This window comes from Diadema antillarum, unplaced genomic scaffold (genome assembly GCF_040938485.1).
Source record: "Diadema antillarum isolate AM-2024a unplaced genomic scaffold, OU_Dant_1.0 scf00000020, whole genome shotgun sequence".
NCBI lineage: Eukaryota > Metazoa > Echinodermata > Echinoidea > Diadematoida > Diadematidae > Diadema > Diadema antillarum.
Window position 1 is genome coordinate 6,199,567 of NW_027270909.1, and position 72,089 is coordinate 6,271,655.

The following is a 72,089-nucleotide window of genomic DNA, read 5'->3' on the forward strand; positions in this document are numbered from 1 at the left end:
AGATGACTTTACTGAACAGTTAATAATGAACAGGCAGTGGGGAAAATGTCTTTGACCTTTGCCCTACATCCGCACCAATGTAAAATCTCTTTGGAATATGTACTACGGTAGTGTAGTAGGTCCCAACGTAATAAGATGGTGCATGTCGTGGAGATGTGTACACGCGTCATTAAATTTGCATTGCCTTGTGAAGCGCGTTACATTTCTTACTGTGACGTCATCACAAAATGCGCGCTCATGCGCCGCTCAAGCAGCAAGAGCAGCAGAGCAGCAGCAGCTGCGATGGTAATCTATTTATGACGTCATAAGAGCAAATGCGCTTTACCTAGTAACAGACCAAGAGCAATCGATCAAAACTACTAGGGAACATACCAAGAACTAGACCGAGATGGAAGCAGCGCTATATACGTTGAAAACATGCAGACAGTGAAACGTAACGGAAGGCAGGAACAAGTAATATGATGATCTTACGACGCCGTTTATTGCTCCCGGAACTATGTTCAGAGTTTTGCTAAATTCAGTCATCTGAACGCACCATGGATTCCACCTTGGCGTGTAACTCTAGATTACAGCGCCTGCTCTGGACTAATGATTATGTCGCACTCACAGAAGAAGTTGTGTTGCAGGAGAGCTCGTTCGTTCTCAACAAGCAAAACGGCACCCCCATCAGAATGGTCCACGTTGGTCTGACGTCAACGGCACTGCTTATAGCTGAGGACAAACTCTCCTCACTTTCGCCAGCAAATCGACTCCTGCATCGTCAGACCACCGACTGCAACTCGGATCTCGAGCTCTTCGAGCTCATCTACCTCTTTCCGCTCGTCAACATTCGGCTATCCGTTCGGACGCACTCGGAGGAGCTCGGTCTCCATGTGATCAGACTGCGGTTGTGCAACCGCCGAGTGTGGTATCTGGAGCTGTCAGACTCGGGCCATCGGGAGGACAAGTGGCACGAGTGGGTGTGGTGGATCAAGGAACTGGAGCAGAAACGGAGGAAGGAAAAGAAGATGCTGCGACGCCACCATCGGATGTTGGGTTCCAGGAATAGAACCTACGTGAGTAATCACACAATGAGCGTAGCTGGCAGTATGAATTCAGTGCTGAAACCATTCGATCATTCCCGTGTTGGGAAGAAGGATGACGCTCCTGCAGTGAGTCCTGACCGAGGGGCTACAGGTGAATGTCTGTCTATCGACGGAGAACGCCCACAAAGCGTCGTCCATGAAATAAAAGGAAAACGAGACGCACAGGTTAATCGCTGGGTTCACCATTTTGCTGAACACATTATTGACCATCACGATGAGACCCTGAACACTTGTGACAGTGATCACCATCTTCATGGAGTCGTGAAGGAGAAGAGAGGCTCGAAGAATAAAGTTCACCATTTAACCGACAGCAGAATCGTGAATCCTCTTCTTGAGTTTGAAATCAATTCAAATTCCAAGCTGTCCAATCGTTCTTCAAACATCTGGAGCGAGGCCCATCTCACTGGAAGTCACACCCACAATCGCTCGAGCCACACCCACAATTGCTCTAGCCACACCTTCAGAGGCGTTCCCGGCCGACTTCCCAGCAATAGTCGCGCGAGGTCGCTCTTGCGCCAGGAGGACGTCAACTCTCTCTCAAGCCTCGAAGACATCGAGAGCGTAGCGAGTTTCGTGTCCAGCAACGCGGAGAGCTGGACGAATAGACACGCCAGAGATACTAGAAAAGGGCTCCTGCTTTCCGTCGACGATCTCTTTGCAAAGACAAATTTCGAAGAACACGCCCACGGTCACGTGGGCCACCTTCGTCCAATGGCGTCCATGACCAGACTCGAAGCTCTAACAGATGTTGACACTGATATCATTACCCATAATTCCTCGGAGTCTTATTGGCTGAACGCTGCTGACCTCGAGGTCATTCACCATTGCTCTTCTCTGCCAGATTTTCTCGAAGGAGAGGCAAGTTTCTTGGAAGATCTTCCAAACGCTGACGACGTTGGTCACAGGATCTCTCTCGTCTACCTCGACCTTGAAAACGACGACGAGAGTCGCACTCCGCACGTCATCAACGGTCATGTGATACTGCTTACAAAAGAACAAACTGACCTTCACAAACGAATCATGGAAGTGCGCGAGACAGGAACGAATCCTACGGCTCGACGCAAACTTCGTAAAAACAAACGTAGTTTACACAACCGCCCTATCAAATTCACGGATGCTAACTTTCAAAATGCTGTACACCAGTCATCGATGTCGTCATCGTCGCATCCTACTGAGGACGGGAAGACGGAATTTTCAAATGAAAGTAAATCTAAAAACGGGAGCAAAGGAATGGGTATGTTCTTTAAAAGTCATCACAGCAAAAAGGACGATAAGAAATGTTCAGTTCGCGTGAATAGTGTGCGTGACATGCGCCCACATGAATTAGCTAGTGAGTTGACGTCAATGGATGTGGCGTTCTTTTTGCGCATTCACGAGGCGGAGCTTGTCGACTGCATGTGGCGAAAGGAAGATCGCCATTACCGGGCGAAGAATGTTCTCGCTGCCATTGAGTCTTTCAAGAGGGTCGCGGGCTTGGTTGCCGACGAGGTTTTACGTCCGGTGACCTGTCAAGGGCGAGTTGACGCCATCATTTACTTTCTCGAGGTCGGAGAAGAGCTGAAATCACGGCAGAATTTCCACTCTCTGCGAGCCGTCCTGGCCGGCCTGCAGGCGCCCGCCGTCTACCGACTGTATGATACCTGGACGCTTTTCGAGCGTCATCATGAACGACACTACAGGTAACTATAACCAAAGCTAAAGGAAAACAGTGGCATCAATGATGATAATAACAATAATGATAATGAAAATTGTAGTATAGGTTTTTCCGGCCAATTTCGCACTTTTGTCAGTCCATTTGATAATGCGTTCATTAAATTTAACAAAAACCCTCGTTATCGCACGGTTTGTCTTTCAAAATTGCAACTTGTGCGTTCAATTTAGCATTTTGATCAATGAAATTTGCACATGTGGCTTTCGATTTCGTAAAAAGGTATTCAAATTAGCAGTTACTCTACGTTCATTCAAATTCGCCATCACTGGCGGAAAAGGGTATTTGAGTCATTCAATTTTGCAAATGGGCAGTCAAATTCCGAACATATTCATTCAAATTCACATCACGTTATATCTGTTTTGAAAAAATGAGAACACCTAAAAGTGTGTATTATTCAATGTGACTTTCTGTTTCATCCACACACTGATAAGCAGTAAAAGTATCATATTTTTGACTCTATATAACTCGAGATTGTTGTTCTGTAACGCCCCTTTTCTTTCATACATGTCATTCTAGGCCTACATGTACCAGTACTACAGATTATCTTCATCTTCTTACAGTCATGACAACATAAATTAGTTAGATACAGACGTATATCTAAAGAAGAGAGAGAAAGAATTATAGAAACATTCGAGGATCATAACCTTGACTACCTAGTTGTGGCCGACACACTCGGAATAAAGCGCTCAACGGCCAGATAACTTGTGGCCACATGCATGACATGCACTGTCTTCGGACTGGGAGACTCAATAAGCACACTGAAAAAAAAAACTGTTGCCAAAATCTCTAAAATGAATACGAAAATATGAATAAATGTTATGATGCTTACAACACAATAACTATGATGAAAGAAAGTAAAGAAAGAACCAAAGCATAAACACAATCTTCTGCTAAATTGACTGCAAAACATGTTAAATTGGATGCCCAAAAATGAATTCGAATGAATGAGCGCAGCATATACGTGATCACGTGACTATTATCCTTCTAAATTGAATGAACGAATAGCAAAAACTGTGCTTGTATTTCGAATTTCAGTTGAAAAAGTGTTGATTAGAATGAGGTTAAAGGTAATTCGAATGCTCCAAAATGAATTTGAATGAAGAAATTAATTGAAATACCGAACATGTCATCTAGGCTAATTTTGCTTGATTGAATGCACAATAAGGAATTGTGTTGAAAGAAGCGCGATATTAGCTGGGAAAACCTTTGATACTAGTTTACTGCATTATTGTGGAGCTGTACACAGAATGCCAGCATAATGTCTATCATGCTTAAAGTAAACCTATTTAGATATTACACTAACATTAACCTCAATCAATCCTTTGCGATTGTATCATACTTTGGATTATTATCTGTTAAAATCACAAATGTCTATAAAAAAGCTATACTTTTAGGCACACACACATGCACAGACACACACAAATAGATATATGATATCAAAATTTGGATTTTTCCTTTCCTCTCTTTATTTTTTGAATATCTAATTTGATTCTTCATGCGTCGTCAAGTGAAGACAAGTTCTGTGTTCAGGAGTAATATTTGAAGGTTAAAAATGTGACAATACATAATTATGTCTTCATGGATTTGTCTCTCTCAAGCATACAATGTTGCACGGATGACAAAACTTTCTTGGCTTTTGAGTGGAACAGCATTGTGTTTATTAATCAACACCGTCCTTCGTATCGTTTGACATTGAATTTCCTGTCTTTATTTACAGCATAATGGAAAGGTTCCTTGACAACGTGAATGACGAAGGGCGTTCCATGCAGAATGATCCTGAACTTGACAGAGCGATGGGGGCGCCCCCTTGTCTACCATTTCTTGGCAGCATTTTGAACCGGATTATTGAGTTTTACTCTGATGTCGACATCAACGGGACGCGAGCTGCACATAAGATGTGCGACCGTCGCATCGAAAGCTCTTCGGAGAGTGTTGACTTTGAATCGGAAATAGATGTAACACAAGGTCATTCGCTGTCAAACCTGGACATCACTGACCACAACGCGTCTGAAAATTCCCCTAAGTCACCTGCTGAAAGTGGCAAAGGCACTCCCAAACTAGAAAACTTCATGACCAAACTTATGCACAAAGTGGTTGCTATGCGCTCACATCACACTTCAGGGAATACTTGTTCGGACGAAAAATCAACGCGCATGCCGGCCTCACGTAAGCAGCATATTCGAAAACTTATCATCGAATACGCGAAGCGCCTGGCGAGAGAAAATGGCATGGATTATTTTGGCAACAGCGAAGTACTCGATCACCCAGATACATCTCTGTGCATGAATCTTGTGGAAGAATTCATGCGCGGTGCGCGCAAATCCGAAATCAACACCAAGCACCGAATCTCGCACCACTTTTCCGACCTCCGACAGATGGCGCACGAGCATGACGACATGCCGTGGAAGCACGCTTGGACATCTGAATATCACGTGCACGAGACGCTGCTGGCGTTTCAGCTGGCGGCCGTACAGTATGATGTTGGAAACCGCAAACACTCGGTAATTGCCGGTCTACTACAGGACGCGCATCTTCAAACGGACGAAAAGCGATTCGCCTTGTCGCTAGAGAGAGAACCCCCATCCCAGCTGGATAAACCCATTGATGTGTCATCAGAGTTATTACCAAAAAATATGTGATGATAATTATTCAGGTCGAGCGAACTTATGTTTCAGTTGATTAACCAAAGGAACACGTTTGAAGTAGTTTTTGACTCGAAGTTTCCAGTGACAATAATGGAGTGATACAAACTGCCAACACTACTTATATGCAAAAATTATCTTATGACTGACTTCGGTCAGGGTCCTCCTCACAACAAAAGGGGAGATGAAGATAAATGACGGGGAAATTAAATAATGATAGATTGCAGCAGTATTCTTCACTAACCGACTAATGCGCGATTAGAAGAGAAATAAATCTTACGATGTTTGCAAAAATCTAATTTTGTTATGTCAGTTTTTTTTTATTGAAAAAGTTGGCGACTTCAAATTATAGCCCTACTTTTGCGGTAAGGTTTTACAAAGATGTCTCATAACCTATAAGTTCGCAAAGCAATTCGAAATTAGTCTTCATAATGAGAGTTTAATCAGTACACTATGGTGTGTGTTCCTTCTAGCCTTAATGACTGCGTCTAGTGGTGTGTGTATTCGATCATTCTGTTTGTGCTTTTGATTTTTTGATTTTTTTTTGTTGTTGTTGTTAAAGCTGCCGAACATCACTATGATTACATGCAGTTGAAATTGGTTGAGTTAGATTTGTAGAGTTTTATGGACACTTAATTAGTACGCACAATGTTGTCAACATCCTTGTCTGGGAGGAAGGATATACAGGGCCGGCGGAGCATTTTCAAAAGTGGGGGGGGGGGGGCACTTCCGGGTTTCATGAGGTAACAAGCAAAAAAAAAAAAAAAAAAAAAAAAAGGTCCTCAGCTCATCTCTCTCCTTTCCCTTCCGCGTTCCGGATTCCATGTTTCTTCAGCTGACAAGCAATAAAGAAAAAAAAAAAAAGGGGGAGGGGTCTTCAGCGGAAAAACATAACCTTAGCGCGTTCACACTTCAAGATCTCTATCTATTTCTTTTTAATGCCACTTACATAGTACTTCCGGGTTTAAAAAAAAAAAAATGGGGGAGGGGGCCAAAATGATGACACCTCATGTATTCCTTTGTGTGGTGCACAAAAAATGGGGGGGCGAGCCCTCCTGCCCCCCCCCCCCCCCCCAGGCTCCGCCGACCATGTATATTATGGAACAAAGAGAGAGAGAGAGAGAGAGAGGGAGAGAAAGAGAGAGGTAAGGAGGTTTCTGCACAGTTAGTACACGCCGTATTTATTCAATGGGAATATCTTTCATATCGGTCTGAAGAGGGCGACATTGCAGCATTACTCTAACGAACATGAAAGATAAAAAGTTAATGTTAACACTCTTTTTCTTGAGACGGTCTCGGGTGTACTCTCTTAAACTGCTACAAACTAGTGTACGATTCTGATAGATTATGATAACGTCGTTATAATCCAGAGGCCTTAAGCATTTTTCTTTGACATAGAACAATACAAGCATATTCTCTCCCATCAGTTGTTTTAAATTTTGTTTGTTTTTGTTCTGCAAATCCATTGATATACGGTGCGTAGAGCTTCACTGCGCACAAGATCACCGCAAACAAACATAAAAGGCATATTACTCTTTTTAGAATCCCCTTTGCCAGTTCCTTCTAACACACACACGAAAAAAACCCCAAACACACGCACAAGCACGCACGCACATCACACGCACAAACGCGCACATCTCAAAAAAATCAAACATTTCTTCACCAGAATCACTTTTCCGTCCGCCTACTTGCATCCAGCTCGTTTTAACAATAATGATGATGATAATGATGATAATAATAATAATAATAATAATCATCATCATCATAATCATAATAATAATGATACTACTAATGTTAATAATAACAATTTATTATGATTATTATAATCATTCTTCTTATTTTATTATTAACTATAATTGTTTTTTGATATTATAGTTATTATCATTATTATTTCAAACTCTAGTAGCTCTCTGCATTCAATTACAGTTTCACTAATTGCAGCATCCCTCCTTCCCCTCCTTCGCTCTCTCTCTCCTCCAGGACCTGTTCCATCATGATTGGTTATCATTAAGATTCTCATAGTTTAATATTTCATCAAGAACTTCCCTTTCTTTTCCAGGTCTCTTGCTATTGACCCACTCATAATCGATAATTTCATTTGTGTATCCATTCATCTATGTATCTATGGGTACAATTATCCAACCAACTCATCTGTCATTCCTAATTATCTAATTGTCTGAAATCAGTCACCACTGTAGGTCGTCTAGGAGTGTTGTTCTTTTATGCAAGACTACCACAGCATTGTAGTTCTTTGAATATCAGTTCATGGTCCATTCAAGGACACAGGAAGTTTACTCCATTTTGATGTTTTTAATAATGTGTAATAGTGGCGGATCCAAAGGGGGGGGGGGGGGCGTGGGGGGGGTGGGGGGGGGCAGGCACACCCGGGCACGCGCCCCTTGTTTATTTGTTAAAACGAAAGAAAATAAAAAGAAAAAAAATGAAATGAACCATGAAAGTGGCACCAGAATTTTTTCCTTGTGCCCCCCCCCCCCCCCACCCCCCACCTCTAAGGAGTTCCTGGATCCATCCCTGTATGATGCTCGTCATGAACTCTGATATAATCATTTCAAGGAGCACACAAAAGCAACAAAATAAACCTGTATAACGTGTCCAAGTATGATACATAATCTTCTGGCAGAACAATACAATGTAATTTAATGAATAAATACAAAGAGAAGTATCTCTTATTTTTTTAATTCACACAAACTTTTTATTCAACATTCACAAGGCAAAAATGCAGAATACGTGTTTGTAACATAACATACATGAAAACAGAAATCAAATGAATCAGAACAGTCCTAACTTTTTGAACACCATGCATTCATATTATTTATGTATTACTCGTTATGCCACTGGGGTTGTATATTATTCAATTGCTATCAGCGTGTAAAGGGGATGGGGAGCGAGAAGCTTGCAGCAAGTTAATAGAGACACACAAAAAAGGCAACCCAGTGCAACGGAAACTTGATCCATCCACTGTTATGTTACTGGTTGAAAGACACTTTGGAAAATACTGCAAAAAGATGAACTTTTACGCTGGCAAAACTACCATACAGGGAACGTTCCACTGACTGACTAAGGTTTGGTTACTTGTTGCAAAGCATATTATGATATTGTAAGTCTGTGATATCAATAATTATACTCTTGGGAGCATGAAAGGGAAGAGACCCAAATGATTGGTTCCCATAGTGATGCTTGCTTTGAAACAGAATCTTTATCGGGGTGGGCTATACTGGGGTGCACCTGTGTTACTACATGTATACATAACTGATGTTGTAGGTCTGGTATGCACAAGATGGTTACGACTATTATGAGTTTTTATCTAGATGGACCTATACGTTGGCCCTGATGAGCAGTATAATGAGGATTAAAGAAACATCTTCCTGACTGCAGCAAATTAGGGAAGAGAAAATGTTTCACCACATGTATGTAGAGATAGAAAGAGTAACACCAGTAACAAGCATTTTGAATACCCTATTATTATTATCATTTATTTCTTTTTTTACTAGAGCCTTTTTAGGAACTTTTACCCTCATCCCACATCCCCACTCCTAACCATAACCCTATCCATTTGTGTCTTTTGTTTTTGTTTTGTTTTTTATTAACCAGCAAGTTGCCTTTCTCATCCCCAGACTTTATACCGATTCTTACAGCAGTAGCCCCCGCTTCCATTACATAGCAGTGACTCCCAAGAAAGAGAAATGGCCCGATAAAAAAATCCACATTTCTATGATTCATATATAACTTAGAGGTGAAACATCAATGCCATATTTTGAGATAGAGTGTACCAATGGAACATTCAGTGGAAAATGCATCTTCAGATATGTAAATGCCGACCAACTGCACTTGTAGGTTTAAACAGTTGACCCTACTAACCCTATACTATGTGCTAATGCCAGGTGGTACGTAATATGGAATGGGTCTAGCAAGACAAAGAACAAGAATAAGCTCAGAAAATTATCAAATCCACATGTCAAAACAACTTTGTATTATACTAGTAGAGGAATGTAGAATATTCAATCACAAGCTGGTAAAACGTCATTAAAGAAGGGGTTATTTGTCACATACATACATTGTGCATTAGTCAATAACATCTACAATGTAGCTATCTACGGCTAAATGTCCCAGATCAGAAAACATGTGACATCAAATAATTGGCACTTTCATGGAAAATGAAAAGAAAGAAGAATCAAAGTTCTTGACATAACAAAAAAAAAGGTGACACAAGTTCTTCATTTGCAAACAAAAGTATGTATACAGCACCATGAATTATAGACAAAACACACACAATAGTCATTCTCTTTTTAGCACATCAATCAGTTAAATGCTTATGTACAAGATATAGAGATATCCAATTCCGCTCCCCTTTACAAAGCTGTTCCAGACACGTTATGCAGTCATGCCCACTTCTTTCGCTTCATGCTCGATCGCAAGCGTTCTATTTTCCAATACAGTTCTATCTCGTCACTACTCAAACATTGCATCCCATTCAAATAGACAGATCAAAGTTAATGTTCTATCTGGTCTGCCTGAACCATATCTAAGCATTACATATCAGTTTCAAAAGTCCTTTGTACCATGGTTATTGTGTGCTTGATGGGAGGTCGGGGTGTTTTGTTTTGTTTTCTGCTTTGTCTGGTGGCATGGAGAATAATGAGGTTCTATGGGTTACACTATATATGATTGCTCCAATGCGTCGTGTACTTGCCTTCACAATGCGTGTACCTGTACTTGCATGCTCTGTTTTATTTGGAGTTTTATACCATCAGGGAATGATTGTTTATAAGTGGCTAAACATACTGGTTCAAAGTCAATATATTTGCTGCTATGTATATAGTGTCTGTATATCCTTACTGTAGATCTGGTTTATAGTAATAGTGCAATGCCCACGTACTACAGGTGGTAGTTTACAGGTTGGGTCACAGTGTATCACCATCTGTGTATCAATACACCTTGTCCGGAGGACGCACTTCGCATGATATCTTATCAACACCACAAGAAACACAATCGATAATCTAATAATTCTTTGAACTCGCAGATCCTTGTCTGATCAAACGGCAACAATTTGCTGGTTTCCTGACAATAACATCCAATTTTCGTCTCATCTTTGTGTGTCTTGTTTGTTACTCTTTGTTTTCAAAACCACACATATGGAACTCTGACTGCCAAATTTCCTTCTTCATGTGATTTCTCACACTTTTCTTCGTCCTTAAGCTCTTGGCATCTCATAATATCCATAGCCAAGGCCATCCATCCCTAGCAGCATCATAACCCTCTACTGGCCTTTCGTGCTTGTGACGATGTATTCTGCTAACATCAAAATGCATCTTACTGTGCATGACTACTAACAGCAGAACAACTTAGGATGCATAGCGTGACATTTTGAGTACATCTGCAAAAAGTTAAAAAGTTAATAAAGCATACTGAATTTATAGAAGTTTCATGGATGGTTTTGTCTGACTGTAATACCTATTCATTTTAGTGGTGCCGGTGAGTTTGATACAGATACAGCGATTGACTTCATGTTGCCTTGCCTTGATGAGCACATATCTTGCCTTGCCTTGATGAGCACATATCTTGCAGTGTCAGCTGTTTTGTTTCGATAAAAGTTTTCTAATCTTCCTCGCAGAAAAGATCCCACTTTACAATCATGCTCAAAGTCACCACAAGGAAATATCAACTAGTGCACTAGTTTAGCTCTTTGTTTTAGAATAATCCATTTGTTTTTTGTATACATGAATTTTCATAAGAGTTTGGTCTTAGGCATGAAACATTGATAAGTTGGTACATACCATACTCACCCAACTGTATCATTATGCAATACGCTGGGAGGAGCGGTGGGACACAAAAATATTTACCATCGATCACAGTTCAGGATCGCTGACAAGCACACAGAAAACAAAAATGGCATAACATGAAACAAAGATGCAATCAATTGCATCGTTAAGATAAAGCACTCCTGGAATGTAAATATCACAAAACCGAATTTCTCTTTAAACACATAAGTACTGTGTGAAAAAAACAAACAAAAACAATCAATTTACAAATCCCCTTGTTAACAATGAAATCAGGTAAGTGCCACTACTTTGTAACAATGTGTATATATACAATAATTATCTTCAACAACTTTCAATGAGACAAAAAAAGGAGGGTGTCACTGCAGCAATCATCTCAGTGGAAAAAAAAAAAACAAACAAATAAACGATGCCAATAATGAATACAAAATTTGGAAGCCAAAATGAACATATGCATAATGAATCACAAAACTGAAATATTTCCCTTACCTAATCAAAGGCAGCCAGTGTTTTTTTGATCAAAAGATAACACCAAAGTGCATTTAAACCAACATCATTCCAGTCTACGTATTACCACACACGGTCCAAGATTTTGTTTTCTACAGTTTAAGCTGAATACATATGCAACTTTCTCCTTAAATCCACTACATCTGCCATAATCTCAATAGAAATCTGACACTACTCACTACAGGAATCAACAAACGCTCTACTCTACAACTTGGATGAAGGACTGTACGTGCCTAACAAATTTTCTTCACCTTTTTTTTGTTTAATTCTACCATACATGCAATAACTGTCAAGCTTACTCAATACCTATAACTCACTACAATATCACAAAAGAAACACACAGCATACTTTTTGTTTGTATTGAATACAAGTAATATAACTGCTTTCTTTTTCATCTCAATCTTCTCCACATGTGTTCATTATTCATTTTATGAATAACTCTGCAGTATTTTTTGATAAGTTTTCTGCAATTTCTCTCTCTTATTTGCTCACCATGCAATGATTTACAGGGTGGGGATTTTATAGCATTCTTATCTTCTCTGTTTTCTGACCGGAGCAAACAAATCTCTTTTCACACAAAATTTTTCTCGGTGTATTGAGCATGTGCCAACAGTGAGATGGGTGTTGCCGTTCTTAAAAGGCTGGTAGCGTAGACTAAACATTGCAAAGTGCCAATTTTCGGGCCACTCTACAGATTCCATACGGAAATGTAATGTTGCCATCTTGCAAAAATGGTGCAAAATGGTGCACTAGCTGACCCCACGATGACTCTAAGAATTTACGTTCGAAGCACCGCCGCAAGATATGACCGTGTACAACAACACGTGCTCGCCATGAAAACAAGGAAAAAGAAAAGTTCTGAGATCACAGAACACTTCATCATCACAGTACAAAGGATGAACACAGACAAGGCAAGAAAAATAATCAAATATCTGACAGAAAAATGTCTTTTCACATCACTTTATAATCAGCATATACAGCAGATACATCTGTTAATCTTAATTTTTCCTCAACTTTTTGTGTGATTTTTTTTTTTTTTTTTTTTACTCTTCTCATCAAGTATTTCTTTAGAATGATTCTTCTGGCCATGTTGATTTATGGTACTTTGTTGGATGGCAGAATGATCTCATTGTTTCTCCTCTGTCGGACTCTGGGCGTCGCCGTTATCCCCCATCACCTTTTTACGCTCCTGGACCTGTTTGATGTGATTATTCTGAAAGGGAGAGAGAGAGAAAGATAGATAGAGAGAGAAAGAAAGAGAGAGATAGAGTTAAATGCCTGAATTCAAACACACTAGAATGAAGAGCGAGTATTAAAGGGACTGTACAGTACTGGTTGAGGTGAAGATTTGTGCTTTGAACATTTCTAAGTGAGATAATGAGAAACCTCTTATGAAATATGAAAGAGCATGTACTTTTAAGAACGATTCAACGTTTATTGATGAAAATTGGTTTTCAAATGGCTGAGATATCCCCCAAAAATGATAATAGTAAAAAGCGACAGGCCACACCTTTTATTAGGATCTCTTTGTTTCGCCTTGTTTTTGGATATCTCAGCCATTTTAAAACCGATTTTCATCAAATGTAACCCGCTACAACAAAAAGGTCCTAAAGTCGCGCACGGTCGAAGCCGTGAAAATCGAGTTTGAAGTCAGAGCATTAAAATTGGTCAAAACTTACAATTTTCTGATTTTGATATATTATTGGAGTCTAACATGTCTTCTATCATCTGTCGAAATTTTGAAGCAAAATGATCAAAGGAAAGACCAAAAAATAGCGTTTTTCTGAGCCATGTTTTTTGGCGTTTCAACGAAGCAGAAACTGGTTCGAAAATTTGGATGAGCGCCACAGATAGGTTCCGCCCCTAACAACGACCAGAGTGATCTCATTGGTCAGTTTGCTGCTTGCTGCTAACCGAAGCGTGAAGCTCGCGCACTGCCCAGTCGACTGGTGCGTGTGGGTGGGGTGCGCTATGCTCAGCCGCTTCTCACATCCTGGTCACTGATTGGTTGGTGAGGAGACCGCCGACGCTGATGTGCTTGAATGAACTCTTCGGGGGTTACTAGGGCTTACCTTCTATTGTCCAGAGGTGAAAACTGACTTGCATGTCCGTTGATCGCGATTGCGTCGAAAGGAAGACTTTTAGGGCACTTTTTTCGAAACAGTGATTTTCCAGACGTCTCGACATGCTCTCTTTTAAACATCGATATCTCCGCAGCCGATTATTTTTATAAAATGTGTTATATATCAATCTAAAGCAGAAAGATTAGGGGATTATATCGTGCAATTTTCAAATAATCGACCTCGCCCGACTTTAGATCATTTTGTTGTAGCGGGTCACAAATAAACTTTTGATACCCCTTCGAATTGCATTCTCCTTGATATCTCATGGAGTGAATTCTGAATATCTTGCAAAATGTTAACAGCTAAATCATCACCTCAACCAAAACTATACACACCCTTTAAAAGAGAATGGAGTGCAGGTAGATATGAACTACACAGTTGTATAGTTGAGTCAAATATTGCAAGGACTACAAATTTGATTAATTGGCGTGGTTTTTTTTTTCTGGTTATTTACCAAAGGTATGTAATTCAGACAATCTACAGATTCATGTACATGTCGCTCAAGTTATGACAAAGTCGTTGGGACTGGCAGATTTCTTTCATTATATTGAAATGTATTATAGCTGAACGACAAAGTATATAAAAATACGAAGACATTAATTTGTGGACCTGAAGTTTTTACTGACTTGTAACGAGAGGTTTGTCACACCATGTTCGGTAAAATAGGACGGCACTGTATTTTATGAGTAGACCTCCCAACCTTTCTGACTGAAAAATAGGGATGATTTGGCTCAAAAGTAGGAAAGAAAGAGCAGTTCCCATAGGAGAGTGTAGCAAAATTATCAAGAAAAATAGGAAACTTCTATCGAAACAAGAGCTAGGAATGGTCAAATTTCAGATTCTTTCCTCCAAATTCAGAATGGTTGGGAGGTGTATGAGTATTGGTGAATTGAATGGGTTTGGAGGAAAGCAATTTTTTTGACCTGAAAATTCCCTAGCATCAGAGAGCATGTTTTTTTTTAAAGTATACCAAGACGTTTTGCCCAAAGAAAAGAGCTGCAGTATACATTGTTTATCACGCACGCTGTGTGTATGTGTCCGCATGCCCTTGTGAAGTTGTGTGCAAATTTCTTTGCAAGGGTGAGGGTCGGCTTACTCGATGACAACAACTGATTGATTCAAGTGAGGCAATGCTCGCTGGGTCACTTGTCCCCAAGAGTGACGGATAGCCTGAAAAGCCGACATGCAGAACTCAATTTCAGGATGGGAAAATGGAAGGGCTTGAACGAAGTGTAATTTATTCATGGCCAAATCGAGAATTGTTGCCGCAGGCTAAAAAGCACACAGTGTACGATTACGATTGAGATAGGCAGAAATGCCACGTAGAATCTCTATTGCGGACACAAGTCGGAAGTTGTTAAGCTGACACATTTTGGGTCAAGGCTTTAATACTATCTACGAGACATTGTGGAGGGATAGGGTTCCGTTTAATAGAGATTTACATGAGTATTCAATCACCATCCTGAAGAATCAGGACAGTGAGGGAAAATGTAAAAAGACCCCCCCGCCAAAAAAAAAAAGGGGGAGATTAGATCTACATCACTTCTGTTAAAATGCTAGGTGAAAATTTTGCGCAGAACGGCTTTGTCAATAATAGTTTGGTGATAATGATGTGTGGTACAATTGTATCTCATGGAAAATGCCATCTTGATATTGTGCATTATTCTTTGCTTTCACCAAATTTCCAAATTAACATTACAGTACACTTGCTCTATCAAAAGAGTAGAGCAGTGTCACATGTTTTGCTAGACAAATGTAATTTCACTTCGGCTTTACTATTTAAAGCAGTTCTAACTGATATGTATCAGCTGCAATTACTAAAAAGGGACAAGGGAAAAAAAAAGACAGAAATACCCCTACCCTACATTTCTGTACTGTGATACACTGCCAAGAATAATACAGAGTAACTAGTATGTTGTTGCCATGGCAACTTTCTTTTTGTCACTGCTGACAAATATGTCTTGCAAAACTTTACACAGAGTTGAACATGCTTGCAAAATTTCCTTTGAATTGCTGGAAAACTTTAGAAGTAGTTTGATCCGCAACAGACAGATTAGCCAACCATATGCTGACTTCTACCCATTTAAAACTTTTTTTTAGTGTGGGTATAAGAACACGAAAAAAAAAAGGAACCTCCTCTTTCTTCCTAAGGGGAACTCGTGTGGCAACACCTCCCTCCTTTAGACCCACCTTCTCTTGGAACTTGGACTTGAGGGCCTCCTTGTTGGCTTGCAGCTTTACCTCCACCTTACTCATCTTCTCCGTCAGCTGCTTCTCAGTCTCCGTCTTGAAGACGGTGTTCTTCTCAGCGACCTTGGCCTGGGCCTCGATGATGCGGGCATTCTCCTTGGCGAGCTGCTCCAGCATCTGAGTCTCGACGGACTGAAGAGAAGGAATGAAAGGAAGGAGAGGACATTTGTGACCCTGCACCTCAAAACAAACAAAAAGTTGCCAGACATGAATTCTTAGTTAAGACCATATTCTGAAAGAGCAGATTTTAAGCTTTGAAATGATGTATAACTCAAATCAAATGGACTCTCCTATAAAAGCTATCTAAATATTGGAAAGAAAGCACAAACTCAGGAAAAGTGTGAACTGAGAAAAGAGGCTCTGAAGTACAGTGTCTATTCAAGAGCTTTCTTTACCAAACCGTGCTGGCTGTGCGATGAATGGGACAAAAAAGCAGGAAGTAAACCACCAGAGTAACAACAATGAAGGGATTATCAAATTAAACTGAAATTAAACATGCCTCATTAACACATTTGGTCCATAATTAATGCCAACTTTTAAAGCAGTAGCACTATCCTTTCAAGAGATATTAGAGTTGAAAGTGAGGAGTGTGGACAAGGTTTTTCAGAAATGAAAAAGGGATTCTAAAGACTCACCTAATCACACTATTCTACCAAAAACGTTCAAGATAAACTGCTAAAAAAAACACACTTTCTTGCCCGTTTTATGATACCAAATTTTAGCATAATGTTAAAGAAGACCCGCTCTTTCAGAAAATATGAAAAAGTCAAGTTTGGCTAGGTTGACCCATTTCACTTATTTTCAGTCCTCACACAAACTCAGTGTAAGCGACTTTATGTTCGTTTTGAGGCGCACGGTCACATATGAGAACTGAAACACATTTGGGCATTTCCAAAGTAAAAGGTTACTTTTCAGGGATGTCTCTTTAATTTCTGTTTCCAATGTGCAGTAACCCCAAATACAATCTGATCTTGAAGAACACTTTAATGAGAGATACAATGCCCCAAAATTGCTTCAGACAAGCAATCAATTATTAAAATTTATGACAAAATATAAAATTTTGGGTGAGTGCGTGTAACACAGGACAGAAATCTATGTACTAACATATGAAGGTAAAACTATGAATGCTCATTGAAACTTTGTTGTTTATCAATTGAATGGTTAAATTTTGATGAGAGAAGATAATAACAGCTGTAAAATTCTATTGGATATTGTGTTTTATACCATTTCTAGACTTAGTGGTGAACGCGCGTAACATGGACAGACCAAAATGTGACAAGTTGTAAAGGCAGCACTGTGACAGCAGAGGTACATCTTCTTCATGTTTCAATTAATCATCAGTTTTGAGCTCTATTGAGGAGACTGGGCGTGGTGGGAAGGGTGTCAGGGGTAGGGAATTAAAACATTTTGAAATTCATTCACAGGTAGATGAAGCCAATAAAATGAAGTACTGCTTCAGTTTTGCATTCTCCGATATATCTGAGATATCCACTTCACCATCACAAAAGCTTGAAAATAACAAAACAGGATATCAAGATGTATTAAGCACTCGGTAAACAACTTTTATAGATACCTCAACAACAACAACAAAAGAAAGCTTCTAGCATGGAAATGGAAAAGGCCAAACAGGTTATTGTGAACTGGTTTGATGTCATAGGGGAAATAAAGGATTATCAAGCAAGAACTATTTTGGGCAGATCCTGGAAATGTTGTTGCGGTAAATGTCATGCATAAACAAAAATCACTGCAGGATCCACAAATACGATACAAACAAACTCTATTTGAGAATAAAAATCAAAGCTACAGTTGAATGCCTGGCACTGCCCCTACATGATAATACTAAAGATGTTGGAATTGTAGCATAGTGGCAAGCTTGCAATTCATCATACACCATTGTACAGCGACTCCATTGCACACAACACCATTCTACACAAATATGTATCACACAGACATTCAAGACACATCTATCCCTGTATATTACACAATGAAATCTGCATAGCAGACAGATTGTAATAGGTACAATACAGTACCCCCCCCCCCTTCCAATAGAGCAGACTTCATTAGCATTCGAATCCAAATGCTAGCAATCCCTAGGGGCCACCAGTCCCCTGCTGTCACGGCGCTGTGCAACGCTGATCACTACTGTCGTAAAAGCAGATGGAATATACGTGAATAGTCAACCAGGAAGGCCACTTAGGGGTATCTAAGGGGAGAGGGAGTGCGTGATATTACCTTGATTTCGCAAAAATCCTGGCTAATACCACGGCAACTGCATGCAGTCACTCGTAGTAAGTGATGGATCATGGGTGGTCTACAACCTGCATGCGTAAAGCATGGAGTTTACTGTTTAAAACAAGGAACATTCGCGACATGAAATTTGTCATGCGAATCTTGGCTCCTCACGAAATTCATGAAAATGTCATGCCCACAAAAATTTCTTGCTTTAGGTCTGTGTATACAGTTAGCATATCAAACAGGCATTTGCGTATTTTGATGCAAGACTATCTGGTACTACTTGAGAGCCTGATACAACCCTTCAACATATGCATTACAGTACTTGGGCATGAGAATCTAAATTTTGAATTCCCCGTTTCCTTGTATTGTAAATACTGTAGTGTCATGTTTTGACACGCCCTATTTGGTAATATGTGTGCATCATTCTCCCTTTCTCCTCTCCTAGTCATTTTTCATGGCAGCATGGCAGTTTATTCCTTAAAGGCATAATTTACCATTTGCAGACGAAACAAAAACCCAGCGTTAGTGCTGCAAAATAGTTTTAAAATGTGAGTTAGGGATAGAAACAACAAATATAAAGATTTTAATCATTAAAATCAATGTTAAGTACTGTTAAATATAGGAAAACCAGAACAATAGTTGAAATAAAATTGTTTCTAGACTCAAACTGTCCACAGTCATGGTTTAGTGAGAAAAATAGTGATATCTCCTTGAATTTTAGGCTTTCTAGCGAAATTTTTATATGGTAGGATGTTTTGTGATACAACTGACCTACAGAATATGCATCAAATGTGATAACTCAAACATTCTTTAAATCACTGCTCCCAATGGTAAACACTACATGTACCTTTAATGACCCTTCATAATATTATGTCTTCATAATAGGCCGAAGTAACCAAGGCTTTTTGCATTTTACATCTCTTGACTCTGGCTCAGTCCTATACTTCCTTTAAAGATCTATCCTAATAGTTTATTTGTTTGATTGCAGTGATTCTTTTAGCTATTATACAGTGGACTCCCGTTATAACGAAGTCCTCAGGACCGGCAATTTTCTTTCATTATATTGAAATTTCTTTATCAGAACAAATAAACAATAAAGAACCAGATAATTTTGCAGGCTGAATTTTTACTTTGTTGTTTACCAACCGACATTTCGTTATAACCGTGTTCGTTATAACGGGAGTGCACTGTATATATATATACCCATATTTTCCTCTCTCTCTCTCTTATCTTAAAATCTTATTTTATCCCTCTCTATGCTGACTGACTTTTTATACTTTAAATTTGCCAAGCTGCCTGCGCTGCATCATATCAGCTTCCCTTGAAAACCTGCCCTCTCATACCTAGGCTAGACACACCCATTCAAATGCAAGTGTCACAGCTGAGTGAAAAAAAAAATAATCACACACATATACTTTCTCCACACATCCATTCCTTAAGATGCTAAATTTGTCATGCTGCGAGATCTGTGAAAGGTATCCCACTTCAGCAGGGTGCTACATAAGCACTTGCCCAATTGCCAGGGGCAAGAGACAATCAAATTTGGGCAAGTGTTTTTGAACAAGGAGAACAAATGCTTGCATGAATTCGGCAAGCAAAAAAGTTTTGAATCCACCATTTTTTCACTTATTCCCCCTAACAAACTCACAAAGTCAACCATACAGAAGCCCAAAGATAATGACAGTTTAGTGATGCAGCATACTTTAAGTTAATATTTTATTTTAGCAATTTCCCGACACTTACATGAAGAACCCAAAAGCAATGCAACAGCAACACTTGGTCGGACCATGTTTGTTGAATACTCCATTGTACTTGTAAGTGTGCGAACCAATGTGTGAGCACTGTTCATTCAAATGATATTGTTTTATTAAGCCCTTGACTTAGACATGATTTTCTAATTATAACAGTAAGTATTTCTTAATATTTTTGGAATTCCTTTTTGGGCAAGTAAAATTAATATTCGGGGCAAGTGTTTCCCAGCAAATTTGAAAATCTGCTTGACCGACCAGGCAAGTGGTTTAAAAAAAAAAAGTTGTGTGACACCATGTTCAGCACGACTTTCCTCACCCTTCTCCTCCTTTCAGCCTCCTGGAGCTTAGCGTTGATCTCGTCTAACGACGTGGTGCTCTTGCTCTTGGGTGGAGACAGGGGGCACTTGTTTGGGTCGGGCTCCTTGTCATCCAGGTTCAGTTCAAAGGAGACACCACCGGAGGTCTTTAATTCTGCTTTGGAAAACAATTTCATAAATAGCAAGAATACAGATGACTGTTGTCTTTATTAAGACTGGAAAACAGGTCAGAAGACTATTATGAAATCTCTGTATAAATCATATTATGAAATAAAATGCATATACTCTACTATATGTACTACTGGTATAAATGCACTACAGTGCATCCACGCACATATTACAGTTCAGCATTAAAACATGACTTTAGTCTGGGCTTTGAAGAAAAATGCTGTATCTAACACTACACTCAGATTAATTGACGTCTCTGGATCATTTTAATCAGGCTGACACTTGTAATTGACATTCTATTATTAAAAATGAAGGTAACCGTTCAGTGAGCACCAGAAGGTAGAAATAGTCCACATAACGGATGGATACAGTTCATCTGATTTCAAGGTGAGATAAATCATGTCATTACATTAAAAGGATTTTTTTCTTTACGGGAAATGAACAAACCCACTGTAATGTATATCATTTGTATAGTTTCAGAATGGCAGCTCTAAATCAGACAGTTCAGCATCCAAACGGAATTTAAACAAATACAGTAATCTTTAGGTGCGCTAATGGATCAATATGAAATATCAATCATAAAAATCTTTGAGAGAATAAAAGAAATTTTAAGAAAAGAGGAAAAACAAAGGATGGATATGACATGATATCATATATGATATATGATTTTATATCATATTTCTGTGCCCCTAACTATCCAACAAACATCTGGAATGAAAGCACAAAGATAATACTGTTCATCAATTGCCTACAGTCCCTTCTAAAGGTGAAAACTGACAAATAGGAAATATATACATAAATTCAAGGCATTTGGCGTATGAAGGGATATCTAGAACAGTGACGCTATCTTCATAAGATATGAAGACAGCGGGACAAGGTCTACTCAAGTCAATCTTTTCTTTTCTTTGCCTTTTTTGCTTAAATCTAATACATGTACATGTATTCTTCCTACCAAGAAAGAGAGAGCTTATTATATTCCTTGAATTCTGTACCTCTTCAGTATCACCTTTCCACTGTAATAGTGCTAGTTTACATGTACTTGTAGGCCCTTTGATGAGGCATGGCATATAAATGGATACTTTCACACTTGTAGGTTGTTGGTTTTTTTTTTTTAATCCCTTCATCCTTTTCTAGTCAGATACTCGTACATGTGGTTTCTTTTTGATTAACACAAAAATATTGAAAAAGCATTGCTTGCTTCAACTTAGTGCCATGCAATAAAAACTCTACCCCCCCCCCAAAAAAAAAAGAAAAAAAAAGCAAAGACATCATGAAAATACTTCTTTCAGCAGTATGTATTAACACATGTCATACAGTATATAAAATGTAGTGTCTGATAGCCACTTTAGAGTGAGGTGCAGAAAGAATGTGTAAGTGTTAAAACACAATGACCAGGCAACAGTGACCTTTAGCCCGTACTTGTTGCCATGGTAACGGTACATGTCTGTAAAGTGTGAAAGGTAATGATTGATGAATTCCTTTCATGATTCACATGTGGCAACTTTCATGACTGCAAGAGTGGGATTCTGAACTATACATTTAATACAGTATGTATCCAAATACAAATAGATTTGTACGTGTACAGTATATATGTACCACTAACATTATAAAAGATCATAAAATTTTATACATTTATAATTAAACATGATATTTTACACTATTAAGAAGAAACGCTATGTTTGATAAGTATTAAACTATTCTAGTATAAACTTACGAATGCAAAATCAAAGAATTTCTATGAGGGTCAAATTCTTTTGAAGACGTTACTTCTTATGAAATGGACATTAGATTATTGATACCTACAATGTAGAAAAAAAATAAATAAAACTCTAGCTAGAAAAAAAAAATATCTAGCTACATATTGTATCAAGTGTTTTGTCTCCTTGACAAATATTCAATTAAGGAATTCATACACAAAGGACAAGACCCAAGAGATTTAATTAGAACATCTTTTCTACACAAAAAAAGAGCTTTCTCAGATATAAATGTCAGACACCAGCAAATTTGCAAGCAGTCTTTTATAATTTCAGTATCTTCAAAAATCAGCAAAGGCCATCAATTATGCTAATTCGATCTCTATCACATAAATCCTTCCAAAAGGCAGCCACAATCTATGAAAAGTGCCCAATGCTGGAAATAAAAAGGAGTGAGAAAGAGAGAGAGAGAGAGAGAGAGAGGTTATAAAGTCTCATATTTCTTGTGACACTATTGGGGAAGGTTGTCCTAAGCAGCGCCTGCAAATTGAGAATCCAACGGCACCGTGTGGGGAGATAAGCTTTTGGAAAATTGGACGAGACTCAATGAGAAACATGACGCAGCGCCGAAAAGCGAAGGGCCTCGAGAAATCTAGGGATCGTTAGGGGTGATTGTCGATCCGACACTGTGTCGACGGTACCCAGACACTCCCTAATGGCAAAGAGAGTGAGTGGCTAATATCTTGTCATCACAAATCGCTCGGAAGCAGACAGTAGAAGGTTGTGCGTGTAGTCTTCCTTCAGAGTCTCTGCTTTTTGTATTGGTTTTTCTTCCACTTTTTAGTTCTCCGTTATTAAAATACGATGTACATGTATGTCCACAAAATTCTACAGATCTATACATGTGATACACTACCAGTAGTGTCACATTTAATGCACTCTATAATTACCAGATCACTGTAACATGTGTGTGATGTACAGACTTTGCCAATGAGAGTGGAATATCAAAATTCTACATTCATGAGGGAAGTGTGCACACACACACACACACACACACAGAAAAAAAAAATACAAACACGCATAAACACATTGTCTGGCACATCAAGACTACACAATAAACAACAGCTGTGAGAAACACTGACTCAGTGATGAAACCTACAATGGTGAATTTGAACACATGACTGAGCTTGCAAATATCAGGGCCCCATTTCATAAAAGATGTTAGGATGACAACTCTTGCTGGAATGACAACTTTCCACAGCAAACTGCCAATCAGGAAGCTGGATTCTTTTCGTTACCATGACAATTGTCATTCCAGCAAAGAGTTGTCATCAAATCAATTCTTTATGAAATGGGGCCCTGGTCCCCATACAGTGTTGTATCTCCTAGACTGTACAACTTGTATCTTAAATACATTCAAGAGTGTTACAAAGTCGTACACATGTTTGGAATATTCAGAATGGGTGGCACTGGAACACCTTCAGCAATGTTCACTCGAACTTGCATCTAGTTTTGATTATTCATTGCATCCAGCATTAATACTGATTATGGCCTCACGCTCCTAATTCAACTCGCGCATTGCCTGCCGGGAAGGCAGTACAAAGATGAGGTAATGTTATTTTTTACCAAAGAAATCATTAAAAATCAGTCAAGTGGAAAATTGCCATCTTTGGTAGTGTTTGACATTGCTTGAGGACAGAAGCTTCTGCAGGCTATGAAGAAGTTGTGTGAATCAGGGTTTTTGTATTTTTAATGAATTTTTATTGATGTATGAGGTAATTTGCTATTTTTATCGTTTTTGAGAGTGACTGGATGACTAGTCTCGTATGGAGGCTCTTAACTTTTTTTAGAGCTGGAAAACATCCCAAAATATGTTGTTTGCTTGAAAGCAGAGAAAATTTCCATTCATATGCTTAAATCAAAAAAAAATCTATGATTCAATTATTTTTTTATGATTCATGGAATATGCTGCATTTAACACAGTTTTCTATGGGAGCCCATAAAAGGAGCGTGAGGCCTATAGGCCTCACGCTCCTAATTCAACTCGCGCATTGCCTGCCGGGAAGGCAGTACAAAGATGAGGTAATGTTATTTTTTACCAAAGAAATCATTAAAAATCAGTCAAGTGGAAAATTGCCATCTTTGGTAGTGTTTGACATTGCTTGAGGACAGAAGCTTCTGCAGGCGATGAAGAAGTTGTGTGAATCAGGGTTTTTGTATTTTTAATGAATTTTTATTGATGTATGAGGTAATTTGCTATTTTTATCGTTTTTGAGAGTGACTGGATGACTAGTCTCGTATGGAGGCTCTTAACTTTTTTTAGAGCTGGAAAACATCCCAAAATATGTTGTTTGCTTGAAAGCAGAGAAAATTTCCATTCATATGCTTAAATCAAAAAAAAATCTATGATTCAATTATTTTTTTATGATTCATGGAATATGCTGCATTTAACACAGTTTTCTATGGGAGCCCATAAAAGGAGCGTGAGGCCTATAGGCCTCACGCTCCTAATTCAACTCGCGCATTGCCTGCCGGGAAGGCAGTACAAAGATGAGGTAATGTTATTTTTTACCAAAGAAATCATTAAAAATCAGTCAAGTGGAAAATTGCCATCTTTGGTAGTGTTTGACATTGCTTGAGGACAGAAGCTTCTGCAGGCTATGAAGAAGTTGTGTGAATCAGGGTTTTTGTATTTTTAATGAATTTTTATTGATGTATGAGGTAATTTGCTATTTTTATCGTTTTTGAGAGTGACTGGATGACTAGTCTCGTATGGAGGCTCTTAACTTTTTTTAGAGCTGGAAAACATCCCAAAATATGTTGTTTGCTTGAAAGCAGAGAAAATTTCCATTCATATGCTTAAATCAAAAAAAAAATCTATGATTCAATTATTTTTTTATGATTCATGGAATATGCTGCATTTAACACAGTTTTCTATGGGAGCCCATAAAAGGAGCGTGAGGCCTATAGGCCTCACGCTCCTAATTCAACTCGCGCAGTGCCTGCCGGGAAGGCAGTACAAAGATGAGGTAATGTTATTTTTTACCAAAGAAATCATTAAAAATCAGTCAAGTGGAAAATTGCCATCTTTGGTAGTGTTTGACATTGCTTGAGGACAGAAGCTTCTGCAGGCTATGAAGAAGTTGTGTGAATCAGGGTTTTTGTATTTTTAATGAATTTTTATTGATGTATGAGGTAATTTGCTATTTTTATCGTTTTTGAGAGTGACTGGATGACTAGTCTCGTATGGAGGCTCTTAACTTTTTTTAGAGCTGGAAAACATCCCAAAATATGTTGTTTGCTTGAAAGCAGAGAAAATTTCCATTCATATGCTTAAATCAAAAAAAAAATCTATGATTCAATTATTTTTTTATGATTCATGGAATATGCTGCATTTAACACAGTTTTCTATGGGAGCCCATAAAAGGAGCGTGAGGCCTTATGTGCAGAGCACTAGCACCGGTGTGGTTTCCTGCTGACATGTCATAAAAAGAAACTCCGCGGGGGGTGGGGGCTAAAACAACTTGGAAAATGATAACGGAACTACAGATGCACAACCCCTCTGGTTGTATGTACATTGTACCATGGTAATACCACACATACGACAGACTTGTCAGCTCCGTACCATGAAAAATTTATGTGCATACCTAAGGTGCAGTCTGCGCTACTTCATTAAGAATTGAACACTTTGGCAGAGTGTATAAAGGTGTCAGAATATCTAGATTGTGTTTCTCGTCAGTACAAAATGGCCTTGTCATAGACCACGGGTCTATACTTAGTCAGCACTGGAGGGTTTATAATCTCATGGCTTTGTTGCAGCCAAAATTTTGATCCATTCCTAACTGTTCAATTAAAAACAACTTATCAGCAACAATACAGTGTACCACATATCATGCACCTTCTGTTTGTTTTTTGTTTGTTTTTTTGACCAAATTGAAAAGTCAGGTACACCCATACACATTCAAATCCATTAGAAGATGATACTCTGAAGACACTATTTAATAGTACACATGATGTATTGTATCTTTTATACGGTGTGTCCACACATACAGGTGAACTGAAGTACCAAGTGAGATTATAAATTTATGCTGCCTTCCAGCTTTAGAGTACCCAAAAAGCATAAACATAAAGATAGAAAAGCCATTTTGGTTTGCAACAGTAAGGAAAACCTACAATGTACAAATATTAACCTGTGTACATGTACCATGTTTAATACTATAATGTACAAACTAATATTGACTCACCATTTCATTATTCCAACAATTGCTTCCTTTTTTGTGTTATCTAAATCAGCCCATTACTGATGAAATAATTGAGGCTATCCATGGCACAGAAGACCTACATAGATAATTATTCTATGAACATTAGCATAATGATGATGTACATGTTGTATAATCTACTTTTTGTAGACCTGCGTACAATGTACAATGTAAGAAGGTAATGTGAATGACTTCTGCGAGAAACTTGGTTTTCACAATCAAGTGAGTCCTGACGCAAAATCTGAAATTGTTTCTGTTCAAGCAATATCGAGGGTCATAGCATCCAAATGAGTGCCAGCCTTTGCATATGGTAATTTCTCAGCATTCATAGCTTTCTCTCACATTTTGCACTCAATATGTGATGCGATGCTACCTTTTATTATTAAACTACATTGTACAAACACAGAATATAACTCTTTCAGAGACAAGAACAGGAGGGCATACTCGCACACACAACACCCTGCAAAACACGCAGTCAACATCAGCACAACCCCTGCACACCAGACTCCATGTACATTTTGTACACCTTTCATTGCACCCTCCCAATCAAAAGGATAGTAGAAATCAATGCAAGGGTTGTTCATTGATGAACTGCGTATGCAACAACCAATCAATGCAGAGAAAATTAGTGTCCACTGGCTCATTATACGTTATGCAATACTTGTCACAAGAAAAAGAAAAAGTGTACACTTTGCTAGATTAGGGCCCTTCCCTTCCACAATTAATTTGCATAATGGGCTTGGCAAGGCTCGGATTTACATTCAGCCTACACATACGTGTATCTCTGAGGTGTGGCAAGCAGACTCCGTTTGCCATAAAACGTTTGTCTCGATATTACACGTAGACGTTTCATGTGCGTGATCTAAAAGTGTACACAGATGCACAATAGCTTGAAGTCTACAGCTGACGGATGTCTCAAACAGTATGTGACACTGTGGCAAGATTTTGATATACAAATTTGTACAAATTTGCATGGAGTCACAGTACATTTGCAGACTATCAAGGGCTTTTTGACAGTCTGCTCGAGCTCCCTTTCATTTTTCAAATTTCTTTTATTTTAAGAAAGATTAAAGAGAGGTGCGCCCCTAGTGCAAACATACTGCACAATTGGATACTATGAAGAAAGCAAATTAATAAGCCAGTTCGGAGATAGCTCATGTGCACATGGGTACAAATGACCTTTCACTTTCCTCAGTTGGTCAGGCACTTCACTCAATTCAAAGCGACATAATGCCGCAGCTTGCCCAACATAGCAATTTATGGAATTTATATTCTAACAAAGAATGAACCTGTGTAGATGAAGTGACCAGAATGGTTGTCAATCAACACTTTGGGAAGCATCCATTTCATTGTGCTGTTTTGAATACATTAACAAACATTTTTCTGTTAACATTGCCAAATACCAGGCTTGCTGTCAGGTGGATGTACTGGCAGGCACCATTTATATGGATTACATGAATAATCATAACATTACAAATGCTCATCTCAGTGAAATTAAAAACCAACCTGTCTCTGGGTACAAATGACCTTTTTCTGCTCATGCTCACACTGGAACCCCAAACTGGCTTATTGTCTCAGCATGGGTATCATACATCGTACCAACTCTAAATACTTGCACTTTCCCAACCCCAAGTACTGTATGTCACTGCAATACAAGATCAGTGCAAAAGGGTGATATTGTTTTTACAGTCACTATCATCTGTGTGGATCCACTTGTTTGTGCACACACTTTGTACAACACTTTGTAAATTATGCATTTTATATTAAGTAATGTGTGTTTGAGTGACAAGTATACAAATTTGTACATTCAGTCATTTGTGTACTGTTATTACGATATAGTGTATGCTTAAGTCTAGGTTTGTGCTTGTGTGTGGGCAGATTTTGCAATTAAAAGTATTAAAAGACCACTTCCAGGACAAAAAACAAAACAAAACAAAACATGAGGATTGTTCGTGTCATTGTAACCTTCTAATTCCTTGGACCTCTCTCTGTAATGTATTTATTGCAATACAGCTTCTTCTTTTCTTTTTTTTTCATTAAATCAGTTTTGCTAAACTGCACTGTCATCGCTTCGATAACCAACAGTTTTAACACACATTCTCTACACATTGAGTCCTTTCTTGGAACTATCTTTACTTCTCTTTTTTTTTTTCGGAGGGGGCGCTGGATTGGAGCATAAACACAGTGCAATATGGGAAACCATTGCTTTGTAGTGCATAGCAATTGTAGTGTTAAGATACTATATGTGAGTAAAAAAACATATTGAATTAATAGAAGTACAAATTGTAGCCTACTGTAGGACTGTGTGATTTACAGCAATTTTATCCAAAATGTCACTGTGTTCGCTTAGTATGAAGACAAGATATTTTTCATCCCTTTCTTAGCCTTCAAAATTGTCATCAAACTACTACAGCAGCATAATTGCCAAAGTTCAAATTTCCATCCTAGCTAAACCTACCATCTAGACAGCTTGCCTAGAGACATTGAAATTATTGATATACTGCCCTTTCAAAATTTGGAGTAAAAACACAGAGACATGACCTTTAAGGGCAATGAAAAGAGGAAGGCATACCAAGCAAATATAATAACAAAACTGTGACTGAAACATAGACTACATTGTAGATTATTTCAGCACTGTGAAATCTTCAAATATAATACCAACATAGCAATATCAATCTTAAATGTAACTCAAGTAACCATGTATTTGGCATAGAGAGAAAGGAACTATTGAATACATTTTTTTATGTACTGCCATCTAGTGTTCAATGACTGCACAGTATCCAGGCAAAACAAGCACCCCCATGACAACGGGCGACATCCATCCATTATGACAAAGGGATCATGTCGCCTCCATTTTGGACTGCGCACTCTTACTGATCTACAAGCCTCTTTGGTCAAGACTATGGCACAATCAAGTCCCTCTAGTCTATTCAAAGCAATTGGTTAGAAATAAAAACACAGCAAAACACACCAGCACATGAAATCACAAACAAACAAAGTTCAAAACCTTGCCTCAATACTTTTCAGTGGTGCACCATCCCAAGCATTAATTTTGCATGGTTATTAATACTGTAGAAGAGTGTCAAGTCATTCCATGACCGCATACTGTAAAAGTGGATATTTTCGCGCGACTAATTTTTCGCGATTGGCCGGGTCAGAAGAGTTTCGCGTGTTTTTAATTCCGCGGAATCAAGACGGCACGCACAGGAACATATGGCAAGCAAAAATATTCGCGGGCTTTTATTTTCGCGCTAGTTTCTGGTTGCGCGAAATGCGCGAAAATTTCAACACCGCGAAAATTTCCACTTTTACAGTAATGTATGGGTTACAGTCCAGGCAGCAATGGAGTTCACCATAGAGCAAAAATTTACATGAGGAAAGAGGAGAGGTGACTTGGCTACGAAAGTACAGAGACCAGCTCACGGAAAGTTCATTCACAGGTCAGGGCAATGTGCTATTGACTTCGTTGATACATTGCATGCTTTAATCTTTATGATGTTGTCCTATGATTTTTACTAGTTAATTGATGAGCCACAAGATTGACTCTGGACTCCGTGCAAGGTTGTATCAATAGATATGAATCATTTTTAAGCAAAGTAATCACAGGTCTATTCAAAATATAAAGTTCACTGACATCACTAGTTTTTTAGATCTGGTTTTCAGTATGAAAGATTGTTTTTCATTTGCCAGAGCTTCTGTTTGCTCTTTGGCTACTACAGAAGGCAATACCAGGGCCCTGTTTTATAAAGAGTATAATTAATTATAGTTGAATCCTACATTAAGTCTACGGCAGCTTGTGTGGTAAGGGAATTTACAATCGATTATATCTTTTGATAAAACAGGGCCCAGATCTGAAAATCCAGCTGGAAGAGATTGGTTTGGAGATGAGGGCGTTACACGTACTGCAGATAAAAAGACTTCACTTCATTCAGAAATCCTTTGTGTACACTGTCCACTATCACTGTTAGTAATACAGAGACTCCAACCCTAAGCACCTTCTGATCTGGAGATTCTCCCGCCTGAAACCCCTAGCAAACGGGAGACTCCAACTTGATGTGCGCGAAGCGCATATCACGAGCGCAAAGTTCCTTGCGGCCGGGGTCCAGGGCCCGCTTGGGTCCTAGAAGCTCTAATAATTAGGGTTCTTGATGCTCTCTCGTGCTACCTAAAGGCTTATTTTTCAACATACGAAGACAAAAAGTAAGAAATCATTTCAAACGGGAGACACAGAGCCAGGGCGGGAGAAATTAAATCTCAAACGGGAGAACGGGAGATTTTGCAAAAGTGGGCTTTCGGCGGGAGATCTCCCGTCGAAAGCGGGAGAGTTGGAGTCTCTGGTAATACCACACAATAGCATAATGAATTTCCCTTGCAGCATTTATGAAAATGATAATAAAATGAAAACACACATATCATGCATACACCTGTACTCTTGAAAGCTCCCTGATCCATCAAAGTTCCCTCTCTCCTGACATTTAAATCAGCAATTTAAATAATGTGGCAAAAAAAAAAAATCAATCTACCATTATGACACACTTACAAAAGAAAATTACATTCCGGCAGAAATCCTGCTAAAATTACTTCTTTGACTAAAACCACTCAGCTTCCATGCCATGAATTAAAAATGTGAAAAAAAAGCTTCTAAAATCCTTTAATAGCAGCGTCAAAACCACTCTACATCTTTACTCGTAAACAACCACTTCCCAACCACCTCCCCCCCCCCCCAACACACACACAAATCCACTCTGAATAATGAACATTTTGAAGTCGCAGGTGTGGAATGCACGAGTAGAATGGGTTCATTGGGAGGTCATGGCAAAGGGAAGGGGGAGGGGTTCAAGAATCTAAAGAAGGGGTAGTGTAGGCACATCTAACATAGTGTGAATAAAATGCAATGAAGCTGATTTCCCAAGAGTAGAGAGGGACAGCATGCACTTAAAAAATACACGTACGTGCCCTTTAAACATTTAAACCCAGCACTTTGAATGTCAGAACACCACAAAAAAAAAATTCAATAGAGAATAGTTTTCCTTTTCAAACATTCTTTTTTTTTCCATATAAAATGAGCAAGTAGAAAAAAAAAAAAAGCATCAACATTTACCCTACTTGTATATGCACCTAAAACATGCAGGGCTTGGGAACCATAAAAACAAAATGGTTGTTTGAGCCCCGCCCACAGTTTGCTTGATATGCAAGGTGCTTGCTTTTATACATTGTAGTGTGTGAGCATACACAAAGTACATACTTGTCTGTGTGCATCATGTTGCATAAGTTAACCCTGGGTATGAAAAAAAAAACAATGTGTGTATGTACAAATACAATTAAAGGACAAGTCCACCTTTGTAAGGATTGAGAGAATGCAGCAATATTAGCAGAACACATCAGTGAAAGTTTGAGGGAAATTGGATAATCCGTTCAAAAGTTACGAATATTTTCAGTATCTGCGCAGTCACTGCTGGAAGAGAAGACTACTACAGTGTATGATGTCACATGCGTACAACTACATGTATATAAGGAAAATAATAGAATTTCACAAAACCTTACTTTTTGAATAAAGTGCTCATTTCTTCGACTTGCTACTGACGTATGTTAAGGGTAATATTATTCCCCCTGCCTTCTGAAAGAGAGAAGTCGAGTGTTCTTTTGTTATGCGAGAAAAATGGAAATATGTTGAATTTTCTTTATTCTTTCCTTATATCGTTGTACTCATGTGACATCACAAGCTACAGTTGTATTAGTCTTTTCATCCAGCCGTGACTGAGTAGAAACTTCAAAAATTCATAACTTTTTAACGGACTGTCCGATTTTGCTCAAACTCTCACTGATGTGTTCTACTAATATTACTGCATTCACACAACCCACATGTCTATGAAGGAGAACTTGTCCTTTAAGTATTGGGTTATAAAGGTGGGAAAGCATGTACACACTATTGTACTGAGAATGTGTGATTCTTTTGCCCATCGAGCTACATGGTAATATCTCTGTACACTGATTGCACTTTGTAAATAAATTAAGAACATCATGAAATTTAGTTTCTTTCAGTGAGAACAGGTTAGATAGCACTTTGCAAATAAATTTCCAAGAACAGTGTGAAATTTAATATAGTTTCTTTCAGAGTGAAGAGGTTGGCACTGACAGAAATGTCACATGGAAAGAGATTGTGAGTAATATGCAAAAGTTTAATATAATTTCTATTGAGGTTTGATAACCATGACAATTTCAAACAGTTTCTGATTTATTTCTGTTTCATCAATGAGGACAATGGAAATTGTAATATTTCAATATTCACTACTGCAAAGGTATACAAACACTTGCATTTATGACAGCATTTCAATATTTACTACTGCAAAGATATTACAAGCACTTGCATTTATGACATCTCAAAGTGTGACCACAAATGATAGAAAGGAAAAATTAGAGTTAATTTTTCCAATCATATCCTTTTTTCCCAGTGTTATGAGAATATTACATGCACAGATATTGAAATAATACTACACAGTAGTTTCATTTCAGTATCCATTGCATGTTCGGCAAGGTGTGCGTACAATTTGTACTTTGTAGTAGTATAAACTATTTGTGTCAATCTTGGAATAAAGTTGACGCTTTGAAGGCTAGTCCAGCACTCATTACAATTTCATAAAATGTTCCCAGCCTTTATCGCACGTACTATCAATGTCAGGAGATCACAGACCCCGCCATTGGCAGCATTCTGCGGCAACACCTTCAGATGTTCTCTGCTCCTCCCTTTTTTACAGTCAAAGGTCAGCTACTGGATCCGATTTAAATGGCATCATATCTCCCTCTCTCTCTCATTTCTCTCTCTCACTTCCATTCACGCATCAACTGAATGGCAAACTTGAAACACTGCGCAATGCACGAGGAACATCCAGCGCCCCCTCGTTTTGTCTCTGGCCCCCCACATCATTTCTTCCGCCAAGAAAGTCATTCTCGAGAGTCGGCTGTCTAGCAAAAATGCAAATGAATGAGCCAGCCGCTGACGTCTCCGGGTGTACCCGGTGCTCTCAAGAGCACTTGCAGAAAAGCTGCAGCGGAAAAACTGCAGCTAGTCACTGCGTATCATGATTTGTAGCCATTTATGCTTGATTTTGTTTTAGATGATATTTTTCCATACATTTTCATGTTGCTGCATAATTTATTATCAAAGCTTTCATTCACATAATTCTATTCTTCTGGCAGAATCTTACAGTTCAAATTTAATTTTGATTTCTATCTAAAGTAATGGTAGTTTTTCTGAACCATTGCATGCCAACTGTTTAGTCTCTATACAGTGTATATTGCTTCTGCCCACAGCTACTATGGGACCCTGCTCATTATGAAAGAACAACATTGCTTGATTAATTAAAGATTAGTACAGAAAGGTCAGGACTTGCACCAGTCAACACCTACATTGTACATTTGTACTACAAAAGCTTTGGACATTCTGAAAAACAAAATCTCATACCACACCAATGGAAATTTTTGCTTAGGACCAAACACTACACTATCAAATTAAAAAAAGAAAAGTCGTTTGTTGTAATTCCAATGATGTATACAATGTATGTAACTGCTACACCCTGCAGAAAATGAAATGGAAAAGAAAAAAATGTCCCCCCCCCCCCACACACACACACCAAACCTGTCTAGAGCTGAATGTCAAACAAAGGTTAGCCATGTAGTACAAAACTGTATGTTTACTATATGTTTTGGTGGGTGTATAGTGATGTTTTCTTTTATTTTGTTTAATTAGATTATGATTGCGAATGTTTGCAAACAATGTCCTCATTTTACTTTGCCACTGAATAGTTTAATCTGGATGTACATGTATCTCTTCAAACAGAAATACTTAAAAATCCATACAAGACAATACCTCAACCAGAAAATGTCAAATGAAATTGTACACTGACTTCTCTTCTTTATCAGTATGCCATATGTCCCTGCTCTTCCACTTTTTTTCCCTATGCGAATGCCTGAGGTGTTGTTTTCATTGACTGATTTCGAGTGACCTTCTACATTAGAATTTAACTATAGAGTAGTGGCAAGAAGTCCTTGTGGTTGATCTATAATGTGCTGCTGTGAACCTTGATGTAATTCCTGCCAAATCGCTCAAATTACTTTTCGATTTAGTCATCGGTGAATAATGCGGCGGGCATAAACAGAACTACAAGAAGACAACAAATGTTGGTATGACACCACCAGTGACTCATGTGTCACACTCAGGCACTGCAAGAAAAAGCGATTTAGAGGGGAAATAAATTTTGTCACTACATTAGTCAGCAGATACTTTAGTAGTCTGAATTCTGTTGGGTCAGAAATACTCATTCCATTACTTTGGAGTCCATTCCTTCACAAGAAAAATGTACATTGTATGGTAAAAGGAATAAGAATTTTAAGTACTTATCATTTTGTGGGTATGCAGCAATACAAATACAGTGTACAAGGTGGTAGCTCTTCACTAAAGGGGTGGAGGTCAGCTGAGGAATAAAAGCTTAATTTGTTGTTGCTATTATCATTATTGTTGTTGTTGTTGTTGTGCTGTATCAAATGTCATAGATACGGATTAGGCTAGATGGACATAAGGGGAGCCCTGCAACATGTGCCTTTAACCCATTGAAGACGAGTCCCGAGTATACTCGGGCAAGTGTCTACGGGAAATGTGTGTCGTAGCAAAATCAGCCCGTCCTCAATGGGTTAAGAACTTTTGTCCACATGCTTCCATCTTGGTACTCTGCATGAGCAGCTCTGAAATAGTAATATTACAAGAGGCCTCATCTTCCATGAATCGTGTGGAGCCCACGCAGTGTAACCTGTTCTCTGCAGGATTCTCAAATCTCAGAGGACTTCGTCCTACACAGACCACTTCCCCGTGGGTATCAAGTTACAATGTAAATGGCATTCAAGTTGATATCAGTTCATATCAGTGATACATTCTACCACTTTGAGACACCTCACGTCAAATTGCACCAATCACTGTCATGATGTACAATGCATGCATACAGTGTACACATCGAGATACACTGTATGCGTACTGAACACACACATACTTTACACACATGTACAACCACACACAGACACACATGCAAAATGTACATTGTACATACCCAGAGGCTACGGATAAAAGAAGAATGAAAAGAATAGAAAATCAGATGAAAATGAAATGCAAGTGAATTCTCAGAATACTGATCTTGTGGGGGGCCCGGGTGTCACTTCTGAGTTCATATCTTCCAAAGATAGCGGGGTGGGAAACCGCAAGCCGCGTATTTCATTTACGCTTCACTGGCTGACTCATTTCCTTTCCCCAGCTCAACACAACAACTACCTTCAGCAATCACATTTTTTTTTTTACACCCCTAATGAAAGTCTCACATCAAAAGTGGCTTGCAGTGCCCAGGAGAATATGATGCCTGGTAGATTAAATATCTCTAGATCTCTTTCTCCATTTATCTCTCCTTTCTATAACTCTTTTATTGCTTTAACCCCCCCCCCCCCATCTCCATTATTACTTATCTCTGTATTGATCTCTTCATATCTATTACTCAGAATAATTGAGTATCTGAATATCATATAAGAACGACCCAAGTCCATGGAAGGCCATTTCGAGTAAACTTAAAAAAACTTCATATCTTTTTTATTTGTCCAATAATATTCTATTTAACTGTGATGGGACGGCAACATACAAATTAGAACATATACTATTATGACAATGAAGATTTACATTAATTGTGGAGAGGCCATTTTGTATGATGGACTTGGGTCGTTCTTTGAATCATATGGACTCGGGTCGTTCTTTGAATCATATACAGGATAGGCTGCTATATGAGATGAGAGAAGCGATCCGAGAGAGGGCGCCATAATATGAATGTAAAAATGACCCAAGTCCTGGACTTGGGTCATTCTTACATTCATATAAGATTTCACTCATTCATTTCAGGCACTTTTGGGGGTAATTAGGATTTATCATTTATACACAAGATGAGTCCATGCATAAGCTACAAATTCCCATGTCAAGCAGAATTTGGCCAAAAATTGGACTTGGGTCATTCTTATATTCAGGTCTTCAGTTATCTGGCACTTCCTTTTTAATATCTTTATAATTTCTTGTTATTTTAGTGTCATATCAACATACAACACTCTCTCTCTCACCCAACACTGAGCCCCTGATAACATTCTAACATGTCCTTTACAACAATGCTGCTATAAATACATGTACCTCAGGGGTGTACTTGCAATTAATATCTTAAACATCTTGTAATAATTTATCCACCATTTTTTTGTTTTCTCCCTTATGTCTTTTTATCACAAGGTCATCCTGCTTTTATAAAAAGCCTCTTTCTCTCAACCATATATGCCATAAATTAAAGCGAGTCTAATTTTTTGCTAATCAGGACTTCACGACAATTTTGCGAATGGCTAAATTTGCGATTGTAGAGTACAGTACTGAACAGAGAAATGAGTCCTGCACATCACATTCATATCCAGATCAGTTTCAACTGTCTTTAAATTTGTGATTAGCATTGGATTTTGCACAATTTGTGGAAATAAAAACCTCACAAAATATTTGGCATTATACATGTAATATACAGTAAAATATCATATACTGTACTGTGTGCTTTCTTTAAATGTATTGTAAGCTTGACATCCATTCTAGCTGTTCTTGGTCATCAAGTCCCTCTCCGCGTCTCTGTCTTGTTTTTTATTTGTTTTGTTGTTGTTGTTGTTGTTTTTGTTGTTGTTATTGATGTTGTTGTTGTTTTTTGGGGGAGGGGGAGTATGTTATATGATATGCCTGTCTACCTACATTGTTTCTATCTAGACCTCCCAACCTTTCTGACTGAAAAATAGGGATGATTTGGCTCAAAAGTAGGAAAGAAAGAGCAGTTCCCATAGGAGTGTGTAGTAAAATTATCCAGAAAAATAGGAAACTCCTGTTGAAACAAGAGCTTGGAATGGTCAAAATTCAGATCCTTTCCTCCAAATTCAGTATGGTTGGGAGGTCTATGTCTCAGAGATTCCAACCCAAAGCACCTTCTGATCTGGAGATTCTCCCGCCTGAAACCCCTAGCAAACGGGAGACTCCAAGTTGATGTGTGCGAAGCGCCAAGTTCCTAGGGTTCTTGATGCTCTGTGGTGCTATTAAAGGCTTTTTTTTTCAACATACAAAAGCAATAAGTAAGAAATCCTTTCCAACGGGAGACACAGAGCCAGGGCGGGAGAAATTAAATCTCAAGCGGGAGAACGGGAGATTTTGCAAAAATTGGTTTTCGGCGGGAGATTTCCCGTCGAAAACGGGAGAGTTGGAGTCTCTGATGTCTTCTCCTTTTAATACCCCTATGCGTTTGACTGCTTGTCTCTTTCTAATACATGGTAGAATAATCCGCTCCCTTTGTCCACGTTCAAAGATCTCAATGGACAAAGCTTCTCCCCTCCCTGACCCCCCCCCCCCCACCACCACCTGCTCCTTTGTTTCACTCCATTAGCTGCATATTTCTTTCAAGGTTGCATGCACACATGTACTTGTACAGAAGCCTGTTAAAGTGCCCCGCCCCCATTTCCTTTGTGCTGAGCTCTTTGCTCATGTCTTTCACACACATGATACACACACACACACACACACAATCTCTCTCTCTCTTCCCCTCTCTCCCTGCTCATCTCCCGTACTGCCATTAGGCAGTGGCTATCTATAGATCAACTACAAGGCCACTGGTATGCCCACAAAAAGTGCAAATCCCTGGGTCAGCTCCACGTCTGAGAAACAAAACAAGGGTTTTCATGGTAGTATGCCTCGTGAAAACTTGACTGTGCATCAATGAAGCCACGACTGCACAGTCAAATTAATTTGGGCACCCAAATAGCACACCTCTGATGAATCTCTTTCAATTACCACGTCCCTCCATGCATGGATTGTGACAGATGTCACTTTCAAGTGATATTCAGAGCAAAACTCCTTCTCTTTCACACACATGAATGAGTTATAGATTGAAATGATGATTAAATATGATACAGTTTCCATTTTTGAGGTCCATATTAATGGCAACACACGATGTGGAGTACCATTCATCAGCACCAAGAACCCCTTTTTTTGTTTTGTTTTTGTTTTGTTTTGTTTTGTTTTTGTCTCTCTGCTCCAGAGATGTCAAAAAGCACTGAAAGGAATGTTGCTTTTAACCCTTTATGTGCTCTGGGTGCCAATTGCACAAAAGAGCCCATGGCTTTGTACACACTGTCAAAAGTTCCTGGCATGGAAGGGGTTTATTGAATTCCTTCAGTGTTTGGTTTTTTTTCAGACAATTCCAACAATGCAGCTTTGCTATGATTAAGATAAACACATTCTGTGCAACGAAATTTCTATTTATTGCATATTTCTCAAGTTTCTCTTCCGACTCTCTTTGTTCAGTTGCCCCCTGCTTTGGATAGCCATCGTCTCCCTCCCCGTCACAAAGTTGTCTTGTTCATGGGCAAAAAAAATGTGACAAATTTCTTCTTTTTTTCTTTTTTTTTTTGGTGGAAGACATCCAGGAAAGGTGCGAGACATTGTCATTCCCGGGTTCCAGCGGGTCCAGTGAAATCAACATGAGTCAGCACTGTCTCATGGCGGCGGAGGATTGTGATGAGTCACATCGTTTCTCACGCACACTCACTGCGCCTCGCCACCCGAGGGGCCCCCTGCGTCAGAATCCTAAAAGTTGCGTCTCGCAGGAGCGTCACACATTGATACATGTTTGGAAACGAAAGTCCGATACCTTGAAAATGCTTGCGGGGTCTTTGAAATGACATACATCCATGGAATTACAATCATGAACACACTTATAAATGAAGGGGGGAGAGGTTCACAATGAGTGATAGACAGGTACACTTGTACAATGTACAGTATCAGTTTTTGCAATTTTTGATATAAAAACGAAAAATTAGAAGTTGCACAGCCATAACATTGTGTGTACCATGTGCTCTTCCCTCACCTACTGTAAATCTATTAAAGGATGGAAAGACATATTATTCTTTAAGCATTCAAACAAGATGTGATGAAAATGAGAATAAAAATGAAGGGTATTTTGCAAGCACGATGTATTGAAAATCCATTCCAATTCAGGTACATGATCAAGGTTGATATTCTATACAGTGCGATGGTTTCTTACAAGAACCAAGTGTGGCTTTAATATCAACTGCACACTGCACATTGCAGGGAGCAGTACAACCTAGTAATGAGTGTTGATCATGCCCTAGCCCTTTATCTACAAGTCAAGGTAATATCCAGCCCACTTTAATCTAAACATTTTTAGTGTTTGTATAGTGTAGTTTTGTATTTTTTCTTTTTTTTATAAGGCATCAGTAAGCAAATGTGAAACCTGCAATTTGACTAGATACATTATGAAACAATTTTTAGCCAACTTCAATCAATTCTAGGTCGATGAATTGCCTGCAATGTTGATACTGTTCATTTGTTGGGCATGCTAATTTTTTTTTCTTCATATAATTTCCTTGCATTTTCATACTATCACATCTGCACAATCAAGGTCATCTGGCTTTATCAAATTGGATGCAATCACAGCATTGTGCACACAAAACTCCATATTACATACATTGTACAACTGTAAAACAGGATACCTCATGCACCTCATACAAAATACACTCATACACTGTAGACAGACATAAAAATCAAAGGAAAGTGAAATACCCCCCCCCCCCATATACGATAACAAAAATCACATTGAAATACAAGCAGTTAGCACACAGATTAAACATCCTACAAACAAGCTACACTACGCTTTTGTATTTCACATCACACTCTATGAAATATGATGCTCATGAATGCTCTTTACAAACCAATAGAATCAATGACCCACTACCAATTTCTTACCTGAAGGCATCTTGAAGCTGATCTACAAGGGAAAAAAGGGCGCTGGTCTCTAGGGCTACAAGATCGTGCTCGCGCTGAAGTTTCCTCACTGCACCAAACGGCTCGACTGCAGACGTATTTTTCTGCGACTGTAGGGAGACACACCGTCACGCCAAACGAGGGAACAATTGAGGATCAGAGAATAAGGCACAAGAAAACTCTCGCCGACGTCCGCGGTTCGCACGAGGCAGTGGCAGCCAACACCTTTTCTGCTCAACGAAGTGATCTGCAAATGATAACGGAAGGAACAGAGATGGGAGACGGGAGAGGAGAAAGGGAGTGTACACGTACATTAGGAGCGAGAGCGAGCAGAGCTGAGGGGCGAGTCTGAGTCATAACGACACCCGCATCTCATCAGCATGTCTGATTACGTTCAGGAGGCAGCGTGGTCGTGGTCACCGCGGGGAAACGGAGATTTGCAATTTTGTGCCAGCACCCACGGGCCACATGTGTGTAATGTTCATGAATGCTTTTTATGTCTTTTTTCATTTGTGTCCATTTGTGTAGTGTGTGAGAGAGAGAGTTTAAGGCAAGTTCATCACGGGAAAAAGAAACAACACACTGCTTTTGGCCTCCTAAATCCCCCCCCCCCCCAATCTTAGCCACATATTAGACCTAAAAACTGCACGACGGGGGTGGGGCTTGTTGAAGGAGGGGCACTCAGTGTAGAGTTGAATGTCAAGCAGGTCTTACGGTCTATCAGTGTATCCACCAGAGATGCTCTCTGCATAGACACTACACACCATGCAATTAACATGAAAAATCATTTAATTAGTGTTCTTTAAAAGCAATTTCTGTGTATAGGGACAGTATATTTTCCTGTTGACTCGATCTCTCTGTATCTCTTTCTCTCTCTCTCTCTCTCTCTCTCTCTCTGTCTCTCCTGTAGTTTTCATTGACATCGAGTATACATTGTAGATCTTCTTCCACAAATCATTTTTATTTTTATTTTCCTCCAATACACCATTCATCTCTTATACATCACTATATCCAAGCATGATCAGCTTACAAACAAACCATCAGAATTGTAGCAAAATATTATTGATTCAGGATCTTAATTCTGGCAGTAAATAGCAACTTGCTGGCTCTATACAGACTTTCAGAGACAATGTCTTTACAAAACATTCCATCACAGATTTTTTGAGAAAACACTTCTTTATGTCCTACTTGCAGAGTAAACCTTGTACAGATGTACACCAGCAAAATACTCTTTTCATAATTCAGAGATCAACTCTCTCGCACACTTCCTTTCTTTCTACCACATTTCATCTTCTTATGTCCTCATCTTTCAATCTGATTCTTTCCTTCATTCTTTGAAGGGGGGGGGGGGCAGAGGGGCCCCCTTTACATTAACCCACATATAGCAAACCATGTCACTGGATGTCAGTGCCTACTCATGTTGTTTTGAATACATACAACAAAAAGACAACCATCGACAAGCATGGACATTGCAAAAGGCAGAATAAACCATCTCAGTCATGGTTCACAGGTACACGTTGTATGAGCCATTCACATCCAGCTCGGGGGATAGAAAGAGGAAACAGAATGTAAAATGCAAAAGGGGCTTTCTAGGGAAACATACCGGTATTTTTTATATTCCAGTCATGCACAATGGAATTCTGCAACACTGTCTACAGCAATATCTTAACAAAACAGCATCTAGATTCCAAACAATCCTACTGACCGTTTTTTACATGATTTGATGCATTTAATGCTACAAAAGAAATCAATTACCCTGATACACGTAGGACATTTAATAGGTACAAGTGTATTGAATCTTTTGTTCCCACATCATTTTGTACCAAATTCTCAACAAACAGGATTTCCCACTCGAACAAAATCTGTGTCAAATTATAAACCATAAGTGAGGAACAAGCATACATATACTAATACTACTGTATAATGCATTTTGCAGTGTTTTTATTTTTGCAAATTTTGCAAATCATCCAATATGTGCAAGGTTTAACAGCTTGCCAAAATACAATGTATTGCTTTCTGTCACTCTTTTTATATGCACCACCTTCAGAGCACTTGGGAAATGGCAAACATTTAGTCTGACTCACAAAATTACAGTAGTTTGTGTTTGACATTTATTGGACTCTGGTTTATACATGAAAGTCACTGCTGAACATCTGTACGTCAGCAAACCACAGGGAGTTGTTCTTTTTTTTTTCTTTCATTCTTATTTTATTTTGATACAATGAATAGCAACAGGTATAATGTTGATAAACTAGGTATGTATTGTTGCTAACCATGCTTGCACCTGGCTCCAACCCAAGCTGTAACAAGAGGCTGTGACATCATCACTTTGGTACTCAACTGTATCCTTGAGGTTTAACACAGACAGATATTGTAAACACACACACACACAATTACCTGATTATGTTTTTTTAACAAAACAGCACATACACCATGAAGGGGACTTCATGATGTAAACACACCCACACATTTTGTATAACTTTATTGTAGGAACTACATACCTGTAAAGAAATAATTAAAAACAAAATTAACCAAAAAAAAAATCTCACAAGACAGTGAAGAAATGTCAGATGTTTCAGGACAGAATTTATTTATAATATCTCTGTCTTTGTCAGTATTCTCGAGGAAGCTACGTCATACACACTGGAAAAAAAAAGTTGGTTTAATGTCAATCATTTCTTTTTTCAGTTTTCTTTTTTTTTTTTGCAATCCATGACATTTATAAATGTGCACTATTTTCACTTTACTGACCTTAAAATGTGTTTCAATGAGAGCAGATTTGCAATTGGGGGGAAAAATAGCATTGAAGTAAAATACCAAGGTTTTGAAAATAAAACATGTTTTTTTAATGAGTATGACTGTAAAGACCTTACAGTGAATTTGATAATTGTGGTCATCAAAACTATTCAAAAGGAACAGTTCATTCACTGTACACTAATTTGCCTAAGCAGCAGACTTCTTGCCTACATAACAGATAGATTAACCTGCATTACATGTCCACAAGCACAGGCCGGCACTCCAATCTAGCTAAAATGATTTATGTTAATATGTGGCTGTGATTGGTGTGGTACTCCGTGATACATGCTCCATATGGTATCATGGCAACCAAACCCATGAATAATGTACCAGGAACTCAAAAGTGCAATGACTCTACTGTCTATCCAAGTAAAATGAATACTAGTATATTTTTGACACTACAAACAATTGGGACCACTCTAAACCTGTGCAAACAAGTGTCAAAACACTGGTCGATTAATCAAACTACATTCCATAACAGATGACAACTAACATTCCATACAGATGACAGATGTTTTAATAGAATGTGAAGGATGAAATGAACTTTGATACTAAGAATTTCTCTAATCTTCTTATCAAATATCTAATGAGAAAAAAAATGCTTGAATGATATAGCAAAAGCTCTTGGCTGACTAATTCATGACTATCAAATTTCCTTGAGACATTTTCATCTTTAATTTTCAGTACATACAAATAGATACTGCTACTGTAGTTCCACAGGATGTGGACATCATCACTTTAGAAAATGGTTGGCATATTTGTGGAAAATTGTAGAATTTGTCACACCAGTACCTGGTAATTGAGAACTGAGAACATCATTTGAAAGGCATGATTCACGCAGACAGTCATACAATTTCCCTGAATGCCATAATACTTTGTAGGGAGCTGAAATGTCAAGTAGTTCACAGTGGCAGCAAATAATGAAACTAAGATTAATGTTTATTACCTTTAAAAAAAAAACCTCGACATCCAATCAGTTGAAAATCAAATCCCAATTTAATGACTAGGACTAAAACACTAAATTGCACGAACCTTTGGTATCGAAAAGTATTATTAGCGAGCTTTAGATCTGAAACGCAAAATCTAAAGACAACGTAGTCTCCCGGTTTGGACAATGGAAAGAGCTGTTTCACCCATGCCCAGAACACCATTTTTTTGCCTGATTAGTATGGTTTTAGCATTCACATTGCAGACCTAAAGCTCGCTATTGTGTTGACAATAGGAGCCACAGTGTTTGTCACATTCCTTGCTGGTTTGCATACTGTAAAACGAGGAATTTTCGCGTGCATTTTAATTTCGCGAATTTCGCGAGCGCCAAGATTCGCGAAATTAAAATGCACGCGAAAGTTCTTGTCTACACAATATGCATTGAATGCCAGTGGCAGTTTGCGAAAATTTCATGCCGCAAAAAAGGGTGTCAGCTCCAATTTGCGAAAAATTCATGCCGCGAATATATCATGTTTTACAGTAATTTCCCTCTGTCAACAGAAGAGTCTACAATGTACACTTTGACTTTCCAGATAATCCTGAGAATGTACTGAAATTTATGTTATAAATGCAGCAAACCAGGTAGTCTGCATACGTACACTATGAATCCTACTAGAAACAGAAAATGACCCAAATTGCCATTAATTTGTAACGTATAGACACAAACACACACACACACACACTATTTTTCTAATCTTTATTTGAATTTCATATTCACAATGAAACAAAAAACAAACACACACAAAAAAATGGCTAGTATTCCGCTCACACTGCTCGATCGCATAAACTGACACACACACACACACACACACACACACATGCACAAATGAGAAAAAACTGCTTTAATGTTCTAGGCATGGTTGATTTTGCTGGATCTCTGGGACCTCATAAACCATGCTACACTGTATGATCCCCTTGAGCCTAAGGAATCAGCCATGTCTCTTCATGGCGATCCATATATTTTCTATTGGTACCTTGGTCTGACAGCCTCTATAATATAAGGCATGTACAAGTAATGGCACTATTAAAGTCTGTGCGTGTGTGTATGAGTGTGACGTGAGGGACAGGGTAATTCTGCACATTACATGCAAACTTGCATTCTTAAGTGTAAAGGACTACCTGTAAATGGTCATAGTATATCAAAATGAAGCTCTTATGTTTAAAATGATCTCATCAGCATTGGGATGCTCTTACTCGTACAACTCTGACCTGGAAAAAGAGAAAAAAGAATAAAACATATATAATTTGTATCATTGTAATTTGAGAAAAGAGACCTTAAAGTTCAGTGTCTAGTAGAAAATGTATGTGTGGAGACTCACTCATCTACTGTACACACACAAAAAGAGATCTAGAACTCCACAGCAGCTATGAGGGGGTGGTATCAAATTATTGAGAAAGTAGGGATACATACCCACTTAAAACATTTTATTCATTTTAAGAACATTTAGGGATGATATTGAGGTTTTTTGAAAAAAAAAAAGAAATTTTCGGATGATTTTGAGCAAAATGTGTACAGACTTGAGATATCATGCCCGACATTATGCACTTGTCAATGTAATGACTCACCCCACTACCCCCGGACATGGGTGCGTCATTTCCTCGTTTGGTCCGTCAAATTTGTGACCCAGGTGTTCGTCATTTTACCAGCTTTGTCCGTCAAATTTTTGACCGAGGGGTGCGTCAAAATCCCATCATTGTCGGTCAAAATTTTGACCGAGGGGTGCGTCATGGTACGTCACTTGGCTATGGAAAATAACACGCATTATTTTGAACCGAGGGGTGCGTCATGGTACGTTACTTGGCTATGGAAAACTGCACGCATGCGGCAAGTGAAAATCAAAGTCGGGAAGCGTTTTGGAATAAGAGGAAAAAATGCTTGCCAGAATCTGGCAAGCAAAGAATTTAAAAGCCACCCTTTCTCCTTACATTTTCCCTCCAACAAACCCATGAAATCATGCATACTCAATCTCAAACCAGGGACTGTTCAGCGATGTAACAACTTAGTTCAATCTTTTCTGTCGAAGCGGCAGCAGAAGACCTGCCTGCCGCATGCTATTTTCTGCTCACTCCTAGCCCGACCAGCTGGCCAGACGTACGCGCGCGCGACGCTGTTAGTTGTGCGAATCTCTACGTACCGCGACTAGGCTGTAGTTACGCAGTACTCGAGCGGGAATATGAATGCCGTGGCGTGGTGTGTACCTACCTGCGCTGCAGCAGTATGCATCCACCGCACTAGCAATGGCCGCGCACACACAGCGCATTCTGCACACATGTGATTGTCATGTATGGATTGCATGCACAGAATACATACTACTGCACGGAATATCGTAGCAGCAGCGTGATGTACGGTGAATGACAATACGGTGCTTACATGGTAAGGGAAACTTGCCGAAACTTTTACAAATTATGTGTACGAACCAAAAGAAAATGAAATTGCTTGAATAAAACGTGTGCAAAAATCGTTTCAGTATTTACGGGGGTGCGTCATATGTACCGAGGATGTCCGTCACAAAAGTGACCGAGGTGTGCATCACTTTCAACGTGTTGTCCGTCAAAAAAGTGACTGTGGTGTTCGTCACTTGCAGCGTTATGTCCGTCAAAAAAGTGACTGTGGTGTCCGTCAAAAACCCCGTGTGGTCAGTCAAAAAATGACCATGACGCACCCATGTCCGGGGGTAGTGGGGTGCGTCATTACATTGACAAGTGCATTACATCCATGCTTCTACTCCCACTGTGGAAGTGTTTGCCAGTTTTTGATTATTTTTGCAGTAGCTGCAAGTACCATGTATACTTTACACACGTAACGGATAGAAAATGGAAAAAAAAAAACCAGCAACTACAAAAAAAAAGTTTTAAAGGATTGCCAACCTACGTGAGAAAAAAAAAGGAAAAAAATTCTGTACTGCTCTCACATACAAAAGTGTACTTCAGTGCTTTCAAATTTCAAATCAGAACCCAAAGTTTGAAATCAAACTGGAAACAATCATATGCTGAAAAAAAAAGAATACCGACCGGTAGATTTTTCTCTTGTTTTTATTTCAGGCTTAATGGGGAAGTGCAATGACTCAACTCAAGTGTGTTTACCTGATGCAAGGTCACATGTTCCCTCGTGCGTTTCACCGTATCAAGCTTTAGTGTCAGCGCAAGGACGTTAAGGATTTAAACAGTAATCAATATGAGTGTGTAATTCTGCATTAGGAGAGAAAAACACACCTGATGGTAGTGGCAGGCCTGCCATCAATTTTTTTTATTGATAAAGTTGAAACTGTGTTCACATCATCCTTAGATGACAAAAAACTGCCCTTAATAGAATTTCCTGTCTGCCAAGTAATACAGGTATCAAATGATGAATAGAAGTAATAGAAGTTGGGGAGGTAATAATCATTACTTGGCCAGGGCCTCCGGTTCGTAGAAGGGTCAATATGAAAAGCACCTTGGGGGTGATGATTGCCACCACCATCCTCATATAAAAGCAGTCAATATTTTTATACAGTGGCAAATCGGGGGCACACTTTGTCTTTTGGTGGCTCAATCGGGCAACTAAGATTCAAAATGGATTGCTACTTTTGCTTTCATTTCTGGCCATTACATATCTTTTTGGCCATCAACATTTCAAACTTAAAGATTTTAGTGGCCTTATAAACAGGCTGTCAGACAGAAAAGTTAGTTTGAGCCCTTGTAATGGGTGATACAGTGTTTGGTTTTCCATGAACAGTTACCAATATTACATGTGTGGATAAATAAGAAATTTAAAGAAAAAAAAAGAGGAATATGATATTGGTTACAGAAAGGGTGGAATTTCTTTTTAATTTTTTCAATTAAGATAAAGTATGCATGGTCAGTGAAATTTTACCAAAGAGGTAGTATTCACATGTCGTACAAAAAACATGTTGCAGATACCAGTGTGGTAGATCTTGGGAGTAAACCTGCAGACAAAGACAGGACATTTGCTCCAAGGACTTGGGGTGGTGTTAGGGTTGTGATAAGGGTTTTAGGTTTAAATAGTTTGATGTGAGGATGGTAATTAGGGTTAGGGTTATGTTTGTGGGTAGGTTTAACATCACATGTGTGCATGTATAATGTGGCTTTAGATAGTGTGTCTATATTTCATGGGAGCCATTTGTCACAGAAGCAAATGGCTGCGTGGAACCTGTTCATTTCATTTCCATTTCATTTCAGACACCTGTTCAGACACCTGGCTGTGCAAAGAGGATTACAGGAGATTCCATTCAATGACATGGGCAGTGAGAGAAACTCACAGGGAGATGGGGAGAGCAGACACAGGTTTGAGAGACTGATTTCAACAAAGTGGGGTGGGTTAAAGGCGAGATGGGAAAGGAGACAGGGGGGGGGATGAGGGGGGCTGTGAGATGACGAGTATGGAGATAGAGAGGGAGGGAGGGAGAGGAGAGGGGAAGGGGGAGAGGGAGGCAAGACAAGACGAACCGCACAGAAAAGGGAGAGTGAGGGAGAAAGGGGAGGGGAGAGAGAGAAAAAAAGGAGAGGAGATGATGAGAGGGAGAAAAGGGGGCTGAAGAAACAGTGGGCAAAGGATAAGGAGTGACAAGGTTACCCATTGGGAGTTTCTGTGGGGTCAATGCCTGCATCACGGTAACTCCTTTTAAACCAGGCAGACTCTACAAGCAGGGCGAGATGGCTCTGCATGCATATTGTGTGTACGCGTGCATAAATGCGTGTGTGCGTATAAAGCTAAAATGTACATTTGTGCACTTGCGTGTATGTATGCATACGGTGGGTGTGAGCATGTGCTATTAAACTGAGGGGTTCGGTTGAAGAGTTTGAGGATGCGCAGGTCTGTGCCCGTATGCAATCACATTCATGAGTCATGCCTCATGACTAATGCATTACGGAACTGGAATGTTCACCGTCATCATGCAAGTGTCTGCTCGAAATCACAAAAAGGGGAACAAAACACAAAAAGAGTGGGGGGGGGGCGAGGGAAAGAAGAAAGCTTAATTTTCATGCGTGGTTAGCGATTATATCTTGAGACTGTGTGTCTTATGCTGCTGCATATTTCTACCACAAACTGTATCACCTTTCAGTGCCTATTATAAATCTTGCTATGGATTTTACTCCCTGAACGACTGCACTTGATTCATTCTGTACACAATTCATATCAACATTCTAGAGCATAAAATTCACATTCTCGTCAGTATACACTTTACATGCTAGATAGTTACATTTACAGCATCATCCAATACACATGTATGTCAAATGTGTAGCACTATCTAGACTACTGATAAAACTGTTTTACATGCCACTACAATTTTTGTTGAATTTCTGTAATTGTAAATTTATTGTATTCTGCTTGATTATTTCAAGGAGATTTTTTTTTCTCTTTTGTAACATACCAAGCAATGAATGGGGGAGTTAAAGAATTCTGATCTGGAATCACAAAGACTAGAAAAAAAATCACAGCTACATATCATGTATGCAGAGAATGTTTCACAGCAGCAACAAGCATTTGACTGTAGTGCAATAAAAACTGGCATCATGCTGTAAATCATGCAATAAAGGCTACATTTTCAAAACTCATGTTAGGCTTCAATTTTCTGTCTTGTATATTTTAGACCTACAACTTTTATTTGAATTTGTTCTAAATGCTCTTTGACCCTTTACATGTGTTTTGAGTACCGGTATCGATTTATTTTACTTAAGAATGTTGAATGAATTGTGTACAGAATGAATCAAGTGCGGTCTTTCAGGGAGTGAGCCAATAGTGTATACTAGTATTTACGCACTGAAGTGTGATACAGTTTATGATAGATATATATCAGTGCATGATGTTTCGGCTCTCACACATGAGTTTTAGATAGCAATATCATAGATACTAAGTAGGGATAACATTGTGTGCTTTGAACACACAAATAAAAGCATAGCCCAACTTAGCAAGTTGGCTCCAGTATCATACTAGGCAGTCAACTACACATTTTATGCAAACTGCATCCCGAGAACACCCCCAATGTGACATGTGATTTTCGGTTATTAACACTCCAAGGAAGCAGGTATGTACATGTATATTTGCATGTTTTCATTAATCCTCAGGGGACAACTCCCTCTGGAAGTTTGCTATTATTACCAGTAAAGCAAACCCCAAGAGACATAGCAATTTTATTGGGGGGTTACTACTGCACATTACAATTCTGCAGCTGGCAAAAGTGAATTCAGATTTTAGTCATGATCTTCTAGGGCTGTGAATACCATTTTTATGCCAGTGCAAGCATGATGGTGTTAATTTGCTTCATTTGACATTCTAAGATTTCCAAATAAAACAAAGTGTATGCACAGATCTTTTCACATAATATTCAGGCTAGGAAAGTCAACAGACAAGTCTGATTCCAAAGAAGCCAGTCAACCCCCACATGGGTGTGAAAGTATTTTTGTTCAAGTTCATTGTGAAGTTTTGTAGTGATTGTCATGTACATGTCTCCATACAACAGAGAAGATACTAATTACAAATTTGTATAATTCAAAAATCATTTCTTTATTCGTATGGAATATAACAGTGTGTACCATTGCTACTTTACAATGACAATCATGGATGGCATTTCCCACGACATCCATGTGACTGCTTGCTGATGATATGATGACAAATTCTGCTATTTGAAGTGATATCATTGCTTTGTTTGAAAGACATTTAACAGAGCTTTATTCTGAAGTTTTACTCGGCCTCACCCGCCACAATGAAACCATGTAATCAATCCATAAGAGGAAGAATTACCACGAATGCTGTACTGCATTTGAGACAAATAAGGAAAAAATCTCTTGAAAATTACACAGAAAATCATGCAGGGGAGTGCTCGCAGCAGGAAAAATACACCCTGTTCACATTTTACAAACTATACATCATTTCCGTGCAGCGCTAGCTTTTTGCACCATTAACCGCGAGCTGATGCCATGGGACGAGGCCCACAGGGTTCCTTCATGCATAATTCTTGTGCTGTATGGTTGCCCAGCTGCCTGCAGATATTTTAGCTCTATCTACAAAATGTGCTGTTTGCATGCATCTTTTAACAGAACATTTTCTGAAAGGGAAAATATTTGCAGAGGAAATTGGAATCTAGACTTTCCGAGCATTATTTCCATGCATTTGGTGCTCAAAAAATTACTCCGTTGTCACTAAGTGAATTGCCCTAGGGGTGTATATTCTGAAAGTAACTTCATAAAGATGGAAATCACTTCAGAAAGATGGAAATCTCTATCCACTTTATATCTTTACTTCCTCTGAAAATGGCACAATGGGCCCCTCTCCTATATGGAGAGGCAATCTTGTGCATACTGAATACGAGAATAAAATTTTGGCTTAAGATGGTAACAGGAAATATCATCTCAAAATTGACTTTTTTGGCAATTGATTCTATTTAGTATCCATGCTTATTTTTTTTTTGTCCTTGGTTTTTTGGTGGGCTTTTTTTTGTTGTTGTTGTTTGTTATTTTTTGCACGCTTGTCGAATAAATTTGAGTGTGTTTACCATTTGATCCTCTGTTTTTGTTGTTTTGTTGTTTGTTTGTTTGTTTGCTTTGGTTTTTTTTGGGGGGGGGAGGGCATGGACTGGTTTACGTGGATCTACACATTTATCAAACTCTAGACAAAATACCTGGTAGTAATAAATGCACAACCATAGAAACATACAGTGAGAGCTGTCTGATACAGCACCAATAAACTGAATACAAACTGGATTCTACAAAGTATAGAATTATATTAATCAGGAAAAGAAATTTGTTATGACATGTGTATGTAAATATCAAGGGAAGGTGAAGACATATTTACAAACCAAACAAGAAAAATCTTAATGGGACAGTTTGGGTTGAGATGAGGATTCAGGTTTTAACTAGATGATTAGAAATCACTTACATGAAATATTGAAGAGCATATAATTCTTTAATAGGGGAATTAAAAGTTCCTTTGATTAAAATCAGGTTTGAAATGGCCGAGATATCCAAAAAGAAAGGGGTCCTAACAAGATGTGGGACCAACCTTTTATTAGGAACACATTGCTTTACTTTGTTTTTTGGATAATATCTCAGCCATTTCAAAACCAATTTTCATCAATAATGAACCTCCTCTGAATTCCTCTAGAAATTGTATGCTCTTCAATATTTCATACATACAAATTGCTGCTGTAAGTGCTTTCTAGTTTGAATACCTCACAAAAATGTTTAAACCCAATCCCCATCTCAACTATAACTATACCACCCCTTTAACCAGATGAGGATAGACTGATTTGGCTTCCAATAGACATCTGCCTGAGTATACTCAGGATTCATCTTCAATGGGTTAATGCTGCAAATATCTAAACCAAACTGTTCACATGCATTATCAGTGTTTACAAACCTACATGTACATCATGTAGGTGAAAACATCATCTAAACCAAGTCTTTAAAATTAGTGATTGAAAATGTACTATGTGTATCTCTGAAAACAAAACCACCATGATATCATCATCTCAGGGTAGTGAGAACTGACATATTATGTCATCCCAGAATCATAACATCTGCCACAGCAAGGACTGGTTGTCCAATTACTTCACTTGCTGCATGTAAATCACAACTTTTCACCAAATGCTGAAAAGATGCTTCAACACTTAATTTTATTTGAGACATCGGACCACATTCACTTGGCAAGGCCGCAATGAAAAGCATAATGCAATGGTTTAACAGATTTGCATCAAAAACAGACCTTGAGCCTTGATCAGATGCAATTCCTTCAGCAGCTCATTCTGAAAGTTGAACTGGGAAGCTCATCACTTTTCTCTGATCTATTCGAAGGACAATTTTGTAGAAACGATTTTAGTAGCTGTTTAGAATAATCTGCATGGCTGACTGCAGTCATTGCGTTCTATCCCAGAGCTCTGAAAATCCAGTTAAACACTTCTGCACACTAGTATGTACTTTCTGGATTTATCAAGACTGTGCCTTGTAATTGTCTGTCAAAATACAAGCAAATACTGTAATGGCTACCTCACAGCATCACAAACAATTCATACCACTCACAAGCTTGTGGTTCACAAACACTTGCTTTTCACATTTGACATTCATGTTTTCATTACATTTTTTTTTTTCGGAATGTGTATGGTTGATGGGTCCATACATGTGTACATCGCACATGGGTAAAAGACTGTCCGGCTTTTAGATTAGGAATATTCCAGAATGTTAGCTGTAACTGTTACTATTCAAGTTAGTTTACCACAACTAGACTATGTCAAAATGCAACTTATCCCGCATTCTCTGAACAAAACAAGCACTGCATACCCTAACCCCGGGGCGTTCCTTGTACACAGTTATACTTCGCGTTGGGGCTGGTCGCAGTTATAATGCGTACCCAGTGGCTGCCGTCTCATGTGCAAGATTCTTTTCGCTGGTGCACTTTGTTCATGGTGACACAAATATTGCGCTACCACCCAGTCAGGATGTAGGGTTGGGGGTACCACCTATCGTCACCCTAAGGATCTGTAGCTTGTTTATTCTAAAAATATAACACAAATCTGCCTAATTCTTACCTCAAATATGCCATAAATACTGCAGTTTTGAATGTCGTTACCGTCTCGTTGATTATGAATCTCCGTTTTAAAATAGCGCAATTTTAGTGCGTGCGTTCCGTTTTCTTCGCGCAGCTAAAAAGGGTACCTTGCGATCGGCACCCCCTCCCCTCCATAGGTAATACACGTGAATTTCACAGCATAGGTAATACACGTGAATTTCACAGGCCATAGGTAATACATGTGAATTTCACAGCCATGCGTCGTTTCTAGCTTGGTTTGTTTGAGTTTGATTTTCGTTTCTTCGTTTTTATTGTCTTTATAGCTATCCAAATGACACTTAATCCCGCGCGTACCTTTTCGTTCTATACGCAAACAGCCATGATACGCAGGGTGCCGATGGGAAGGTGCCCTGCCGATAGGTGGTGACAGTGGTGCCCCAACCATACTTACTTAGTAGTCTGGATGTAGTTTCATGTGTCTGCATAGATCTACCAGGTGTCGATGCCAATGACAATGTCATAAAAATGAAACAAAACCACTCTCTCTTGTCTATTTGTTTGAAAGGCCCACCTGGCACAAGTAATTCAAGCATTTTCTTGAACCTGTTCAGTCTTGCTAACTGTTAGACTTTGAACTGAAGTACAAGTGTATTAGTGTAACAGTCACAGGGCATGAGTGAAGTACAGGATAGGGCATGAGTGAAGTAAAGCCGGAATACTGATAGGACTGTAAGTGTAACTTTTGTTTTAGGAGCGTGGCGTGCTTCATGCATGGCGGAACGCCTTTCCCTATCGTTGATTTATGGCAGGCTTCGTGGATACAGCCCCGAAATGTCAGATCACAGCACAGCACAGCCACGCACAGGCACCAGTTACTCAACAAATCACTCTTTCCCATACACAAAGAGAGCCAACTTGCACAGTACAAACTTTTAAGATTTATCGGTCAAAGTAAAACACATTTCGCAAGAAACAGATCAAAATCAATTAAGAATTGTACGAAAACCTGAAACAAATGTTATTGTCAACTTACCTGACATGAACTAAACTGTGAAAGAGGCCTAACTAGGGAACATTTAAAAAGAAGCGCATTCTACTAGGTTTGCGCGCGCGTGAAGGGGATGTAAAGTGTGTGTTCGCGCGCGATCTAGTATTGTTTTCTCATTCTGTAGTGTGTTGAGGTTGTGTGTGCATGTGATTATCATTAATGTGTGAATACGTTTGCCCGTGTGTGTTTTCTGTACACGTGTTTCAGTTGTTGGCGTGCATTTTCACTACTAGTATCCCAAGCACAAAACTGATTGCCGCAGCATCCAACATCATCCATCACCGTGTTGGAGCGTGGAGCTTCGGCAGTGCTTACTACAACTGCGTGGAGTTCCGGGATTAGATGCCACGCCCATTTATAAACGTACTCAATTCCGCGAGGGTTCCTGCTGCAACATCGCGCGAGTCGATTACTGTGTGATATCAAAGAAAAGAAAAAGAAAGCAAAATGAAGCAATAATTGATTGAACAGGATGAAACTTTTTTGGCATAAAGCTTAATGAATAGGCCTACACCTTATTAATACACCTTGAAATCAATTGTTTCAATCAATTCCAAGGCATAGTTAGATAATGACTTGTGACACTCTTATTTCCTCTTTGGCATAGCGTAGACCTATACTAGTAATTTTTTTGTAACTTTTTTTTTCACTTGATACCGTAACAATTCATAATGGCATCGTGAGACTTCACATATCATTAAAGTGTTATGCCTACTTTGAGAGTGGTGAACAACAGAGTATCCTTAAAGATTGTAAGAACTAGAGTGAATTGATACACAACCTCAAACAGGAGATTTTTAAGCAAAGTGGGGTATACCCTCCTCCCCCCCCCCCCCCTCCTCTTTCCTGCACCGTTGGCCGTGTCTATTTTACAAAGAAAAAATAATAATCTCGCATGCACACTCAAAGTCCTGTAGGCCTTTGGTATAAAGTATGTTCTTCTATATAAGTGCTTTTTCATGGGTATAAAACGCGTCGAGATGAAATGATTATTTGTGAAAATCCTGCAACAATTCTGTCATGAGAGGATTAAATATGCAATAGTGAACCCTTTTGATTGTTCTGCAATTCACACGAATGATAGGACCTACCCAATACGGCTATGTTACCAGCAGGCCCTATTACTAAGATATAATCTTTTTTTTCTTTATTAGTTAAAATCTGGGTAACATAAATTTCAGACTAATCTGTATTGAATGAGTATCTTACGTGAATTTAATTGTTTTTTATGTTTAACTGTGGCAGTGCTATAAGCATAATGAATGACGGTGTATTATGCATAAAAAATATCTCAGTGGAAGAGATTGGCTGCGACTCTAATCGGTCTCGACTCGTGATACGACTCGAGAGACAACAACAACAACAACAACAACAAATCACGTACCACACGACGACGCGGCCGCGACGTCCAAGACGTCTCCAAATAGGCCCTATACAATGTAGGTGGCAACTTATTCGTTCGGCAGTCACCGGGGCGTCGAAGAGAATGGGGATGTACAGCGACTTCTCCGCGACTTGGCGTCTCCGGTAGGTCACCATGCTGGATGGGTCTCCCCAGCAAGTTTGCGGAGACTGCAGTGCAGAGACGTCTCCACTGACAGTCGAAGACAACGCCAGTCTCCACAACGCGGCCGCGACTGATGAAGACGCAGAGACGTCGACCGGGGGCCTGTTTCACAAAGAAGCCAAGTCGAGCTTAAAATCTAACACAGACTAAAGATTACGGTGTGCCGTGTGTGTCTTCAATGTTGCTCACCTTTCTAATGAAAATGAAGATTTTTGATACTTTTTCCATGTATAAGCCATTAATAATAAGAGATAAAATAGATAGCAAAGAAATTAGTCTGTATCCCATAAGCATTTTACTGATAATTTGAAGTGGGTGGTGATTAAGCTATAACTAAACAGGGAAACCAGTAGCATACCATAATTATTAGTCAATCTTAAATCTTAAGTTCGACTTAAATTCTTCATGAAACACCCCTAAGCTGGAGACTGCAAGGAAAAAGTCTTCAAAAGAAATCGAACATGTTCGATTCTCCTGCAATACTCCACGGTATCTGAGACCTACATCTACACAATGCAGGGGCGGATCCAGGAATTCCGTAAAGAGGGGACGCCTTTACAAAATTAAAGGGGGCGCACGCACCCCTCCCCCATTTTTTTCTTTTAATTTCTTTTGTTTTAACAAAAAATAAAGGGGGCGCGCCCGTTGCTCTCCCCCCTCCCCCCCCCCCCCCCCTCATATAGTGAATCCGCCACGGCAATGTACAGTCTTGTTGCAGGAGACGCCGCGGAGAGGTCTCACAGTTACGGTGGAGACTTGAGTTGTCACTCAGGTCCGCCACTATAGCCTCCGCATAATACAGGCCAATGAGATAAATTATTTTCCCATATAAGTATTTGCAAAGATATTATTTGCTTAGTGTTGATTTTATGTTTAGACAAAGAAAACAAAAAGCATTCGGGGTCTGAGTTTATTGTGAATATAAAAATGTTAGATAATGTTAGATAAGATGATTATCCATGTGCTGTTAGGATTCGGTATTGTTAATGGGTTATTGTTGTTTTTTAATGAGAAAGTTAAAATGGAGTTTCTGGAAAAGAAATGAGTAAGGTGTTAAGTGAATTAAAGGGGTAGATGATAAAGAGAAGGGTACAAGAACAAAGAGAGATGAGTTTAAGAATGAGGAGAGGCCGCAAGGGAGAGAGAGGGGGGGGGAGAGGGAGAAAAAAAGAGTGAATTAGTAAGAGGGAAAGGGAACAAGAAGACAACAGAAGAATGAGACAAATTGTATTATTCACATAGAAATGTATGTTTTAAAATCAAGTATCGCATGTTTTAATCTTTATAAATGTACTTTTCTTTCGTCAATTTGTTTGTGGCTTTGTGTAACTGTATTGATGAGTGTGTCTTTTATTATATAATATAAGATGTATTAACATTTGAAGAGTTTGTTTGCAAAAACCGATAAGTCCATTTTTGAAGATTTTGAAGTACAGTCTCTGTCATAAAGTACAAAATAATATCTTTTAAATGATATATTGGTCACTACATATAAAGGTACATTTTTGAAGCTATGGTCAAAAGAAGCCAACATTTTCTTATTATTCTCTTTATTTTTCTTGACCTTTAATCGCAAATGTCTCCATTTGGCAAATATGGACTTATCGGTTTTTGCGAACAAACTCTTCATTTATTATTCTGATTATTCTGTATCTTATTTTTCTTTTAGGTTTTCGGTTTAAAGGGACCGTACAGTTTTGGTTGACGATAGCACGTCAGGATGAAATATTTTGCAAGATAATGAAAAACGGTTTATGAAAAAGCGAAAGAGAATTAAATTCCATATTTTATATGTGGAATAAAAAGTTTGTTTTAGAAAAATTGGTTTTGAAATGACTAAGAAATGCAAATGTATAGCGGTCTGAATAAAAGGTGGGACCCACCTTTTATTCATCATTGTTCATGTTACGACCTTAGCTCCGTTGGTGGTTATACCGTTTGAATTCGAATCCATTCGGAATGAGGGTTTTTTCGACCCAGGCCTTTCACGTCTAAATGCTTATTGCCACTAATATGGAATTCTGAACAATTCTTTATGGAATCAGTCAATGGTTTGAACTCGATTCCCTCCCGATTACACCATGTGCATACTGAGGGTAGTAATATTAGGTACTTTGTGTTTCGTATTACCGTATTATGTCTCCGATACTCGTCAATAGGTGGCGCTTCAATGCTCGTATCATCATCCCGAGGTTTGGCGCTGTGTAAGAGTTCTGTGATTGATATTGATAACTGATAGGAGAAGTGATTATCAATGTGAGGTATACAAATTATATTACATTATTATATTTTATATTACATTATTATATTTTTCCCTGCATGTACCCTACTTTGCCTCCTTAGGATAACAGTGTAAATATGATAGTGATCATTATTACATTTATATTTTGAATAAAAAATTTATCCTCTTGTGATTGGTTGAAAGAGCTTCACGTGATTATAGGTTTTCAGTTACATTGTGTGTCAGAGTACTGGACCGGACTGGACGGTGTTGGCATGTTTGACACTCCATGGAATAAATACAATGTACATGACTGTATCTGCAAAATGATGTCACAAAGGAATTCTGAAATTATGCGCAGCTCTGTACCTTCATCCTGCGAAATGTAGGGCTAACATTTTTTACCAAAACAATTGTGACATCACAAAGTATTTCTGACATCGCGCACTGCGTGATACCCACCGAACTACTGGTAACCCACCGAACTATCTTTTAGTTCGGTGGCGATACCGTCACTTTGGGATTATTGTAACAATTCCCAACAAAACATTATTGTGACGCCACAAAGCACTAAATTTCTAACAAAGCAATTGTGATGTCATAAAGCAATTCTGACATTGCGCATTGCTTCGCACCGTAGCATCATAGAGCAGCAGTAGTCTGACATCGTGCGCTGCGTCTGAGGATCAGAGTGTAAGGCCCCTTCACAACACAACATAATTGCATCCATGACACGACTTCTCGCTTCACATTCCCCCCTTTTTTTGTATAAATTTTTGATCCAAAATATGTAATAAATATACTCTGCTTAACTTTGAGTTTCTGACTAAAACTAAAGGCATAGGCCTCGGTGCCTCCAAAAGCACTATTCACACACACTGAGGGGTGCAGCCCCTCAGTGAATAGATCTTTTGGAGTCACCTCTGCCAATAGTTTTAATTTTAACCAGAAACTCTTAAAAGGCAAAGTATATCAATGTATAATAGAGATGTTATATATATATATATATATATATATATATTATATATATATATATATATATATATAATATTGTAAAGACTAGTATTAATCCAAGCATCCCGCAATAAGAAAAGTTCGGTGATAAAACTCGAAATGGCTGCAGTGATGATATGACAGAAAATTATGACAATTAGTATTCACAAATCCTTTCTGTAAAAAGAACTTTTTAAGTTAATGTTCAACCTAGAAACAAGATATAATGAAATAATCAATTGTGCTGGGATCATTATGAACTAAATTTAGTTGCGATGAACTCCAGCAGTATACAGGCCTGTTAGTAACTACGATAATCCTAAAGAGGCAAAAGAAATGATTAACAACGCATATCCATATATGGAACAATAACCACTGAAATGGTTTTATGCTTACACTCATAGATAGTGAACATTTAAAGGCCATTCTTTATTGAAGTGTCATGGCTTAATGAAATGAACCATTAACATTCTCGAATTCGATGATTGAGACATAGTTTTTAGATTTAAAGGGCCTCTTATCTTCAAAATTAATGTGTATGAGTAAGTAGATAATAATAAACACTGACTCATACACAAAATTGATGTTTAGAATCAGGCCCGTAACTGGGGGAGGGGTGTGCAGGGGATTTCGCGGGACCCCCACCCCACCCCCACCCCGTTTGCTCCTTGGTATATTGCTCGGTATGTGTAACGGAACTGAACATAAACTTGGACTAAAAAGGTCCATTTTTTTGTCTAATTCTGAATGTCCTCCATAAAAATCATACGGACCTAATAATACAACGTATTTTGCCCATTTATGTTAAGATATAGCTAATGTGAAAAAAAAAAATCATGCTGAATAACCCATATCTAAGGAACAGTTCCGAACAGTGTTACTGCCGTGAGCAAGAGAATTTTGATATTTTTCAACCATTCACATATTCTATTCATATTGGAGGATGTATTCTAGCACAGTTACTGATCAATAAGATTGTAGTGATTATTTATCCAAATTAATATTCTTTCTTGTATAGCTTCACGGTTTCAACACAGTCTTCAGAGACAATGGAAAAATATCATACCGAATGTCGGGACCTCTCTGATATCATGTATACGGCTTACCCAGTCATCTATTTTTTCATTCATTGTCATTTTATAGATTGAGAATCGCAATGAGCTCTGTACTATCGGTCCATCTCGGGATAGGCCTATACAATGCGGCATTATTGCATGCTGCATGGTGAATGATACCGTATAAAGGTTACATTCCCAGTATCGTCTATACACGCTCTGAATCATCAACATCGTTATTATGTGATAGGACGATGACTCAAGACCCCCTACGGCGATGATGATAAAGACACTGTGATTTCCAGGAAATGTGTACTCTCAGTTAATTTCAACCTGTTCATAGGCCTTTATACAACTGTATACATCATTAGAGACGGCGGTATAAATGGAGGAGAGAGGTGAAGATGCGCTGATTCGATTGTTGGCAAAGCCACTCAGGGTCAAAGGTCAATTCTAGCTATACGTTCATAAGAAATGTACTTGATGACATAACCAATTTTTGATATTGTTGAGTATAAACATGGTTTGTTCATTATCAAAATGATTGTTGGTGAAAGGTCAAAGGTAACTGTATTTTTTCTCCTGCAGGATGTATAATGTAAAAGTGGACAAGGTTAGGGCCGGCGCCATGTTTTTTTGTTTTTTGTTTGCTTGTTTTTTAACTGAGGGTCCAGTTATTAATATTTCTGGTACCACTTCCGGGTTTCATCACCTCTCAAGCAAAAACAAACAAACAAACAGATATGTCTGTATGTCTCTCTCTCTCTCTCTCTCTCTCTCTCTATCTCTATCTCTATCTCCTTCCTTGGTGTGGGTTATGGAGCAAAGGGTTTTGGGTATATACCTTGAACCTTGAACCTTGAAGTAGTAATCCCTTTTAGCAGTTCCTTGAAACTATCCCGGGATGGTAGAAGTGTCGTGCGTCAGTGAGAGGTGACATGGTGAACAGGATGATTTTAAATGTCACTAATGTACAATAAAAGTGACGGTGCATAGTGCTAATAAAAAAAAATAACATGCATCTGTTCTTAGAGCATGTGTGACCCAACAGGAGGCTGCATCACTCGGATGACTGGAAGAGCAGCCTCTCTGAATGTTAATGGGTTGGTAATTGTGACCACAGGTCCTGGCAGATGGTTCCAGGTTCTAACAGCTAGGGGAAAAAAGGAAATATATTGTAAGTATAAATGTTGAAATAGTTTTATATATATGTTTGAAGGGATTTGATGTATTTATTTAACCTTATGATAGGGAATATTAGAGGGTTTATTTTAGTTATGTTATGTTTGATATTACTGATTGTTATGCTAACTGAGACTCATGTTAGTTATTTGGGTGTGTTTGTGTGTGAGTGTGTGTGTTATTTTGAATTTTCTGATATAAGTTTTGTTTGTAGTATCATGTTATTATTTTGTAAATTTAAAATTGGGGGCTGAGAAGGGTTGAAGTAGTTTGATTTATAGGGTTATAAAGAATTGATATATTGTATAATAATAGATTTGTAGGGTGTTGTTTGTTTTCATTGTGCTTATCATAGACGTAATTATGTAATTGTGATGTAAACTATGTGTACTGTTACGATCATTTTGTTGCAATGTAATGCCAGTGGAAGCCAAATTTCTATGTCTGACATAGACCAATAAAGAATGAATGAATGAATGAATGAATGAATGAATGAATGAATGAATGAATGAATGAATGAATGAATGAATGAATGAAACAGAACAGGTGAAACAAAAAACGGCTTTCTGACTGTAGTAAAAAGAAAAGAAAAGCGGGCCTTCAGCCGGCGGCGATTACAGTACCTGGGTTATTCGGCTTGGCAGCAAAAACAAACAAAAACACACACTCACACATAAAAAAAAAAATCCCTTAACCACGTTTTTCTGGTGCCACTTCCGGGGAAAAAAAGAAGGGGCCCCAAGCAGTGAGACCCTATATGTATTCATACGTATTATGCAACAACAACAACAACAACAACAACAAAGTGTGTATATAGGAGGGGGGGGGGATGCCGGGTCGAGCACCCCCTCCCCCCCCCCCCCTCCCCCCATCTCCCTGAAGGTAAATATACAGTCAGTGGCAATTGTAAGTTCAAGGGAAAATGGTCAGAAGTTATCAATAATGAATGAATGTTCCAAGATTAATCATTTCAAACTTCAGTTCTGAATTTTCCATCCCCCGCCCCACCCGAATCGTAGTCTTATAAAAAAAAAAGAAAAGACAAAGATGGAGGGTGCGAAGTATAGAGTGAAAAGGAGGCGAGAATAGAAAAGTGTTAGAGCAGGAAAGGAGGTATGAAAGCTAACAACGACGTTTGTTGAACGTCTACCAAGACAAAGAACTCAACTTCCTCGAAATCAGAACAATATGCCGCCATCTACGTCGAGAGGATGAAAACATTGATTCGTGTGGACGACAGTGTTACTCATAATAAAATGATTCGAACAGAAACAATGCGTGTCACTCTTATTGTGTCCGTCCTTCTCTTGAGTCTTGATGGTGAGTTATCGGCTTCCGGTACAACAACAACATCAACAAAAAACAAAAAAAAAAAAGCATGCAGGCCTTCAATCTGCTCTCTGCAGTAACCTATATGCATCATTATATTGCACGGCAACTACCGTGACGTGCATTGTTGCAATCTTGAGTTTACAGATCAAACCTGCTTTCACAACAAAGACGTAAAACTAGTATCATCCGTGCCAATATGGATCGAAAAAGAAACACAACGAGGCAGTCATAATCACCCCCTAAAAAATGAAACAATCTGACTCTCTGTTAACCCTGTAAAGCCGGGGGCCGGGAGACACATTTTGTCCCCTGGGCCATATTTTCATTTGCCAGCTAAATCCTCATACCCCAATTCGAACTGAATTTGGGGACCATTCCTAAAATTTTATTACAAACATTTTGATACGAATAGCAGGTCACTATAAGTTGGCCAATATACATAATATAGGTCACTTCTTTATATTGTAACGAATAGGGCCCCCATGTATAATGACCTTAATAAATTTAAGCCAATAATGAAGTTTGACTTGCTTTTCCTTTGTAGCATATTTGAAAATGATTGGTCTAAAATGAAGGCATATAATCAGGGATATGGAACTATATAATTTATCTTGAAAGAGAAAAAACCACATGATTTTACTACATTTCCTATGCATTCCTTTAATTGTAGTGAATAGCACCCTCAAGTGACCTTGAACATCTTGTATCATGTTTATAATTAAAGGTGCTTTGCCCATATCGCATGCACGGTGATTACACATCAACTACAGTAAAGAAGTTATATGGGGGGGGGGGTAATGTGCCCCATGCCTCCCCTCCCCCTTGGGCTTGCAAGAGTCTAGATAGCTTGGGTTTTATAGAATTAATTCATGGACATGAGAGATAATCTTTCCATAACTTTTTTCTTTTATGAGATTGATTAGACCATATTTCGAAGTGTCTCGAGAACGCCCATGCCAAGAGGTCCGATTGCCATTTTGTTTTATAAATAGGTGTATATTACTTTAGGTGCATGAAGAATGAAAAATACCACTAGCTGCAGAAAAAGAACTTGAGAGGAGGAGGAGGAGGAGCTAACAAGGAAAGATGAGAAGTTTAATATGAAAGAAGACAAAGAGATAAAGGTCAAAGAACGGGAGCTATATACTATAATATAGGGCATCCAAGAGGAGAACTAAAAGGACAGTTATTATCATTAATTACAGTGTAGTTATCATGATTATCATTGTTATCATTATTATTATTATTATCATTACTATCTATATTTTAATATAATAATAATAACATTAATTATTATTGTTATTATTATTATTATCATTATTATTATTATTATTATTATTATCATCATCATTATCGATTATAGTTAAGAAGTTAACTCTCCTTCTTTCAAATGTCATGCATGACTGAACACATTATTGGATTCTTTAAAGAAAACAATGACAAATTGCTCTTTTTCCAAGTTTGAGTGTTATCTGAAGGTCAACCCACATTCCGATTTCTCTCTTCGTATTCAAGACATGATTTGTCCCTGCGAGCTAATATGTGTTGAATGAACAGAAAAAAAAAAATGGACTGTGTGGGTTGACCTTTTTGGGGAGTGACCAAGTTATGGATGGGACAGGAGGCCATGCTAAGGGTTATATTAGATTAGAAGAAACTCTAAACACAAACCTGCATTCATGGGGCCGGCCTTCAGGCTAACCTATTATTTTATTTAACCACTTTCATTTAGATTTACAGATATCTCATCGCACTTATGAACATCAAGCATTTCAACTTGGAGACATTCAATGCTCCTTCGTGATACAACTCCAATTTGGAAAAAGTGCAATTCGTCATTGTTTCCTTTCAAGTTAATGCGTCAGTCATGCATGACATTTGACAAAATAATTAGGTACACAATGGAAGAAAGAAGAGTTTTGAACTTTCCTCACAATCAAGAATACACAGGGTATACTGTGAGTACTCCTCGTCGCTTTCACTTCATTTTCTATTTCCTTTTTGCACGTACCCTACATCGCTCCTCGACCACTGCACTAACGACGACAGAGGACCACAGAACTCTCAAGTTCTGTGCAGAGGACCGATAGATACACAGGAAAGGTGCGCACCCGTACAATGCATGCACTGTGACAGTACGTGCAGCAGTGGCTGCGCCTGTTGTGTGTGCGCTGCATGCAGGCCCTGCAATGGCCTACTGTACTGTTCGCTGGCTACATCCTTTTACCGGACGAAGGATTGAAGCATATTATGTACAACTACGTGCATGTGTACCTGAGTTCTAATCGGTGGCAATTTTACAATTGTACAAAATGTGATTGTGGCACGGCATTTTCGAACTGCTCGACATATTTCTGGAAGAATTCCAATTAAAGGCAAAGAACCCGGTAAGTTGGTTTGTTTGTTCATACGAAGAATGACCGTAAATCTGTTAACTCGTGTTAGATAATTGAGTATAAACACAGCACAGTCGGTATTAAAATTTTAAACCCCAGCACACGCAGCATGCAGCAAACGCTATGAATGCTATCCTAGTTGATTCCTACACAGCTGGCCGGCTGGCGAAATACGGCCTGCTGAAGATGCCTTTGCCACTTGACTTGTTCAATGTTGTTTGACGAGGGAGGAGGATATATTGAGCTTTAACTAAGGGCCAGATTCGGAAGTTGATAATAGAAACCAAGCTGTTCGAAATGAATGTTATTGTTAGAAGCATCAATTGGGTAAATGAATTCACTAGATCTAGGTGGAATTCACTATCATATCAAAATAACTTAGGTCTAGTCTGTTCCTGTGTTGATGAAAATCGGTTTTGAAATGCCCTGGTGATAGGCCTAAGGTTAACGTTAGATCTATCCAACTTCCAAGAGCATATCAAGTAAAACAAAACAAGGCGATCCTCAGTAAAAGGTAGGTCCTGTGTCCGGCTGTGATCCTTGACCGAAAGATCGGTCTTTACTGTATCTGGTCGTCGGGGATATGTTCCGCGGAGACTGCGTTGGCCCCACATTATCACATACCGTACTATAGTCTAGTCGCACTCACAGATCCCCTCCTTTAACAGTCTGGGAAACCCGCTCATGAGGACCGCTCCCGCGTACGAGGACTGCCCCGCCTCATCCGACCTAGTCGGATCAGGCCGCTAGGTGCGGCAGTCTTGCATTGTGCGAACACGCTGGCGCCCGTGTTTTGATGGGCGCTCTGCATCGGTTGATTAAAACTCGATTTTTGAAAAAAAAAACAAATAGGATTTTTTCTTCTTTTCATCATGGATAGTGGACGTGTGTGTAACAAAAAATCACCGTGCAAAGTTGCGACAATTTATACATCAGATGTGAGATGAATAGAAGTGAATAGGGGGCCTCATGAGGCGTTCCCCCCCCCCCCCCCCCCCCCCGGGCCTCATGAGGCGTAGGGGCGGTCCTCATGAGGCGTGGGGCGGTCCTCATGAGGCGGGGCAGTCCTCGTACGCGGGAGTGGTCCTCATGAGCGGGTTTCCCGGACTGTTAAGGAAGCTCCTAATCCTCTAACACATGTTAGTCCCAACGTTACATTGTAACGTTATTTGTATACTCCTGTCTCCGGAGAATCTGAGTGCTCAAAAGCGTCAAAAAATTAAAAGACTTCTCCGGACAGACGGATCTTTCTGTCTACCATTATCTCCCCTTTTATCATGCTTATTGTATTAGTAATAGTAGGATCGCTATTTGGATACCCATTACAGAGCTGTAATTTATCTCAGCCAGTTCAAAACTATTAAATTTTCATCAAATAAACTTTTAATTCCTTTTGAGTTTTTATAGGATTATGCTCATTTATATTTCATAGAAATAGAAGGTATCTCATTCTCTCAAAAACTAATTGGGCCATTTAATCCTAAAAAAATAAAACAAACACTGGAAACCTGAAGTCCCATCTCAACCAAAACTGTATCAAGGCCCTTTAAAAAGATAATTAATGCCATGGTACTGTAGTGTACATGTGTATCTAACATCAAAATGTGGCATAGTTGAGCTTCAGGCTCTATACAATTGTAGATCAACTACCATAGTACTATTGGCCTACATGTACGTAGAACTCTAGTAGATAGCTTCATAGACAGAACAATTGTACAATATAGAGCCTTCAAGGGTAACAGAGCCTGTTCTACACTTTTTGTATGCTGCATTTTGATATGTTTATGGTTTAAATACACTAATGTATTTGACTTACACTGCATTCCACAGTATTTTATCTCTTTACCATAAACAGCATTTTTTATTATACCAGCCAATTTTCAAACCAGGCCTTTTTTAAAAACAATTTGTGCATACACACATATTTTGTACACCTGTAGGCCTGTCTACAAAATGTGACGCCCCCTGTTGAGTTCGCCATTTCACAGTATATGACATCTACATGAGTGTACTTGTACAATGAAAACTATACGTATAGTATGTCATCTGGGCCACACACACAACATGTGTACTACACTGTACAATGTATACACAGGAGATTGTCACTATTGGTGAGGACACTGTAGATTATTACACTACATGTTTTTGTATACTAATGTTTTCTTTCATCCCTGCATGCAGAGATGTTCCATTAGAGACTGCGCAAAATGAGCAGCAATGAATTCTTGAGAGCCTAACATGATGAAGACACTTTTGTACCGCATGATGGGAAAACATCGCGTACTCGTGGCGGCCCTCGTCATTTCGGGAGTGCTCCTCCTCCTCTCCACCAATCAAATCTCGGACAAGGAGAGGATGCGAAAACTCCTCTGTGCAATGCACAGTGATGGGCATCACCTTGACGACGCCGAGGCGGACGAACTAGAGAGAGAAGGGAATGCCTTTCCTCCGAGTATCGACAAGGTCAACGCGGATATCGCAGAGTTATCAGCACAGCATTCTGGGAGCTTTGAGCGTAGATTTCCTCAGGCCATCGTGATCGGAGTGCGCAAGTGTGGGACGAGGGCGCTTCTTGAGATGCTTCGCATGCATCCGAGCATCGTGGCGGCCAATCCGGAGATCCACTTCTTTGATGACAACTATTCCAAGGGAATGCAGTGGTACCGGGAGCAGATGCCGTTCTCCTATGCCGACCAGATCACCATGGAGAAAACGCCCGCGTATTTTGTTACCACCGAGGCTCCGGAGAGGATAAGTCGGATGAACAGCTCCATCAAGCTGTTGGCCATCGTGCGCGATCCAACCATTAGGACCCTATCAGACTACACGCAGATCAAGAGCCACACCTCAAACAAGCTGCGCAGTTTTCCACGATTTGAAGACAAAGTTCTGGATCACGGAGAAATTGACACAAGCTACCAGGCTATAAGGACCAGCATGTATGCCAACTATGTGAAAAGCTGGCAGCGCCACTTTTCCCCGTCCCAACTGATGTTTGTTGATGGTGCCAAATTAATTCTTGACCCGCTGCCAGAAATGAAGAAGGTCGAGCAGTTTCTCAACTTGAAGAGCTTCTTTTCCAAGCGCAATTTTGTCTACAATGCCACAAAAGGATTTTATTGTCTAAAATCAACAAAGTTAAAGTGTCTAGGAGACAAGAAGGGGCAGTCACATCCTGAAGTGGACCCTATTGTCTTGAAAAAACTGCAGAAGTTTTTCAGGCCATATAATGACAGATTCTTTGAATTAATTGGGCAGACGTTCGAGTGGGTGACGTACAAAATGTACACTGTATCGTACTCCTTTTTGATATTTTCTGTGGATAGTAGCAACTCTTTTTACTGTACATTTGTAGGTGGAGGCACATGCTTGTAGGGTTTGAATGACTCAGATTGAATTTATACTAAACTTGCTGTAAATGTGTAATATCGCTTATAAAATGCCACATTGAAATAGATTTTATCATTGCTACAGTACATGTAAGTTCTCGAGGTAGAGTGCATCATAAAGAAAGAGTTTCCTTCGTGTGCAAATGATGAGGTGAAAGCAGCCCACTAAAATTTTTATTGATAAACATAAACAAAGTTCTACCTTAACCAGGCAGTATTTGTCTAGCGGTATTTCCAAATCACAAACTGATTGTGGTGTCTACTTCTTGGATGCTCGCATGCAACAGAATCTCATGTTCATGTGTGCATCCAGTACATTCAACTGTCATGCAGTTTACCTTTTCACTAACATTACTACGCAGATAGCACCAGACATAGAAATTAGCCTGGAGGGTCACGAAGCGCTATGTCCTTTGGCAGGATAATACCCGCGAGATATCTACATACATTGTACATGTAATGTACAATTGTATTTACATTTTATTGTAAGCAAGCATTTAAACAAACTGAAGAAAGGTGAAATATTGAACATGAAAATACTAGTTGTTTTGAATATGGGTGCATTTATCTAAAAAAATTTTTGTGGCAGAATCATGATCCTATTTAAATCAAATGTGTTTGATGCATTTTTCAGGCGATAGATAAACACAACCGTGTTTTCAATGGCGTTTAGTAACGTTGCGTTCGAGACCAAGAAAAGCAATGCCATTTTGAAACGCATTTACAGTATATCCCAAGATCAACTTCCAGCTATTTGTGGTTGTGTTTCCTACCCATCATTTGTGTGTGAATGATCAAGGCATGTTTGGTGGTATACAGTTGACCTTTATACTTCGTTGGCCGAATGGCACAAAGCAGCTGCGCAGTAACACTTGAATCGCTAGTGTGTGATGGTTAGATAAACGCCGCACCCCACGAATCGTGGTTCAAACCACATTCATGAACGCCATGATTCGAAACGCGTTTTGAAACGTGATTCTCTTTCTTGAGTTTGATAAGTGCGGCCTAAGAAGAAGTACTGCAGTGACCACTCCTGATGTTGTGGACGCGCGTGTTGTAATTGTGTACAGCCTTTCTGTAAAGTTGCCAATAGACAGGATTTCAGTGCTGAAGTTTACAAATTGTAAAACTGTAAACGTTTCATCCTTAGAACCACCCATATTTCTATGTGTAGGTACATTTTTTTTTTCACCTGGTATTTTATACCTGTATGCTATTAGCCATATCCATGCATTAATTGTAAGTTTTGTCATTGTAGGCATTTAATAAATTAATATTTACAAGTACATCCTGACAATGTACATTGTACATTGTACAATGTACATGTAGCAAAGTTATTTTCTCACCCTTTGTGTGCAGTGACAGGTCCCCTGTCGGTAACCATTTGAATGACTATAACATACACTGTACTTGTTGCTGAGGTATTACATGTTTTTGAGTTGTAATGGGTATTAAATCTGTGGAAAGGAAATACAGTATGTGTGAGATTAGATATGCACCGGTAAAGTTGGTCTGTCCATTATAACACTTAGTACATGTATTGTACTTCTTTCCCAGAGAATAGTGAAGTGTTTAGAAGTCAGCAGAGTTGTGTGTGGATTTTTTTTTTTTTTTCAGGTACATTTTATGCACATAACTTGAATTTTACACATTGCTCTTCAACAGGGCTCTCTGGGTAGACGGAAATGGAAATTACAATGCATTTTGTTGGTCATTTCACACAAATGTCTCAGTAGAAATTGAAATTGACAACAATGTACACAAGTTGTATGTAAGGTACAAAGCTTCAATTTATATTCAACTGCTTTAATAACATTTTTGATGAACAGTTGTCCATGTGTTCTCTTGACCCCTAACTGGTGAGAGTTTTATGGCTTAGATGTTTTACCATTATTACTGAGTCGGTCTATTTGGTAACGTTAACCCACTAATACCATTTTATACAGTGTAGAGTCGGTACTATGCAATGCATGCTCTTGCTTTTACATTATACATGTACACATTTATGATACTGGCAGAACATTATTCCTCATACTGCACAATTTGCAGTAGACATTTACACTTTTAGAATATTTATACTACAAATTTGTATAACTGTGATAAAGAGTGTTCATCATTTTTTTTCTGTATCTATTTGTGTCCAGAGGAATACAAAAACAAATAAAAAAGAAAACACCCAAAACTAGCAAACAAAACAAAACTAAACATAACAAAACAAAAACTCTGAGAGGTACTATAACTTTGTTCCCATGACAACCTGTAGTCAGTAAATTAAAGATGCTGTATACAGTGTACTTCAGAATTTGTTTCTGCTCATGAAACTCATGCAATATTCCGACAGGTCTCCAAGATGGCTCTCGTACCTCACAGCCACCAATTCTCTTTGATTCTTCAGCAGGCTTCCAGAGAACATTGATCAGTATCTCTTCAAATCTGGATATAGATAGCAAACTCTTTCTGATTTGGGCATTATATTTTCCCATCAAAATGCATGGAACGTTTAGTCAGTATATCCCACATTGCTCAAATTGATTTTGATGTGTGGGGATGTTGGTAATCCTGCTCTCTGCTTGTACAATGTACATTGTACCTGTACATGTACACGTACAGTTGTATAATGTACGTGCTGTACACTTGTGTGATTTCTTACATTGATGTACCATGGTACAACTGTTTTTGTTCTTGTTGGCCCCCACCCCCCCCCCCCCCCCCCCTTGGCAGTTGTACGTTGTAGTACAATACCGTACATACATTGTACAACAGTATGTCATTGTTGAAGTTGTGGTCTAGTTTACAAATGGTCCATGAATATCAAATTGAGGTATGTTTGTGTTCTGCAATACTGTTAACACACTGTTCAATATTGTGCACTTGTCTTATAAATACAAATGTCCATTTGATTGAAAAGGAAACAGATGAATGAAACATTTTATTGTGGCTGTAAAATTTGTAGTGAATAGAAGTTACACTTGTATAGTGTACACCTGTCTCAAGACTAAATCAACCTCTCAGTGTAGTATGATTTCGTTGTTATTCAGGCAGTCAGAAAATATGCACTATACATGTACATGTATATGTATGTGTGGTATAAGAATGTGATGATGTATGTGACATTTTACCAGGAAAAAATGTGGTAAGGTTCTGTATGTACTAGCTTGCCTACAGGTATAAAAAGTGTAAGACTGTACAGTGTACATTGTACATGTACCAC

The 72,089-nt window shown here is 38.9% G+C and overlaps 2 protein-coding genes across 3 annotated transcripts; one reads left to right on the forward strand and one right to left on the reverse strand.

The window, feature by feature from the left end:
- Positions 1-12,158: 12,158 nt before the first annotated feature.
- Positions 12,159-40,667, reverse strand: LOC139729204 (stathmin-like). Of its 2 annotated transcripts, none has more exons than XM_071640136.1 (4): positions 40,393-40,667; positions 20,419-20,576; positions 16,057-16,248; positions 12,159-12,956 (listed from the first exon to the last, which is right to left on the reverse strand). In XM_071640136.1, exons 1-4 carry the CDS (start codon positions 40,400-40,402, stop codon positions 12,870-12,872), a joined length of 447 nt encoding a protein of 148 aa, XP_071496237.1. In that variant the 5' UTR covers positions 40,403-40,667; the 3' UTR covers positions 12,159-12,869. The 2 variants fall into 2 exon arrangements, with proteins under 2 accessions (XP_071496237.1, XP_071496244.1); XM_071640143.1 differs by having other exon boundaries at positions 20,419-20,573; positions 40,393-40,666.
- Positions 40,668-65,349: 24,682 nt separating this feature from the next.
- Positions 65,350-69,315, forward strand: LOC139729220 (heparan sulfate glucosamine 3-O-sulfotransferase 5-like). Its single transcript, XM_071640154.1, has 2 exons — positions 65,350-65,480; positions 67,671-69,315. The coding sequence occupies exon 2, from the start codon at positions 67,728-67,730 to the stop codon at positions 68,862-68,864; it is 1,137 nt and encodes a 378-aa protein (XP_071496255.1). The 5' UTR covers positions 65,350-65,480; positions 67,671-67,727; the 3' UTR covers positions 68,865-69,315.
- Positions 69,316-72,089: the final 2,774 nt, after the last annotated feature.

What these genes read in the sequence shown, in the direction of transcription:
- LOC139729204 (XM_071640136.1), bottom strand. An exon ending in AGGCTGAAAGGAGGAGAAGG is followed by an intron (nt 16,249 to 20,418) that starts GTGAGGAAAGTC and finishes CCTTCTCTTCAG; the next exon opens with TCCGTCGAGACTCAGATGCT. An exon ending in AGTCCAAGTTCCAAGAGAAG is followed by an intron (nt 12,957 to 16,056) that starts GTGGGTCTAAAG and finishes TCTCCCTTTCAG; the next exon opens with AATAATCACATCAAACAGGT.
- LOC139729220 (XM_071640154.1), top strand. Translation starts at nt 67,728, where the DNA reads ATGATGAAGACACTTTTGTACCGCATGATGGGAAAACATCGCGTACTC.